General features: G+C 47.1%; 3 protein-coding genes, 2 long non-coding RNA genes and 3 pseudogenes across 10 annotated transcripts; 2 read left to right on the forward strand and 6 right to left on the reverse strand.

Moving 5' to 3' along the window:
* The first annotated feature begins 4,512 nt into the window (after positions 1-4,512).
* LOC125520329 lies at positions 4,513-7,001 on the forward strand. 5 transcript variants are annotated; one of them, XR_007288621.1, is made up of 6 exons: positions 4,513-4,669; positions 4,742-5,023; positions 5,497-5,892; positions 6,069-6,168; positions 6,236-6,342; positions 6,417-7,001. XR_007288621.1 is itself a non-coding variant. In XM_048685221.1 (4 exons), the coding sequence occupies exons 2-4, from the start codon at positions 4,765-4,767 to the stop codon at positions 5,757-5,759; spliced, it is 288 nt and encodes a 95-aa protein (XP_048541178.1). In that variant the 5' UTR covers positions 4,513-4,669; positions 4,742-4,764; the 3' UTR covers positions 5,760-5,892. The 5 variants fall into 5 exon arrangements, 2 of the variants coding, with proteins under 2 accessions (XP_048541178.1, XP_048541177.1); XR_007288623.1 differs by having other exon boundaries at positions 5,516-5,892; XR_007288622.1 differs by having other exon boundaries at positions 5,738-5,892.
* Positions 7,002-9,001: 2,000 nt separating this feature from the next.
* Positions 9,002-10,545, forward strand: LOC125521667. 2 transcript variants are annotated; one of them, XR_007289388.1, is made up of 2 exons: positions 9,002-9,137; positions 10,278-10,545. It is a non-coding gene; the product is annotated as an uncharacterized LOC125521667 (long non-coding RNA). The 2 variants fall into 2 exon arrangements; XR_007289389.1 differs by having other exon boundaries at positions 9,010-9,145.
* An 827-nt stretch (positions 10,546-11,372) lies between these two features.
* LOC125518065 lies at positions 11,373-13,457 on the reverse strand (annotated as a pseudogene).
* A 6,078-nt stretch (positions 13,458-19,535) lies between these two features.
* Positions 19,536-20,778, reverse strand: LOC125521754. The gene is made up of 2 exons (XR_007289406.1): positions 20,202-20,778; positions 19,536-19,946 (listed from the first exon to the last, which is right to left on the reverse strand). It is a non-coding gene; the product is annotated as an uncharacterized LOC125521754 (long non-coding RNA).
* A 12,598-nt stretch (positions 20,779-33,376) lies between these two features.
* On the reverse strand, positions 33,377-39,858 carry LOC125518066 (annotated as a pseudogene).
* A 10,891-nt stretch (positions 39,859-50,749) lies between these two features.
* LOC125518067 lies at positions 50,750-51,946 on the reverse strand (annotated as a pseudogene).
* Positions 51,947-52,935: 989 nt separating this feature from the next.
* Positions 52,936-55,545, reverse strand: LOC125518068 (F-box protein At1g52495-like). Its single transcript, XM_048683020.1, has 2 exons — positions 55,073-55,545; positions 52,936-53,677 (listed from the first exon to the last, which is right to left on the reverse strand). Exons 1-2 carry the CDS (start codon positions 55,543-55,545, stop codon positions 52,936-52,938), a joined length of 1,215 nt encoding a protein of 404 aa, XP_048538977.1.
* Positions 55,546-56,095: 550 nt separating this feature from the next.
* On the reverse strand, positions 56,096-57,319 carry LOC125518069 (putative F-box protein At3g17480). The gene has a single exon (XM_048683021.1). It carries the CDS (start codon positions 57,317-57,319, stop codon positions 56,096-56,098), a length of 1,224 nt encoding a protein of 407 aa, XP_048538978.1.
* Positions 57,320-71,458: the final 14,139 nt, after the last annotated feature.

Consider the following 71,458-nt stretch of genomic DNA (forward strand, 5'->3'; position numbering starts at 1 on the left):
CGCCAGCACAAGCTATTTAATCATCATCATAGTCATTACCACCAACAGTATTTATTTAATCACCACTAACACTAGCTAATAATAATCATCATAGTCATTACCACCAACACTAACTATTTTATGATCATAGTAATAGTGTAGCACATCATCATCCTCAAACTCATTTCTAGCTAGCTAATCACTCCTGCTGCGCTCTCTTAGGTAAAATAATATAAAACATGTGTAGCTCTCCTCCTTGATCAAGTTGGAGCATGCAGATGAACCTGTCTCCTAATTGTGGGTAGTGCATCTGTTTGCTGCCCCCTAGTACTTCTCCGCGCTCCCCCGTCACATATTTGGTCCAGTCTTGCACTATTAAGCATTCGTCGCTGATCTTGAATGCACTAAAGTAACATGTAGGATATCTTGGCCGTAAACTAATAATATTCATGGTACCTTTAGTCTCGATTCCATAAGGCACAACATTCATCGGGAGTCCCTGTTGAAGAACATCGTATGGTAACATACTTAGCAATGAAGTTTAGCTTCACAAATAATGTATGGAAAAGATGCACTGAGGACAAATAGTAAAAATCTTACCATCCTTCCTAAATAGATGTGACCATAGTTTATTACGAACATTATTGGTCGCACGTTTTCAGTAGTAACATTTCTAAGTGCAGGAAGAAAATTTGTCTTGACAGTATCAAGATTCTCAAGCCATGAAACATAATGACTTAGCTCCTCGCAGTTGAGTTCAGCCCCGGGACAGTAGTAGGTCCTGTCTACCAAGCGCTGGACATGTTTGCTTGCACCGAAATAAGCTGACAATACAAATTAGTTGTCAACTATTTTTGAATAAACAATATCAAAGACATAAATATGGTTGAGAAACTTACATACTGGTATAATTGGAGGCGTCTGCACATCGACCCAGATGTCGGTATTACCTTCAATATCATCTTCCGGACGAATATCAAAGGTGATAACCATATCAGGCTCAAATGCACAAGTCTTGCATAGTGGTCGCCATGTTTTGCATCCAAAATAGGTGTAGTCGTCTGAATTGTATAATTTTGCGTGGAAAATATAACCATGCTCGGTCTTCAAGTAAACTTTCTTTACCTCCATAGTATGACTGAAACCTATCTTATCCAATACAAAAACTCTTGCATGGCAGGGGATACGCTAGTAGAATAGTAAAAAAATATAAGTTGAAGCAAATGAAGTAGATGTCATGCTTAATTACGAAAAAAGACTTGTCGTTGTGACTTACTGTATCCACTTCGAAGTTCTCGTCCAGCTTGATGTTGAAGTGCCTATCATCATCTAGGAAGATTCCGTCGCACAGGCCGCGCTCGTCTTCACAGTATTTGCAAATACCGAAATCCTTTTCATCGTCAGACATTTCCTATGTTCATAGTTAAAACATTAATTGAAAATCGATCGAAGACAACTACCAGGATACTCAACACACAAATCCGGGGCACTCGATATTTCCTACATATTCTGGCACAAGTCATGCCAAAATTCACGGAAAAATCCGGCATGACCTTTGCTAAAATAGGACATATCGAGCGCCTGAAATTTGCCGGAACGGAAATGAATCAACACTCCGGAAAAACATAGGCCACTCGGAGGTGTAACCTGCAAACATGACCGGCCACTTGGATATTGAGCAACACAAGATATACATTTCAAAATATCTTATAGGACTCAAATTAGCATGCATTCAATAAGCAAAAGTAAATCATCTCATGCGTCCGTACATCATCGAATATTATCACTAATACATCCCGAATAGTGTCATACATATAACATCACTAATACAACTAAAACCCTAGCACACGACGGGTATCGGCGCGGGCGGTGGACACCCACAGAGAAGGAACCATCACGGGATCATAGCTCCAGTGAGAACCCTGGAGAACCTGCCGGGTATTGGAGAACCTATGCTCCAACGCAAACAAGTAGCGACGGACGTGCGGGTCCTCCTCACTGACACGGTGACGCACTACCTCCGCGGAGTCCTCGAGCCTCTGGACCGTCACTGGCCCACGCGACCGCCACCAAAGAAGGTTCTGGTCAACGACAGGCTGGCTCCTCACCAACCTGCGCCCCCCCGGTAGGTAGCGCCTCCCAATACCACCCCGGCGGAGCCCAGTCCCGGACATGGCCCATCTGGTCAAGCAGGTGTCGTCCTCCGCCGACTCGACGACGAGGATGCGGGATAGGCATCGTCCACGTCGATGCGAGAAAAATTTCTTTAACTAAAAAAATAGCAACAAGTTCTTACTAACTAGTTCTATAAATAAAAATTCAACTGGTTCTTACTAAAAATAAACTTACTATAAATAAAAATATTCTAGTACCTAATTAGTACCTAGTTCTTACTAACTAATTAGTACCTAGGAACTACTGCCCTAATTACCATCTAATTTGATGAACCTATAGGGGTGGAAAGTGGTAGCGGATATTCCAATTATCCAACTATAAAGTGAAATAAGTGGTCAAATTTTACTCGTTTTATGATTCATCTTAGAAATTTGATTCGTTTCCACCCTTACATGAACCCTAACTCATTTGAGGCTGCATTCGCATCTGATTCGTTTCCACCCTTACATGAACCCTAACTAATTTGATGCAACTAAAATATAAAGAAACCCCAGGCAGAGGTAGGGGAGAGGGAGGAGCAGGCGTGCTCACCTCGGGTGCCTGCGACGAGGGAAGGGCAGGCGGCGTCGAGGTCGGGGTCGGGGCTCGGGCACGCGGCGGATGGCGGCGTTGAGCTCGGGGTCGGGGGCGGCGTTGAGGTCGGGGGCGGGGGCGGCGTTGAATCTGGGGTCAGGGGGCGGCGTAGAGGGTGTGCGGAGAGCGCGCGGCGGCCGACGGGAGACGGCGGCGGCGAGAGTGGAGAGTTGGATTTGGGGGAAGTGGCCGTGGGGAAGGACGAACCCCGTGGTTAAGTCAGAAGTAGCAGTAGCGCGTTCCAGAAAGGGCGCTACTGCTACGTTAGCTACAACGCGTTCAGGGATACACGCTACTGCTACTCCTTTCTCTTTTTTCCTCTTTTTCATTTAGTTTTCTTCACATTTTATTTTTTCCTTTCACCTTATTCTATCTCTTTCATTTTCAATTACCTTTCTATTTGCTTTTCATTTAATTTTGTATCCTTTAGCAGTAGCGAGTTTAGACTAAAACGCGCTGCTACAAAGGAAGTAGCGGTAGCGCGGTTCGCTATAGGTCGCTACTACTATGTGTAGCCTTTCGGCTAAACCGTGGGAATTTTAGTAGTAGCGTGTGTATAACAAGACGCGCTACTGCTAGAACTTTATCTGCAGCGCGGTTTGCATAGGCGCGCTACTGCTACTTAGCACCAGCGTGCTTTTTTGACCCTCGCTACTGCTAAAGTTTTGTGTATAAGATTTTCCCTAGTAGTAGAACAGTTTTTGCGGTACGATGCAAAGATAACAGCCCCGAGAATCATACCAGAGCCCGCTGACCCGTCAGTAGGATCAAAAGAACAATCTACTGACAATGCCACCTCATGCACTTGTGGAGAAGGCCATGGCTTCCGAGGTGCATGTGTCATAGATGGGGGCTTTTGTATAAGCGCATCTGCTGTCATCGGGGCTTTCCCTTTCATAATCTCCTTGACACTCAACGAGATTTGTTGGAAGGTATTATAGTAGCTCGACAGAAATGAGCGAGAAACTTTCAAAGGAGGGATGGGTTTACCATGAGTGAGTTCATTCCGCAGGTACCAGATACGCCAAAGAACCATGATGATCCTGCTCCTGATATGCTCATTTGACTCAGCTAAAAGATGGAGCAACCATTCCGAGCCTGTGCATGTGATATCAGTCCTAGTAGGAAGTGGCCATATCAGCCGCATGGAATCCCGGCCCACAGAAGGTATCTCTACTCCTAATGGACGACTTAATTGAATAGTCCCCACCACTTTCAACCGGTTTATTTTCAACCGTTTTTTTTTCAACCGGTTTTTCTTCGTCCCACCTCCCATCAGTTTTTCTCTTTTTCGTCTGGCTGACAATACCCAACGTATTTATGGTAATCAATCACAATTAATCCACGTATGGTAAGGCTATGAACTTAGAAATCTCAAATATGATAATTATAGTAATAAATCAATCCATGTATGGTAAGGCTATAACTAAGGAAATTTCGAATATGGTAATTATCACCAGAATCAAAGCTTTCCAAAAAAGTTCTTCTTGCCATGCCCTAATCGTGACCTCCTCATCCTGAGGCATTATTTCCATCTATTTCTCAGCTGAATCAGAACTTTCCAAAACTTTGTCTGACTAAATCACAATTTTCCTTCCTTCCCTATCATCTCAATCGAATCATGAGCTATAGGTAAGTCATTTCGTTCTCCACCTCGCACGGGTTGTACTGATTTTTATCATGGTTTGGCCCCCTGCCGTACAAGCCGCTCGATTCCTCCTCCCTCGCTCAATTCCTCTACCCTATCTTCTTCTTCATGGTGAGCGACCCAGGCAGCCCCGAGAGGAGCCGCCGCCGCCGCCGAGAGGAGACGCCCCAGCCCCGATAGGATCCGCCGCCGCCGCCGAGGAACGAGGTCGCTGCCGCGTCCCTCGCCCGCGGCCACGATGACCGATCTGGCGTTGGCGCCGCAGATCACCCTCTGGTCCATGGCCTCGACTAGGTACGAATCCCTCCTCCACTTCTTCTGGTTTGGTTATTTCCGCATCTTGATTTGATTCGGGCGTGTGTGCAGTTTGCTATGATCTGGCGACGGGGATGCAAGGAGAAGCTGCTGCGGTTTCAAGGGGCCGTGAGGATGCCCACCATGAAGGCGTGTCTGGGATGATGGAGGTGATATCCGCCAGGTCCCCGTTGCCGTCGACTGGCGGCGGCCACCGTCTCCTCTTCCATGGCGTCGTCGGGGCCTTCCCCTGCCAAGCGCAGCGGCTCCTTGGCTGGATCACCATCGCACACCTCACCGGCATGGTCGGCAAGATCTGCATCTCGATCCTCGCCACTCTCCATCCTCTTGCAGGTAATAGGCTTTCCGCCCCCTCTTTTATCTCCGGCGTTCTCGTGTGCACGGATTGTGAGCGTGAAGGAATATTTATCTTCTATTTCATGGTGCTGCTGTGCTCCTTCTGCTTTCACACTGCACATATATAGATTCTTCAAAGGAATTGGATGCTGATAATATCAACTAAGTTCCCTGAATGTGATATATATTCTTCCCTCGCTTTGAATTGATTGCCCCAAACAATATATCTCTGGTTGACAGTCATGGCCTATTATTATTGTTGTTAATTTACAACACTCTGCGCTGTATTGTCCAATCATGGTCCAAACTTCAACTTGGTTGTGGATTCATTGTATGTACCATATGCTGTTCATAGCTACAAAATTGCAATCTCGCGAAAATGTTCTTGAATACAGTAATTTTTTTGTCACATAACCCATATGCTGATGATAAAGTTTGTTGTACGAGCTTGTGGCATACTGATCCGACAGGTGGCAGGTATGCATTCAGATGTTGCAGGTCTAAGGAAGGGTAGTATATGGCACATGGCTTCGTGGGTTGTTCGACAAGAAGTGTTTTGGGCATATTCGAAAGGCAATCTTGTGAAAATTATACATCGATTTTCTTATTCCGTCATCAGCTTCTATTGATATGAGCGATACAAAAAGTTCAGCACTGAATTTTAGTATGTTAACTTGCAAGATTTCTCACGACTATGTTTTTTTGTTATAGGTTTATAAATTTCGAAATATAGTTGCAGCTTCACGGAATGGACGGCCCAAATTATGTTAGTGTCTATATGTTTACTTGGTGGTGGTCTAGCGTGAGTGACACCTGCATCTGTAACTTACCCATTGGATGTTCTTTGAAATCACCTGACAACACAGGTGATGCTTTTCTTCCTTTCGTGATTTGTGAATAACACTAAGCCAACCAATCAATCAATATAACTTCCAGTTAGAACTTAGAGCATCTTTACCTAATGCTTTCATGCAATGCAGCTTTACAGACCAAAGGAACATGTTTTAGTAAGCTAAACTTTCATGTCTATAAAATTCTGCAGAAAACCACTAGGTATTACAAGGGCATCTTTCACACGTTGTCTACAATTTGTAGAGAAGAGAATGGTAGAGGATTGTAAAGGCCTTTGGTCCACCTTATTGGTAAGCCATATGTTTCTGCTGAGAATTGTTTTTTAGTTGACTTCCCAGTAACTTTTATGTGTTACAGGGAGTTGGACCTGATATATCAATCAACGTTTATGTATATGAATCCCTGAGGTCTCATTGGAAAATGGAAAGTTGAATGTCAAACTGTGTGACCAATGATTTGATATGGTACCTCCCTCTTCTCTCTTCTATGAACCCTATAACACACGTCTCAAATCTTAATTTCTTTTATCCTATTGCAGGTTAATTCCAGTTGGGTGTGTTAACCTACAGTAATCAATCAAGTCAACAAATATAACAATGATACTTTGTCTTCTGATTTTTGGTGATGATTTTTTTTGTGACTGAACTAACAGGAGTTGAAGCATGTGTTCTTATTTTTTTATATGACTAGGTGCATATGAACTGAAGCTCCATAATTTTCTTTTCAAGTCGACATTGGTGGCAACCAATACAATTAGCATTATTTACAACCAATGAAGTCTTATAATTTTCTTTCTTAGAAATATACAGTGACGCTGACTATCATTTAGTAGCTCTACAGGCACTAGCCAAAAACAATAATGTTTATTTATTTAACCACCAAATAGAACAATAGGTTATTCTGCATTATGGGTACACAAATCACAACACTATATTTCAGCTGTAGAAATCTGTGTGGATGCCTGCTGATATTTTAAGCCTACATATTGCCGATTTGGTTTGAGTAATGCTTGAAGCATAATTTACTCCCTAATGTGCAAATAGCAGTATCATTTTTTGTCAAGAAACTGAGAAGACGGAAGAGAGTTGGTGTTGTCACTGTGGTGAGCCTATGCGGCAACCACAAGGCTGAAGTCTGCTTTGATCGTTGTTAAGATTTGAGCCTTGGCTCCGGTTTTGATAGCTCTATATCAGTGAGTTTAGTCCAGTAACTATTTTAAGTATCTTTACTGTGCATAGTTGCATACATTTTATTCATGGATTAGTCTTGGTAATATTAACATTTGAAAATCAATTTTTGTGTGACCATTTTTTCATCTTAGTATCTCCATCTACCAGCAAAAGTCAACGTGCACAAACCTGTATTTAACATGCAACATGAGATAGTGTGCATCGAAACTATGCTTATGTTTGTGACATTCATGTGGCATCTCATGCAGATAGATTTTATTATCCATTTCTGTAGCATGCAATGTTTATTTTCTTCTTTTGGTCCATAATCCCTCCTCAAAGAAATATAAGAGTGTTTAGATTACTAAAGAAGTGATCTAAACGCTCTTATATTTCTTTACATATGGAGTACATGTCATGATTATTGGATACACATGCAGACTTTCAGCGAGTTTTTGTTCTCGGACTTGGGATCCACAGTCCAAAGTTGATTGGTGGATCAAATGAACTTGGTGCATCTCCATTCAAGCTGGAGTACAATTACCAGCCTGCTTGTTAAACTAGTAGAAAACGGACCATTAGTACCGGTTTGTAAGGGCCTTTAGTGCCGGTTATGGAACCGGCACTAAGGTTTCGGCACTAAAGCCCCCCCCTCCTTTAGTACCGGTTCGGCACGAACCGGCACTAAAGTGCCACCACGTGGCGTGAGCTCGCGCCCTGGTACGGGGGACCTTTAGTACCGGTTGGTGTTACCAAACGGTACTAAAGGTTTTTTTTTTGAATTTTTTTCTGAAAATTTTGGAATTTTTTTTTGTTTTTTTATTTTTATTTTTTCTGAATTATTTGATGATTTAGTCTCTAATCACCTCTCTTAACTGCTCAAGTGTGGATCACTCATTCCAAATCATCTAACTTCCCGACCGGTCACCCATCCCTCTCACTACTCCAGCCCATCCCTCTGCACTTGAGCATGAAGTGACACATTTCACTGTTTGAGTTTGAAACTATTGTTTTAAAAACAATAATTATTTAGTAACACTAATATTTCTTGAATAATTAGTTTGACCATTGTTTGACCATAGTTTGACCAGATTTGACCAGAATTGAAATAAATAAAATAATTATTTAGTAACACTAATATTCTAGAATAATTAGTTTGACCATTGTTTGACCACAGTTTGCCCACTGTTTGAATATTTTTCAATTTTTTCCACTCTAGATCTTAAAAGCCCCGTAACTTTTTTCTATTAGGTTTTTGAGGATTTTGCAAATGTTTAACGGGGTTCCCCCGTTAAATTCGGATGTAACTTTTCGAGTAGATGATTTTTCATATAAAAAACTTTTTCATCCGAGTTAGTATGCAAAAGTTATGCCCATTTTTACAAATTTCAGAGAGATTTTGCAAATAAAGTCAAAATTCACATTTGCAAATTTTCCCAACAACTAGACCACATATCACATGAGAAACTTATTTTCTTTTATTTTTTGACATTTCCATTATTTTCTTTTATTTTTTTTAAAACTGAAAAGGCGATCCATGGGGGGGGGGGTAGAGTTTGAAAATGGGACCTTTAGTACCGGTTCGTGGCACGAACCGGTACTATAGGTTAGACCCCTTTAGTACCGGTTCGTGGCACGAACCGGTACTAAAGGTTAGACCTTTAGTACCGGTTCGTGCCACGAACCGGTACTAAAGGTGATCGTGGGGCCCCGGCCTAACGCCAGCCTGCCACCACCCCTTTAGTGCCGGTTCGTGCCACGAACCGGTACTAAAGGTTCAACACGTTTGACCCTTTTTCTACTAGTTAGTGCAGTCTCCACAATCATACAAGCAAATGAGCAGCTGGCGACCCAACACACAAAGTTTCTATCTTCTTATTTTCTATACATGTAGCAGTTGGCGCAGCGGTGGTGTTGATGAACGACACCCAATGCAGAGGCGGCAGTTACCATAGGGAAGAGGTCAAGAACATCTAGCTCTTGTGGTGTTCCTCCTCATTATTGTCATCGCCATCAACAGCAACAATGACGACCGGCTCATGAGACAGCTACTAGAGAGGGAGCGAGGAAGGGGGAGACAGATCTTTCAGGTACAATGGTATGGCAACCATGTTCTGAACTATCAATTAGATTTGGTGCTAAGTCAGCATCATGTTTTATCCAATCTATCAAGCACCATAAGTTTCATGTCGAATGTGTTGTAGAAATGTTCTTCCATAAATATGGTTTTAGTCCTTCATATTTTAGTATCATTGTAAATTTATCCATTCACATATCACTCTGAGAAACATTTTTAATTGGGGGAAGGAAGAATGGGAGAAAAGAAGAGTGCTTTGACGTAAAAAAAGAAGTCGTCAATATAGCCCATTGCAACGCACGGGCGTTCTACTAGGAGATGCAAGTGGAGTGGAATAATGAAAATACATTGCATCAAATACATTTTTGATTGTTACTGTAATTTTTTTCTATACATGTGAAATTGGAAATGCATTATGCTTATGTTTGCAATCAGAAAAAAAAATTAAAAGGCCCGTGACAACGCACGGGCATTGTACTAGGGAAACAAGTATTGACATTGTACTATGGAAACAAAACGAATAGACATGCAGACTAAGCTCCATATCCAAGGGATTTTGGTAGTACATGCCATGTTTATGCTCACTGTTGAATAGTTTGTATATAACTATTTATGCAATACTTGGATCATAGGAGCAATTCATTCTGTATATTTTGCTGGGGATTGTGCCTTGCAGTCAATTTATAGAAGGGTAAGATGTATCGCAATATCTTTGACTTGCATTCTCTGTGATGTCAAGTAAGAAAATAGAATATATACTCTTTGAATTATATTTCTTTTTTTCGATGTCTCTGTCTTACTTATATAATCCAATTGGCATTCGCTAGAGTTTCTATTGATGAAACATTTGTTTTGTGATGTGAGGAGGTTCTGTTTGTGACTTTGCAATCAATATTCGTAGATACGGTTCGTAGATCATGATATCTGCACAATCTCAATCTACTTCCTGTGACCATATATTGTATTAATGGGTTGTGTCAGGGTTATTTTATCAACTACTGGGTTGTTGATCTACATTACGGTTTAATTCTTACACGAATTAATGTTGACTCGATTCCCTGTAGTAGGTTGAGAGGCTTCTCCCCTCATGATTTACTATGATTAGTTTGCTTGGCTCCATGCTCCTCATGATTTCTTTGAATTTTTTTTGTAGGAGCTCGGTCAAAAATCACCTAAGGAAAATATGTTGTTCTTCTCTACAAGGGTTGTATGTGGAATTTGAGGAGAATCTGTGCACCAGCATCCGACTCCTTGATGTTGCTCTGATCATATTGTGTAAATATATTTCTAATAAAGCAATCGCCTGATGGTGTACATGTTATAAATAACAAGAATCATCAAGTGTGAGAGATGGCAACATCATGATGGGATGGTATGTACTGTTGTGCTCATCAATAGAGTTAGATCACTTTTCTGTCTGAGAGTCGATTTTTTTGTGCGGTAGATGGATTGACAAGTACCAAAGATTGATGCCAAGCAGAACTAAAACCTATCCATGGATTACCTTCAGTCCCGCATTCCAATCAACAACATTGGGCTGAGTGAGCGCGCGGGTGGCGCAAGAGGCAATGGGCAGCCGGTGGAGACTGAGTGGAGAGCGGCGGTGGCGAGGTCGAGAGGTTGGCACCAGCGGCGAGTAGGCAATTACCGTGACGGGCGAGCGGACGGGGCTTGTAAGTGTCACGATTGCATCACAATTGGAATAAAGTAAACAATGCATACTCGTGTGGCCATTGACTGATTTTGTGTGTTGTGTGCTTGTGTTAACAGCCAGCCAAATCAATCAGCCAAGGGCCATTATGTACGTGAGTGTGTTAGCTGTGGGTATATCTGAAGATTATTTCTCAACTCGGCATGTGGGTAGAGACTAAAAAGACAATGCCATTGTAGCATGGCAGACCTGGCAAGTGCTACGAACATCATGATATTCTTCCTTTTCTTAATTCCTTGATTTGAAAAATAATTTGCTCTGCGTGTATAGGAACATAGCAGTCGGGCAAACGACACTTTGGCATCTTGATCTATCAAGGGAAATATTTTTTTTTTACTTTAGAAAATGTGGGTTCGGATTGGTCTATTGAGTTATGGCTGGCTGATCGGAATAATTTTTCTATTTAAAAAATGTAGCAAATAGCATTTCATTAAAGATTGGTCTATTGAGTTATGGCTGGCTCATCAGAATAATTTTCCTATTTAAAAATATAGCAAATAGCATTTCATTAGAGATGGCTTTGCAGCAAAACGCAAATCACGCAAACCAAGCTATCGCCGCCTCGTCGCTCTCGCCGGGAGCGACAACAACCGCGGGTCTCTTCTTCGCCTTCTTAGTCGGCATCTCCTCCATCCGGATGCCCTGCAGCACGAGCCACTCCGCCACCGCCTGGGACTCGACCTCCAGGAAGTTTAGGTCCGTCTTCGGCCATCCGGCACGCCACACCGCCACGTCGTAGGCACGAGAGGCCTCATCGGCGGTGGGATACGTGCCGAGCCACCAATGTTGCCCGGCATCGGAGAACTCCAGTCCAAAGTTCCCGGAGGGCTTCGCCCTCATGCCGAAGAAACCGGACTTTCCCTTCGGCATCTTCTTCGGCGCCATCGGGTAGCGGGCGACGGCCGAGCAGGGAGCGGGGCGGCAACGTGCGGCGCGGGGCGGAGGCGGACGGAGCGGGGCGGCAGCGTGCGGCGCGGGGCGGAAGCGGACGGAGCAGTGCGGCGGACGAACCGGAGAGGAGGCAGACGGAGCAGGGCCGGAGAGGAGGCGGACGGAGCAGGGCCGGAGGGGAGGCGGATGGAGCGGGCCCGGGCGAAGGATGGACCGGAGGCGGAGGCGGCCTGAGAGGAGGCGGGCGGGGTCGGGGCGGAGGTGAATGCGATGGGCAGCGCAGCGGCAGGCGGCGGCCTAAGCGGGGTGGAATCAGTGGTGGGGGTCTGGATCTATGGCGGGGCGAGACCTTAAAAAGTTAACATGTAACTCGGACAAACTATTTCAAGAGCCCGTGGCAACGCACAGGCATTCTACTAGTTATAGTAGGAAGTGACGGTCCTTACTGATTACATAGCTAGCAATAAGCTAGGTTAGAAGCTTTTTTTTTTTTGCGGGATAGCTAGAAGCTATTTAGATTCTAACTAGGGTTGGAACATAAGAGCTTACATCGAAGCTTTTGACATTTCTCCATGAATATTCAACAAGCGTGCCCATAACCGGGTTGTAATATCTCAAGACATTCATGCGAGCAATAGCCTTATCTCCTTTACGAGTTCGACGCCAGAGATAGTCCACCGTATCTTGATATATCTCGTCACCAAACGTGGCAATGAGACGCATAGAAAATGGGTAATCGAGCACATGCCGCCGATGCCACCGTGGCGGGTCGTTGCCTTCCACATCATCGCACATCCATATCTCGACCAATTCATTGTTGGGCCCTGGATGAGGCATGGCTAGCTTCCCGTTCACCTCGGCAAAGTTGGCGTCAAGATAGTCGGCCCCTTCGTACCATGGAGGACCCGTCATGACGCTGAATGACTCGTCTTCAAGGTTAAAACGGACATAGCTAGGCATTTGTGCAACATCATCCAGATGCGAGTAATCATACATAGGCGAGTAATGGTCGATCATCTAGATCAAGGAGCCCTTGAAGAAGGTCGCCATTAGCCCTGCTACGAAAGGGTATGGCGGTTGCACGGCTGTCTCACGCCAGCAATGGTTTCCGATAGTGAACACCTCCATCCCGAGACTGTCCATGCTACACGTTTCGTGGTGGAAGAAGCGAACGACCTTGTAAGCATTGGAGCGTTGGTCGTGCCTGAAGCCGAACGCCTGGTGGCCTTCACCTTCGGGGCACTGACACGGCGCAACACTGTTCGGGCTCCAAGGCAGCACACAGATTTGGCATGCGGCCGGGTTGAGCATGCGCACAGTATCTTCGGCCGGCAGCAACAGAAGCCCATCACAGTGCACGAGCCCGTGCCTTGTTGCCGCCCCCTCGGCGGGGAACAAGGAGATGTCGAATAAGAGGGTCGCGATGTCCTTCTGGCTCTCCCCCCACAGGTACAGCCCCGGGGAGGTAACCTTCATGTCGGTCCAGGGTCTTCTTGTGTTGCGGGGATCTTCCACGTTGCTTTCGCTTTTGATACGTGGCGCGATGAGCAGGCTGTAGGGCTTCTTGTCCTGCTGGTGAAGTTGTTGAAAGTGCACCTGAGAGAAGGAGGGGTCGGCGCCGGAGATGGTGTCGCGCCAGGCCTTGCAGACGCACAGTAGCCGCAGCAGCGACTTGGCGGGCAGCCGGACCAGGATCTTCCAGGCGATCAGCTCGTGAGGCAGGCACGGCATTGTTGCCGGTCGATGGACCAACTTGGAGCGTCCATCGTCAGCCATCTTATCTGCGAGCGTGTTTGGCTGCCGCTGGCACGATCTATGTGTGTCCACGTAGCTGCCTGCACATTGTTGGATTTTGAGCGTCCAACATCAGCCGTATATAAGCACGTACATACACGAGCAGAGAGAGAAACAAAAACGACTGGATGCTGTCTCGACCGTGTCGGACATTTTTTTTAAGAAATGGAGGAGGACCCCCGGCCTCTGCATCTGGAGAATGCATGCAGTCACTTTATTAATTGTGCACATAAGACATTACAAAGTAATACAACAGCAAGACTAAAGCCACCGTCTAGACAACATCTGTCGCTACTCCTGTCCAAATGATGAAGGGATGCTAATAGTCTGAGCCTAATACCAAACAGACATCGCAGACAAACCTAACATCTAAGACCAGAGGTTCCATCCAGGACGCCTGCCGGGTATGGGGTACCCACCGGATCGGCGCACTCCTCAACCAGGACACCTGCCGGATATGAGGCCGCTGCAGCCACCTGCCACCAATCCATTTTCAGAGCTGTACTGTTGCATCTACCTTGCACGGTCTAGCTACCGTCGATGCCACCACGATGCCGAGTCTCCACCGCGCCATGCCGCCGAGACCCACCGTCGATGATACTATTGATGCCACACCGCTCCACCTACATGCCATCTCGTGTCGACTCCGAACTACCAGCAACTCCACCACCCTGAGCAGTCCTCGACCGACGCCTTCAGGAAGGAACACGACACCAAAGTGCCATCGTCGCCCAAATAGAGGAACAGGGGCTTTCGCATGCGCTCATGGCAAAGGTGGGGGGCGTATGATCCACACCGAAGCCTCCAGAAAGGTAATCGGCGCCGGGGGCGTCGACTTTGGTGCGGCAGCCACGCCGGCCTGGAGTTTCCCCCGGATCCATGCCCACCCGCCAGATCCGTCCAGGCAGTATTGCCGTCGACCGTAGTCGCTGCCGTAGCCAGCACAAACCGGAGTAGATCGAGTCGGAGACGACGCCTCCCATGGAACTCCAGTCGGCCATCGAGGAGCCCCCATAGCGCCGCCGCCTCCACGCTGCCCACGCAGCCGTGGAAGCCCCCCCCATCTGCACCAGTGGGTGCCGCCCGCCAGGCATGCCGCACCGCGCGCCACCGATCTAGGTCGCCGCCCCGAGATCCCCGCGCCGCCCGAAGCACTGGCGGTCAGATTTGAAACAGATCGACCACGACCACCACAGGAGCGCCCCGAACGCCCCCCCCCCCCCCCATGACCACCAGGGGAAGCAGATCCTGCCGTCGCCCCCTGAGTCCTCGCCGGCGCGCCCCGTCGCCAACGCGCCGCCAACCGCCGCCGAACGCCACCCGCGCTAGGTCCTGCCGCTGTGGGGAGGAGAGATCTCGCCGCCGACGCCAACCGGGCTTTTCCCGGCGGCGGCAGGTAGGAGAAGTGGGAGACGGAGCCGAGGGCTTGGCGGCGCTAGGGTTCCCCCCTGGTCGCCGCGCGGGGGCGACCCAAGGGAGGGGAGGGGAGGAGAAAGAATGCGTTGAGGGGAGGGGAGGATTGCTCCAGTTAACCGTGTCGGACATGGAAACTGTAGCGAACTCGAACTTGGAACTTTGGAAAACACGGAAATTTCACCCGCAAAAAAAAACACGGAAATTGACTCGGACTTTGCCTCCTGAAATCTGATGTTTCGTTTGCCATGTGACTACGAACAGGAAGAAAATATGAAACGTTATTCTCCCGGAATTCTTTTTTTTCCTCTTGCAAATGCTGCCACGGCGTTGTCCTGGACCGGCCACAATCCAAATTCGGTTTCAAATCGGAAAATTATCTGGAGCTAAATCGTGGCTTGAGTTTTCTTTAACACAGTTATATGCAGACGCTCATACATGAGCAGCAGTATAAGTAATACGGATCATAGAGTGTACCAGACTTTAGAATATTTGCTGCTCATGTATCGTACAACATGCATTTCCTAGCAGCAGTGGTGCATGACGTAGTTTTGTTTGCTGCTCTCTTGGTTTCCAATTATTTAAAATTCTAGTTTTTTTCTAACGCAAACTTATCATATTCACCACCCTAAGTGAATCCTAGCCAGCCCACACGCCAAACCAACCATCCGAAATTACTGAATTTCACTAGATTAAATGATTTCGATTTTCATTTCTGTCAGAGGACCAAAATTTCCATTTGAATTCGATTGGACATAACCAAATATTTCAAAATTTTAAAAAAGTAATGTGTGTGTACTACCACAGTCGCTGAAATATTGTGGGTGAAAGATAATTATTTCAGTATGTACTGATTTTAATGGATTTTTTTTGAAATTAATATGAGATTTCGGTGGAAGAGAAAACCAAGGTTGGGATCCAATAAGCTGTTAGCCAACATAAGTTCCTGTTCCTAGCTTAAGATATACAAGGAAACATGCCCGTGCACTGCACCGGGAGAAAAAAAATATCATCCCTCGTAGACACATTGGACGACATCAGCAAATCCCGTGAAAAATTTCACCATGTCGTACGAGAGACAACATGATAAGTGGTCTTGCGCAAAGTCATAAAGTTGGGACAATTTTTTAAGTGTACCGAAGATGTATCCAATTTATTAGACAACAGAAATATCTACACATGCTCCAATATCAATTCATGCATTTGCCGGCGTTCGTCCTCAGTGATGCCCAACAAATAGTGCATTAGGCTAAAAGTAGCAAAGTACATTTTAGTACTCAATTATAGTATGGGTATAAGAGCACATATTAGACATCTCCATGAAAACAATTAATCCGTAAGGACATGCAAAATGAATCTCCTTGATGTGTGAGTGGGCAGTGGATGCCCATGTTTTCAGAAGTGTTTGGCATTGTGTGCCAGAGTCGGTAAGACTTTGTGTATGAAGGCTCGTATAAAATTGTGAACTGGTGGGATCGATTGAATCTTCCCCAAGGCCAACAAACTAAAATGTTGACAATTATCGCTCCTCTTTTCTAAAATATTTTACTGCATATCAAATAAACCCCTTGCATAAAAATTAGCTTTTCGCTAAACTAAGCCTTTATGGCCTTTACCTTGCCAGAGCCAGAATGCATTTTTTATCCCTTGGGTAGTGTTAGGGCTTACTGAGTACCTTAAGTATTCACCCTTACTTTGTGTCACTCAGAAGAGGATCAAGTCATAGAAGAGGGTGATGAAGACTAAGTTCTGTCCTTCGCTCAAGTCTACGTGTCGCCTGATGTGAGCCCGTTCCGCTGCATCTTTTGCTTTTAGGCCAGCCTACTGGCCATTTTGGTATTGTAACTAAGACATTATTTGTATTATAGTAAATATATCGTTGTATGGATCTCAATGCCATCTGTATGTGCGTTCCAATTACTAACCATTTTGGTATTGTAACTAAGACATTATTTGTATTATAATAAATATATCGTTGTATGGATCTCGATGCTATCTGTATGTGTGTTCCAACTACTGATCCAGGGATTGGTACGGTAAGCACATGGGATTCCCGAAATGGGGCCGACATATTCCCAAATCACCCATATTCTTTCTTCTGTGCAACCAGCCCCCATCTAACGAAATAGATACCCATATTTCTCGGCTGTTGACCCCAAAGAAGTGGGCCAGCTGGGAATTTATCATGTCTACTGCATATTTTGGACATTTAACGACAGACAACAACTAAGCGACAGCACATCGAAGCAAGTGGGCGAGGTGTGCTGATGGTTGTGGCCTGTGTCCAAGCAGAGATGCTTGACGCATGAAAAAAAAAATGCTGAGCGCGACAAGGGAGTAAAGGGATCGCGCCGGAAAAAAGAGTCATGCATGCAGATGCAGCTACGTGATGCTCTTGGACAGCTAGTGTGATGCTGACGCACAATAACGTGTTTTGGTGCAAATCCTTTTCATTAAAACTGTTTTGGTTCAAATCTTTGAACAACATAACACGGTGCATGACAAATATAAAATAAAATTAAATCAATGAGTTACCTAATGCGTGTAATCGATTTATTAAGATTAAAATAGGATGACACCAGGAAGGGCTGTATTCTTTTTTACATCTTTTTTTGAAAAAAAAAACGTTATCATAAAAATACTAGAGTGCATCTTATTTGCGCTGAGTAAGAAACAATCGATATTAAGTGTGGTTGGCTTAAGAATTGAAGGGTAATGGTAGTCATACTGATTGCAACCTTTGGCACACAAGAAAGAGAAAAAGGTATCATTCCGTATGTGTGATTTATCGGTAATTAAATTTTGTGCTGTGAGAGTTCCTTGGGGGTTTCACTTCTCGAAAATAAAGATTAGTACACACGAAATGGCATGGCGTCGACATGAGAGGAAATGATGCTATCAGAACTACTTTGCATACACATACATTATGTGTCCGATCACCATGCGAAGCCTAATCAAGTGATCGGCTGCAATTTTATTTTGTGCATGGATGGCTCAATTGCCTTGTCGTACAATAATCGTATGCATGATGACCTATGCGTGATGCCATGGCATCGAAAACTTAACGAGGATGCATTGTTCAATTTGTAAGGGAATTCTTTCTACTCGGTGATGGTCGTACTAGGGATGGTTGTTTTTAAATTAAATGGCTTATATAAAAGTCAAACAATTCGAATGCAATTTTTGTTAATGTGTGAAAAATTGATCGTAGACTGAATGAGTTAAGTGTACGTGTGAGTTTGGTCGGTGTCTACTCATTTGTGTATCACATGCGGGCTAGCCGCACCTATATCCTCTTGCATATCATGTTAACGACGTTAAAAAGGGACATGATTTTGTGAGGAAGTCAATACAAAAACAATTTTTCACCATGAGTTTGTGACAGAAAAATGCGATACAAAAATAATGTAGAAAGCATCTACACCATGCACGTGAAAATATGAGGACAAAGGTTATTCAAGTAGCGACGAGAACAATTCCAATTATCCATAATTTGGCTAGTTTTTTTTTTTGACATTCTGGAGTGGTTCGTGAATCCAATGCCTCTTGATCCTGAATATAAAAGTAGGACGAACGAATTGGCCTCCGCAGATATCTTTGCTTCGGGATAAAGCTTTGCGATGGTGCACCGGTGGCATCGAACGACGGTGTGCACAAAGACATTTCCATCAGTGTCACTGGTTTGTTTACTCGCTGGAGAGGGAGGGTAGTAATGACACCTAGCTGTGTGTGCGTGGAAAATTGTAGTGCTGTAAAAATGGTCCATGTTCGTGCGTCTCGTGCGGCACCTTTCAACATGATGGGTGAGAGACGATGGAACGTGTGCCTGGCCAGGCAGTGCAGCGCTGTTGAACGGGAAAATACTGTGTATAAATGGAGAATACAGTGGCATACAAAAGTGTGTCAGGTGAAATAAGTTGAGGGAATACTGGACTGCACCGGATCCCTATGAAGACTGACGTGCCAGATGACGGCCTGCATGGTGCTCGGCCTCCAAACGGCATTTTTGCATTCTAACCCCCTAGGACAGCAGCTTGCCTTTTCACCCTGCTACTATACCTTCATTATTTTCTCTATGACAGGCTGCAAATATTCATTTGTTAGTTTGTTACAGAGTAGTGGCACTCCTAAGTATTTCGTTGGGAAGTTGCTCTTCTTTAGCAGAATATATGACCAGAGCTATTGATTCCTTCATTCTCCATATTGGTAACTAACAGGTCACTCTTATGGAAGTCAATTTTGCTACCTAAAATTTGTTTAAAACAGCAAAAAAAAATCCATTTCAAACATTTAATACCCTCTATCTCATTTTCTAAGACAAAATTGCAGGTTTATTACATACCCAGGGGTAAAATCACTGTAGTAACCCTTTAATTAAGCCTTCTTGAGAAGCATTACGAAGCATTATTGGTGAACAGGCAACTAAATTAAACATCAAGGGAGACAAAGGGTCCCTTGCCATAACCACCTACCTTTATTGAAATAGCTATTGTTTTCATCGTTTACCCTCACACAAACTCTACTAATCCAACTAATTCATTTCTCAGCAAAACCTCTTAGCTGAAGTAGTCTATATAAAAAAATACCACACAATAACCAAAAGGGCAGTGCTAGGCGCCGGCGCACCGGCCTAAATTATGGGCCGGTCGACGCACAGCCACCCGATCAATTATGCGTAGCTGTTGGATTTGACCCATCTGTGTCGTCTTCTTCTTCGCACTGCTCGACAGAAAAACAAGACGATCCACACACTCTCCACGGGCACACCACCACCACCCATCCTCGTCGCCGTTGTGGCCGTTCCCGCGAGCTCCCACGAGGTCCCGCCCCTTGGCCGCCGGAATTGCATAACTGCCGCCATTGATTCCAGAGGCGATTCATTGAGGATGAAGCTCTAAAAACAACCAGATCCAGCTCGCGGGTGCCATGGTTGCAGCATCCCTAGCGTAGCCCCGCCTCCGGCTCGCCGCGGTCCACCTCCGGCTCGCCGCGGTAGTCGGTGTCCAGCAAAAACTAACAAAATCCTCAGTGGTCGGCTTGAAGCAAATTCATTATAAGGTTCCAGCAAAAAAAACACCGGTTCCAGCAAAATTAACCTCAACAGAGAAAACTTCGGTGGTTGATTGTAACAAAAAAAATTGCTAGTTCCAGCAAAAAAAAACGCTAGTTCCAGCAAAATAACTCTGAAGGGCGACTCGAATTGGTTCTATTGTAGCAAACAAAAAAAGATTGTAGCAAAAGAAAAAGCTAGTTTCAGCAAAAACATACACTGGTTCCAGCAATAATCGCACGTCGACGATCAGCACGCATCTGGTTCCAGCAAATCGCTGGCCGACGGCAGCAAAAACTGATACCGGTTCCAGCAAATAGATGGCCGGTTGTAGCATTTCTTGTCACCGATTGCAGCTGTCGACACCGCGGTTGTAGCAAATCGCCGGTAGTGGCCGTCGCCGCCGCGCTTTGATTGTAGCATGGCCGCATGCCGGTTGTAGCACCTCGGAACGCCGGTCCCAGCTTTGCGTGCATGCAGTTGGAGCACCCCCGCACCTCGTCGGTCACCGCTCGTAGCAGCAACACGTCGCCGGCTCGTGGCACAGGCGGTGACCGCTCCGCGCGTCCCTGCACACAAGAAAAGCAGTGAGAAATAGGAAACGGCACTCCCGCTGGCAAAAATTAGCTCGACGGCCTGCGCGAGGAGCAGACGGCACATGAGGCAGGATTAAAAGGAGATGGGAAGAGGTGTGGATCCATGGAGTTTTTGCCGTGGTGTGTGGAGAAGAGCACGGGAGCGATTTCTGTTTCGGTGGAGAAGAAAGGGGATAAGGTCCGTGTGGTGTACGGTAGGACACGTCCTTGTGCGGTCCGCTCCTGCATGTGGGCCACAAAGGCATGTGCGTTAGCGACAGAGGCGACCGGCGCGTCGCTTCAGCCGGCGGTCCGGAGGGAAACATTTCCCTAACCAAAATGCTTTCTAGACACAGTTTCATTGTTATGCTTTATAAGGGTTGATACATTAAGGCCTAAAGAAACTTTTTGACATGATCTAAAAAGTGTCAATATCGTGGGGATGAGAAGGCGTCATGCACCGTGCAAGAGAGATGCTGACTTGATAGTTACAAGCATAGAGAATCCAAGTTGGCATACACGAACCCAGGCATTCAAAGCAATACTCCTTCCGGTTCAATTAATATGATAAAGATGCCACCGAACAAAGAAGCACAAAGTTTATAGAGGGATAGTTGGCCTAGGATAACACATCAGTTCTGGGTATATTCCCAGACGAAACAAGGACATGTGGAACGCGAACTAATCAGGATCGTAACCCTCACATTGCTAGTGGTACCAATGGACTCATCCTTCAGTAAGACAATCCTCAACATGCAATGTTGACCCTCCCTGGATATCATAATCCTCAAGTGTCTGTCCACTTTCAAGCTCCTTGCCACCAAAGAGGAGAATCTGATTTCCATGAATCTTTTCCTTAACGCTGTCAACTGTGTCAGATGGATCCACGTTAAGAGTGATGGTCTTGCCCGTGGGTGTCTTCACAAATATCTCCATGCCAAAGTCAAGGTGCAAGGTGGACTCTTCCTGGATATCATAATCGGCGAGCGTAGACTGCCCATCATCTAGCTTCCTGCCCTCAAACATGATCCTTTGCTTCTCCTGAATCATTGCCTTCACATCACCAATAGTGTCAGAAAGTTTAAACATGAGCCTGATGCTTTCGCTAGTTCGTGTCTTCACAAGAATCTGCATGTCACCGCGCTTGCAGGGACGAAGGTATAGGGTGGAGCCTCTCTTAATGTTGTAATCAGTAAGAGTGCCCTGACCATCTAGCTGTTTCCCATCGAAGATGATCCCTTGCTTGCCCTGAATCTTCTCCTTAATGTTGTCGAACGTGTCAGACGGCTCCACCAGGAGAGTGGTGGTCTTACCAATGGCACTCTTCACGAAAATCTGCATTCCAAAGTCGAGGTGCAGAGTGATATTGTTCCCAAATTCGTAGTCTGCAATTGTCCGTCCATCCTCAAGCTGCTTGCCAGCAAAGAAGAGCCTCTGGGGAGCACAAATCTTTTCCCTGATAGTGTCGACCGTGTCCATTGGATCTACCTCGATGCTGACCGGTCTTGCCAGCTAGCATCTGCACATTAATATACCTATAACAACAAACGGTACAAGGACCACCAAGGCGCAGGACAAGGTGCAGGGTGGACTGCTCCTGAATATTGTAATCTGAAACTGTCCACTCAGCATCAAGGTTTCTTCCATTAAAGATAAGTCGTTGCTGGTCTGGGGGAATGCCCTCCCTCTCCTGAATTTTGTCCTTGATGTTGTCACTCGTGTCAGAGGACGCCACCTCGATGACAATTGTTTTTCCAGTGAGGGTCTTCACAGAGATCTTCATCTGAAGTATAAATATATATATATATTGAAATGTATATAAGTACAATGCTCAAAGCTTATAGTTATCATTGAAATTACAGATAATTTTAGGAACAGAGATTGACAGCGTGAATCATGCGAATCTTCTACTAACTATAAAGGAGCGAGTTTTGTAATGTCTTTCTTCACCCAACAAAATCATAATTACTTTAAACCTGCTACCCTCTCACCACCCATAGATGTTTAGCAATCTCACCTAATAGTAACACTCCCTACGAGTGACAAGTGCACCACGGATTTTACCCAACCCTCTTTTAATCATGCCATTAATTGCCTGCAAATATTATTTCCAAATATTTGAAACAAGTCGCATGCCACATTTTTCTTAATCACCGCACTATAGACTGCCTGCAAATTTTATTTCCAAAATGCAAACTGATCGTAGCTCGGTTAGGTTCTTTGTGGTGGAACAAACTCACCCGGGTTGAAATCCCAGATTTGACACGGGTGTTAGATTTACAGCTAGTTATTATTATTACTATAAGCTAATTATTCTTTCAGTGGGAGGCGACCTCCCCGTCAACAGCGAGGGGCCTCTAGGGTGTGCGTGCATCTATACCGTGTTCTATTCACAATTTTTTTAACAAAATTTTGAAACATGCTGCATATCACGTTTTCCCTAATCGTTACACAATCATTTGACAAAAAATTACTTCCGAATTATAAAAAAGGAACTTGCTGCATGTCATACTTTTCCTAACCGCACGATGCCAATTAATTTGTTCCTGTGATATCATTAATTATTGCGTGCCATATCTGTTTGCAAAATGTGGAAAGGCATGCATCATGCGTGTTGCCTCATCACTATGAATTACATGCTTGATCTATTGCATTCCAAAACACAATGATCTTTTTTCTTTTACTTTTTGAATTCCAAATCATATACGTAACTGTTGGGAGGGTCCCTTTACCGCTTATCTAATCATGCAAGATAACCATCCCAAAATACAACAGCTGGACTATATGCACAATATAAATCATAACAAGTGTCTCAATAATGAGGTAAAGAATCAACATGAGCGTCTAATAATAGCTCTGCAATTGCAACAAAGAAGTTCAGATCTTGATGCATCGTGCAATTACTGATATGTGAAAAGAACATCCATCTAATATTACATTCACATGGGGTTAGATTGAAGCACGAAGTTGTGACAACAGTAAAATTGAGTTTTTATTTTATTTATACAATTTTGTACCTTAAAATATATTATTGCTAATGATATCAGAAAGTGCTTAATCAGAAATATAAGTGCTATGTTTGAACTTTCTGAATTGAAATTGATTCCAAAAGTAATAAAATCCTAACATTTTTTTATTCACAAGAAATTGAATAAAATCAGGATTCCTTCTGTATATGAGAGATTTATTTCTAGAAAACTTATCATCTTTGAAAATAAAATATATCATCTATTAGTGTCGCTGCCAAACAAATTTTCTCTGAATTGAAGAATACAAAATAATGACAGAACACATGAAAACCAGGTATGGAATATGCCGGTTCTGTCAAAACATTAGCTCCACACAAAAACAGATCAGGTTTTTTTTCGAAACGGAGGCAAAAGATTTGCCTCATCTATTAAATGAGAGGAGAATAGATTTTAAGTCGGTTACAGTAACCCACCCCACACGGCATGGCAATTACTCGCTTAATACAATTTCCCCGAGTTTCTTAGCACCGGCAGTAACCCAGAGGCTAGCCTCATCGGTATCTATTTTGAGTTGGATCGGGGGTGGTGCGCTCTTGTGCCTGAAGATCCTAGCATTCCGCTCGTTCCATATAGTCGACGACACTAGCATGGTGAGGGACCATAGCTCTCCTGTTAGGATTTGTCATGTCGGTTCTCCTATCCCACCAATCGAAGAGCGGCTCATGAAGATGCCAAACGGTGGTGTCCATGTGCACAAGCCCATATCTTGCAATGACCATGTTCCAAAGCCTGATGGTGAAATGACATTTGACAAAGAGGTGGATGCTTGTTTCTTGTTCTCTTTTGCAAAGAGGACATAGGCCACAATTTGTTCAATCATTAAAATACATCTAAAATGTCTCATTTTTCTTAGAGTATATGCACGTAGCTGGAAATAATCGTTATGATACAACTTGGCGATCACCAATAGAATGCTTTCACCAAAACAAAAATAAAAATCGTTATGATACGCAGGTAGGAGTATGGAACCCACAAGGGAACGATCATCAGTTTTCCTATCTACTAGTACACTTTAATTATCTGTTCCGTGAGTATTAACTGGTTCAATTAAATCCAGGGTCATTGACATGTACATGTTTTCCTCAAATTTTCATTCCCATATAAATACTTGATTTCCGCCAAAAGAAATGTATGAACACTTGACAGTATTCGTGATGTGTTACATGTATCACACTTGCAGGAAACAATAGAAAACAACCAGTTGAGAGATGTAGGCCACCGATCGAGCACAAATCGCTGAAAGAAGAAATCGCGCAAAAAGTACTAATCAACCACACGGTTATAATCGCCGGCCAATATCAAGTCGAAATCATCCATATGGAGCACAAAATCACGGAAGGGGATTGGAGCTATACCTTTTGCCGGCGACGACGGGGATGTACCACGGCCTGACGAAGATCCATTGGATGGTGATTGGGGAGAGGCAACGGCGAGGTTTGCTGGCGCAACAATGGCAATGGCCGCCAATAAGTAGCTGCCGCCAGCTGTGTGCTTGTGAGCTAGGTCGTCGGCGTGTCCCTGTCTGGCCGTCGCCTAAATTTCGCCGGACGCTGAGACTGACGGCCGAATGCCTGGTGTCCCTTTGTACGCCAAAAAGCTCACTTTCTGTTCTTTGCGCACCTACCAAGGAAGGAATGTTCCTCGTAAGTTTATGGTGCTCTGATGGAGACCCATATCCTCGGTTTTATCTATGCCTTGCTCACCTATGCTGAATCGGCCTTTTCCAACATACTAGCAAAGTGGCGTGGCACGGCTAGATGAAATATTTAATATTCTTTTTTTTGCGGGGGAAAATATTTAATATTCGAACTTGATGTGAGCCGTTCTTATCCTCCAACCATCTTCGACATATATACGACACTGCCACAATTCTCGACATGGTGGCAGCAGCAAGCCTCACCACGTGCCTTTGTGCCACAGCCTATAGGATACGGGACACCTCATCTCTATAGAAGTGCATGCTCTAACCAATGCAATCAAAAGACCGATCTGATGAAAGAGGCTAGGCGTCTTGAACTCAAGACCTCTTAGCTTCGATACTGAGAACTTTCATGGTACCCTGGTACTCAATAGAAAACAACCAGTTGAGAGATGTAGGCCACCGATCGAGCACAAATCGCTGAAAGAACAAATCGCGCAAAAAGTACTAATCAACCACACGGTTATAATCACCGGCCAGTATCAAATCGAAATCATCCATATGGAGCACAAAATCACGGAAGAAGATTGGAGCTATATACCTTTTGCCGGCGGCGACGGGGATGTGCCACGGCCTGACGAAGATCCAAAAGAACTCAATTCCCTGTTTCGTACATTTGCCCCTAGGTACACCATAGGGAGTACACCTTGCTCAAGGGGTGGCATGCATGGCGGATACTCTAGTCACCATCCTTAATTCCCGACTTCCTCTGATGGTGTAATGTCGGCTCTTGCTGGCAAAAGCAACTGGTTGGTTGAAGGCCACCACCTTTTGGCTCACAATGATTCCATACTGCAACTTCCCTTGCCTACATCCAAGACATTTTCTTTCGGCTCCCCATGGCTCCTCGCGATGCCCTGCCGCATCTATCCCAGGAAGTCTTGCTGGAACTTCTCTTCCTGAATTATAGCCAACTGATCCAACAGCAGATGAACCTGAAAATGATGATATTGATCTGTTAATACTGCAGTGGGTTGTAGTCTTGTCTCTAACAACATGCAGCAATCATGCATGCTATATGACGACTATGATACAGGAGTAGGATTGGTGGTTGCCACGTGGGATCTCGTGATGCTATTTTCTTATTCTATATCTATATCTATATCTATATCTATATCTATACCTAATATTAAAGAACAGAAACTTTCATAGTTCTCTATACGTCATCCCGTTTATATCCGTTAATTTTATGTTAACTATAAAGATTGATGGCTGAGATCTCTTCTATTTTTTCTTATCAAAAAGTTAAGATTTCTGTTCCATCTCTTTCAATTGATCACATCAGACCTAGCGATCAATTTCTTTTTTGAAATCCTAGCGATCGATCTCTTCCTGGCCTAGCGATCTATTTTCTCTCCTATCTAAAAAAGGTAGCATCCCTGATTGAAACCTGACTGGATCGATCTCTTTCTTTCGTTTTTTGCCTAAAAAGAAAAGAACAACGATCTCTACATCTATCTCGTCAATCTGTCCTTTGCTAATTGGTAGCGATGCTGTCCAGGTAAACTCATTAGGGCCAAGGCCAGCCATCCAGTCCACACGTTTGGTTTTGACATATTGGGCAACCAATCCAATCCTCAGGGACACTAAAAAATACAAAAATCCAATCTATACTTCTATATGTCAAGACGTGCATAGATGGCTATGAAATCAATCTTTTCTTCAGAAAAAAGGAGTAGAGCGTTCACGCACGTACAGTTTTTGTGGGCTTTTATTGGGCTAGCTTTGCATGTAACATGTGTCAATCGTGAGGCTAGCAGGGCTATCTCTTTCTCTCGTCGGCTCCAGCGGCTCTCTGTATGTTCGAGCCTGTGTGGATTATTTATAGCTGCAAGGGCACATCAACGACATGACGGACGACGACAATTTGCAAGGTAAACGAAGGCTCTCGATTTGTTTATTACTTTTTATTTATGAAGTGTGATTGCCCTTCGTACAATACATCTTCATATAACACAGTGTCAATTGATTACATGTCTCATTATCTAAGTAATGCAAGGTAAGCAGCGGCGTGCCATTTGTTTTGTCGTTTTTTATGAAATGTGATTCCCCTTCGTACAATACATCTTCACATGACACAATGTCCATTGAGTACATGCCTCATTACCTTAAGTTAATCTTGTATATGCGCCTGACTCTCTCCTTAACTCTAACCCTAAAGAACAAGGCTGGCCTCGCACACTTCCTCTGCCTCCAGGCTATCTACCGTTACTCTCGGCGGCAAATGAAAGGACATCGCCACGGCCACCTCTTCACTGCCTCGGATTCGATGACAACAACGAGCAACATGAGGATGACATGTACGAGGGCAACTAAGATGAGAGAGTGAAAGAGATAGATGGCGGGAAGGGGTAGACCAGCCGTCAAATGCCGGGTCGCCATCCTTTACCGCATCCCCATCCTCGTAGCCATCACCGAGTCTGGTGCTAGAGGAGGTCGTGCGGGTTGAGATAAGAAAGAATTGGGTCGTCATCCTGTTGAGCCCATCTACAACATATATATGGTTGATCGTGTAGCCTCATGTCAACACTGGTAGCCGTGTCAACAAATTAGTGCCCTTAATGACGCAAAACTCTCATGGGCAGCGCCGGGCAGAAGCACGCTTTGCTCGACCAGCTAGCGCTTGTCATCAACGCATAAGCTGTTGGACCCGGGGTCTCTGGTGTCACATGATGGATGGTGTGTTATGTTTTTACTCCCGTTGCAACGCACGGGCATGTTTCCTAGTCATAAAATATATATGGATATTGACGAACTATATATGGAAATTCCTAAAAAAAACTTTTTCTACACTTTTGTGGTGGGAATGAGTATATTGGCTAGAGAGCAAAGATATTGTAAGAAAAACTATTAGCTAAAACGGTAGACTGAGATATATAAGAATATAAAGAATGATTAAACAAAAGATTGTTTCTTTTGGTTATGTATAGGTTTTCGTCCGTATTTCATGAAGGTTGGTAGTGATTTCTTTCTTTAGGCATTTGAACAAACCTTGAAAGAAAATTAAGTTATGGAATGGGGAGGGTAAAATTTATATATGTTTACAAAGTGGTTATGGCACCAGCCCGAGCAATTGCGTCGGGCTAACATACAAGTTTTATATAAATTGTGTGGCCGACGTACTCACTTGTCTAGCATCAGCAGCTGCGGGCTGCCCATGGTGCCCGGCGATAGGATGATCTCGTCGTTCCCGTAGCGCGCGTTGTTAAGGTAGCGCTGTGTGTCTACCCTTCGGAGTCATGGAACACGACGCCGTGCTGGCTCCAAATAATCGAAAGTCCGGGGAATAAATTCGGTGTTTTGGTATCGTCATGCCAAGTAAGTATGTCACCAGACCGTACAATAAAAATAACAATCACAGAAACAGCAAGTCTGTTGTCGGCTCTGACCTCCGATGATATTGATGAACAGGATCTTGGCCACTCTGGCATGGAGTAAGACATCGATCCCATCCGCTCGTGCATACCACAGCTGGTCCGCAGCGGTCAGCCTTGAAAATGAACCCACCAACCTTGGTCCCCTGAACGTGCTCGAAGGTGAACCCGTTATCTGGCCCAACCTGGAACTCGAGCAGCCCCCTCCTTAGAGCGACAGTCAACGACGTGCCGAGCCACCGAGCACCGAGCACAGCAGTTGTGGTAATAGCCTTGGAGATACCATTTTGTTGTGATTAATTTCTCTATATGATTCTACAGAACATACATAGGGCTTGTCCTAGCAGATAGCTAGCGATCCATGTACGTAGAAGCTCTACCCATGGCATTCGCAATATTTTCGCTGTCCTTTTGTTTTTCGTAAGTTCAATTTATTTGCAATGTTTGTGGTCATGAAGGCAAAGATTAATTTTTCTGTGATTAACTTCTCCATGTGATTTTACAGAGCTCAATCCTAGAAGCTAGTGATCCATGTACCGAGAAGCTCTACGTACTGTATTTCCAATATTTTGTTGATTTCTTGTGGTTGAAAGTTCAATTAATTTGCATTATTTTTTGTAAGAAGGTGAGAATGTCTCATGTCCTGCGGTTTGCACTCAGGATTTGCCCAGTGAGGACTTTGTCGATTCAGGCCCGTGTTGGTGTCGGGGCAAGTTGGCACCAACATTCGACGTAAGTTATTGTTTCTCACCTCAGAAATGATTTGACTTCTTTGTGAAGGAAATCTGCTATTTGGCAGTTGATCATTTTCTACAAAATAAGTGTTTCTTCTTTTCTTGGACTTAAATGTGGAAACATGGTAATGGTAAGTCTGGTTTTAGGGCTACTTTATTGAAAAACAATATGTTAGTAATACTTTTCTTGGAGTACGAAAGTTGAAATTCGGAATGATGGCAACAGTAAGTGCCGGTTATCTGTGCAGCCGGAGGTGTTTCTAATGACGAGTCTTTTGGCTCTGGTAGCCCCTTTAGGCCTCATTTGTTTGGGCTACAGTTTCCTAAGAATCAGCTGTGGCTACAGATTTTGAGAATCATAAGTTTACTATTGTTTACCTTGCTTTTAGAATATCAGAAGAGTGTGGTTTTGTGTAGCTCAGGCTACATGGTACCCCTTATCTTTGCCATCCATTTCTGCATCGAGATCCGTGCAGACGCATTTGTCTTTTTTGTTTCTCTCAAACGACACAATATATAAACTTCAAATTTTGCAGAACAACAATACATTCTAACTACAATCTGGGGAAAAACTTTCAGATTTTTTCATGCATTTTAAATACTTAAAATAATATTTTTAGTCAAATAAAATCTCATTTTGTATATTTATATCAGACCAAAAAATCTGAAAGCTTTTTCACACATTGATATTCAGATGTTTGTTCGATCTGCAAAGTTTGAAGTTCATATGTAGTTTCATTTCAGAGAAACAAAAAGGAGAAATCTGCTTGTTGTAAGTTAGTTGGAGAGTACGGATCTCAAAGCAAGGCTGAAGGGTTGGGGATAAGAGGTTCCATGTAGGCTGAGCTACAAAGGAACTTTGTGATATCAGAAGTATTGTGAAATATCTGCAACGCCCTAAATTCGCTGGTCAACCATGAAACGTGCAGAACTAATCACACTCATTGAGCAGTTTACAAATCTTCCAATTCATATATACGTACATACATACACATTCTCACCGAGAGAAAACACACATAATATGAACAAATGTCCATCAGAGAAGAGAAAAAACGACAAATAACATGTCAACTTCTCAACGATGATAGTAGAGCAGCGGTGTTATGGCGCTGCTAGAAGGAGCGCGAGAGGGCCGGCCGGGGGCCTTTTGCCCACGGGCGGGCCAAGATGGAACGGATTCCTTCTTAAATTCTTGCTTCATTAGATTCATACATCTTCCTCTCTTTATATAGAAGAGGTTTACTTGACTCCCAAAAGCAAGACTTACTTGACCCCTAAGAAAGGCGACCCTTATCTCTAATAACCCTAAGGACTAACGGGCTATACTGCCAGCCCTAGCCATTAGGCCCATTACGTACTCTAACACTACACCCCACCTGGACAATGCAGCTTGTCCTCAAACTGCAGCCTAACCAACTTATAACCTTGACTTGACGCAACACAAACCTAACACCTAAAAACAAGCCTTACATCTCGGCTTGTTATTACTCAAACCTGAAATGGACTGGGATGCTTATTTTGGACCTCTTAACAAAAAAAGTGACACCATCTGCACGTCGAACGTGCACGTGTACAGCCACCTGGATCCCATGGACACCATCTGACAAAAAGAAGTGCATGTGTATGGCCCACCTGGAAGTGGTTGCAGAGCGACCAGCGGGGCGCCCTCGCGGCGGCCGGCGCGAATGCAGTGGTGCTACGCGGTGCGCTCCTTGTCGTGACACCATGCTTCTCCCCGCCGGACGGCTGTTGGTCGACACCGCGCACATAGAGGAGTGGAGGCTGTCGATGGAGAATGGCGAGGAGGTGCGCCTCCCAACCGCCGATGTCGCAGACTTTGAGGGCGCTGTCCGTGGGGAAAACAACATGCCCAAGATCCCCGACGCAGTGGACGAGATCGAGGTCCTTTGCGCAGCGAAGCGCAACTGGGAGGAGCGGCAGCTGCAGACCACGCAACTCCCACACACGCCGACGCGCTAGGAGGCCGCGCGCAGCAGCCTGCAGCCTCACCGTCGCCGACACGTGGCGGGTAGTGATCCAAGCTGGAAGCGGTGACGGCGACGGCGGAAGCTTGATCTGCTGGATGGGGACGCCCTGGGGAAGCGGTGATGGCAACGGCGGGAACTTGATCTGGTGGATCGGGACTCCCGTCGGCGCGGTCGATGCGGGGCCGGAGCTGACCGGTGATGGCTGCTGCAGTTGCAGTGGCAGCTGCGGCGGAGCGCCGGGCGCGGCGGAGGTCACCAGGAGCGGTGGCTGCCACTGCAGCCAGGGCGGGGCGGTGGATGGCAGCTGCTGCAGCGGCCTGATGAGCGCGGCGGAGGCCACCTGGTGCGGCGGCTGCCACGACAGCCAGGACGGGGTGGATGGCAGCTGCAGCGGCTGCTGCAGCAGCCCGGCGAGCGCGGCGGGCCGCCTGGTGCAGCGGCAGCCACGGCGGCAGGCGGTGATGGGCGGCGCAGCCGGGTGCGGTCGTAGGACCCGGCCAAGAACAGGTGGATCTCCTGGACCGCCTGTGTTAGGTCCCGCAGCACCCCGGACACCTCCTCCGGGGTGAGGACGACGGGGGGCGCGGGCGACGGTCGTGGGTGTCGCCGGAGGCGACGAGGTGACCGGCAGCGGAAGAGACGGGTTGGGCGGCGGTGAAGACATGATCGAATCGAAGCTAGCTGATACCAAATTATTATGGCGCTGCTAGAAGGAGGGCGCGAGAGGGCCGGCCGGGGGCCTTTTGCCCACGGCCGGGCAAGATGGAAGGGATTTCCTTCTTAATTCTTGCTTCATTAGATTGATACATCTCCTCTCTTTGTATAGAGAGGTTTACTTGACTCCCAAGCAAGACTTACTTGACCCCTAAGAAAACGACCCTTATCTCTAATTAACCCTAAGACTAACGGGCTATACTGCCAGCCCAGGCCATTAGGCCCATTACATACTCTAACAAGCGGTGTCAAGACCCTCTACTCGATGAACCAACATGGAAATGAGAGAGGCGGTGGAGCGCAGTAGACTGAGCATGTTGAGGACATGGCTGGAGCAGGGAGTGGTGAGCTTGGAGCGTCGCTGGTCGACCTCGGGACGGTAGGGGACGCTTGAGGTTGGGTCAGGGAGGATGCTGCACAAAGGTCGGAGAGGTGGAGGAATTCAGATCCGGCTGGCATGGGTGCCGGCACGGGTAGGGCATGTGTGCCTCGCCACAACCAGATGAGAGAAACAAGGGATGGGACGAGGGTAGGAGAGGGATGAACGGTTTGAGAGGTGGTAAAAATCTGTAAAAATGTCAACTGAGTACAGTAAGCAACAAAGAAGCTCGGGAATCAGCGATTTCAGTGATTCTGACTTTGTCTGGACCATAGTTCATTTAATTGAATCAATTCCGCTAGTCCATTTAATATAATCAATTCTGGAAGAATCAGGTTGGGAAGCCGTTTGTTTGTTAGGGCTACGGGCCTTGGTAAATTTAAGAAAGAGGCATTTGGGGTTATGCAACACCTTCAAAGATAGCAAATCTTATGTGGCAACTTCCAAAGGGTTTTAGAGGTTTTGGAGTGTACTACTATGTCTGATTCCTTAAAACTTGTTACCGTATATTAATTATCTTTTATATTTCTCTTATGTTTGTACATATGAGCTCCTTTTCAATTTGACCGTCGTATGGATATAATTGAAATTTTCATGTTCAAACTCAAACAATTCAATAACATTTAAAATCCATGGATTGTAGAAAAGAAGAAGCAAAACACCCGATCTTCCATTAAGTGTATGTGTGCCTCTTCTTTTCGAACAGAACCGTGTTTCTGACAAATAACATAATATTTCTGCAAAAACCATTAGAGTGACATAGTTAACTAAAGCTTCTCATCATGCAAGCCATAAAAACCAAGTCAAAGTTCAGAAAATCCACCATGTGCAAACAATTATATTTGGTTAAAATACCAGTGATTGTCCTTGCTGATTACATAGCTAACAATAAGCCAGCTAACTAGATTTGAACTAGGATAGGAATGAAAAAGATTACATCAAAGTCCTGAAGGGTCCCCCATGAGTATTCAACAAGTGTGTCCATGTTGGGGTTACGATACTTCAAGTCAGTCATGCAAACCATAAAATAATTTCCTTGATGAGTTTGACGCCGGAGATACGATGATCCATCTTGGTACACTATCTCATCGTCGACTGTAGCTATCAGACGAACAGACGAACAGAAGCGGGGAAGTTGAAAACATGGCGCTGCTCATTGCGCATCATTGCACATCCATATCTCAATAGATTCATAGTTGGGCCCTAGACGAAGGACGGCTAGCTCACCGTTCAACTCAGCTAATCTGGATTCTAAATAGTTGGCCCCTTGGTACTATGGAGGACCCGTCATGATGCTGAATGACTCGTCTTGAAGGCTAAACCAGACAAAGCCCAAGATACCTGCAAGATCATCATATTCATACATAAGCGAGTACTGGTCAACTGTCCAAATCAAGGAACCCTTGAAGAAGGTAGCAATCCTCCCTACTACAAACGGGTACGGCGGTTGTGCGGCGGTCTCACTCCAGTATTGGTCCTTAGATTAGGGGGTGATTTGTTAGATAATCAGCTGCACTCTTGCTATCTTCAGTTAGTTCAGAAACTTCAGTTAGTTCAGTTTCGTTTTCTCTGAATAACACTGACCGTCAGCGTGTGCCTGTACACGTACGAGTTCAGTTAGCATTCTGTTAGGTAGTTAGCTAGTCTTCAGCTCGCCGTAGGGATCGCCATGGGATGGCATGGATCACGCATTCCTCTGCGCGAGCAAGTAGGGCTCATGCACGACCGAGCGTCGTGGGATGGCACGACCTGTAAGCTCGGCGAGCACGACCAGTTCTTAGCTGTTTTTCAGGAACTCCAACAAGGTTCAGATAGATAAGAACGGAAACAGAAAAGCTGCAAGGTTGTTACGCGGCGCAAACCACTGTCTTCCACCTCGTGTTCTCCCTCTCTCATCCGCGTTTGCTGGTCATCTGCAACTACAAGTGGTATCAGAGCCTCGGTGGTGTTCGATCCATCCTGGGCGCCGACGGTGTTTGATCTGTCGGAGAGATGGCCGGAAGCGACGAGGAGAAGGCGCAGAAGAAGCTAGAGGAAGAAAAGGCCAAGGCGGAGGCCTCGGAGCTCGGCAAGTCCCTGGCCCGTCTCTCCACCGAGGAGGGGTCGGGGGTGCGCGTCGTTGAGCGCGTCGTGCACAGCGGCGGTGGCGGCGGGCCCCCGATGATGCTCACGCGTACAAACTACTCCGACTGGGCTATGATCACTAAACTGCAGCTGCAGGCGGACGAGCTCTGGCGCGTGGTGGAGACGGGGCAAGGCTCGGATCGCGACGATCGGCGTGCCATGATCGCTCTCCTCAAGGGGGTGCCGCCGGAGCTCATGCGGATCTTGGGCGCCAAGGCCACGGCCAAGGAGGCGTGGGATACCCTGAAGACGATGCGCGTCGGCGTCGAGCGTGTGCGCGAGGCCAAGGCGCAGACTCGCCGCTCGGAGTACGAGGCGCTCCGGTACAAGGACGGCGAAGGGATCGAGTCGTACGTCATGCGGCTCAGGACGATCATCGACGAGCTGCAGGCGCTCGGTGATCCAGTGGACGAGCACAAGGCCGTCCTCAAGGTGCTCCGCACTGTGCCGCGTCCGTACCGCGAGATGGCCGTGGCAATCGAGTCGCTCGTCGACACGAGGGCGCTCTCCCTCGAGGAACTTTGCGGCCGGCTCCTTGTCGTCGAGGAGCGTGAGCGCGAGGAGACCCCGGCGCCCGGAGCGCAGCTACTGTACACCATCGACCAGTGGCGGGCGCACGAGAAGTCGCTGGAACAAGGCGGCGCGTCCTCAGGAGCTGGGCGCAGGCGCGGAAACGGCAAGACGAAGAACCTCCCTGGCGGGGGCGGCCGTGGCCAGGGCACTGGCCGCGGCAACGGCGGTCCACCGGCGCCCAAACGAAAGGGAAACTGCCGCTACTGTGGCATCCCCGGCCACTGGGCAAAGGAGTGCCGCAAGAAGGAGCGAGACCAGCGCGAGCAACAGGATCAGCAGGCGAATGTCGCCCAGGTCAAGGTTGAGCAGCCTGGCTTACTCCTAGCCACCTGCGAGGCGGTGAGCGTGGCGAGCGCGGTGGGCGGCGTTCATGAGCACCCCACGGACATCTTCCTCAATGAAGCTCGCGTGGTGCCCGTCACTACCAACGACGACCGCTGGTATTTGGATACTGGTGCCAGCAATCACATGACAGGGAGGCGTGACATGTTGTCACAGGTGGACGAGTCCGTTCGCGGCTCGGTGCGTTTCGGCGATGGCTCCGTCGTGCAGATCTGCGGACGCGGCGTGGTGACGTTCTCCTGCAAGAATGGTGAGCACCGCGCGCTCTCAGATGTCTACTACATCCCCCAACTGCGAACGAGCATCGTGAGCCTCGGCCAGCTCGACGAGCACGGGTGCAAGTCCGTGATCGAGGACGGCGTGCTCTGCCTCTACGACAGGCAGCGCATGCTCTTGGCACGGGTGCAGCGCACTAGCAACCGGCTCTACGCCGTGGCTCTGAACTTGGCTGCGCCCGTGTGCCTCCTGGCGCATGGCGGCGACGAAGCGTGGCGTTGGCATGGACGTTTCGGCCACCTCCACTTCCGGGCGCTGCACGATCTTGGCGCGAAGGGGATGGTGCGTGGCATGCCAGCGATTCAGCATGTCGAACAGTTCTGCGAGGGCTGCACACTCGGGAAGATGCATCGTACGCCGTTCCCGCGCACGTCAGTGTACCGTGCGGAGCAGGGGCTCGAGCTCGTCCACGGCGACCTCTGCGGACCCATCATGCCGGCGACCACGTCTGGTAACAAGTATTTTCTGCTCATCGTTGACGATCACAGTAGATATATGTGGTTGGAAGTGCTCAGGAGCAAGGACGAGGCGTTCAAATTCTTCAGAAAGATCAAAGCAGCTGCGGAGACACAGTGCGGCGCGAAGCTCAGAGCGTTCCGGACCGACCGCAGCGGGGAGTTCAACTCGAACGAGTTCACCACGTACTGCGATGAGCTTGGCATCCTAAGGAACACGACGACTCCGTATTCTCCCCAACAGAATGGAGTCGTCGAGCGCCGCAACCAGTCCGTGGTCGAGATGGCTCGCAGCCTGATGAAAAGCATGGGCGTGCCGAGCACGTTCTGGGGCGAGGCGGTGCGCACGGCGGTGCACATCCTCAACCGCTCGCCGACGAGGAGTCTGCAGGGCATGACACCCTATGAGGCGTGGCGCAAGAAGAAGCCCACGGTTGACTACTTCCGCACGTTCGGCTGCGTCGCGCACGTCAAGCTCGTCGGCCCCGGCGTGACCAAGCTCGCGGACAGGTCACGGCCGGGAATATTTCTGGGCTATGAGGCGGGCACCAAGGGCTATCGGGTGTACGACCCGATCGGCAAGCGCTTGTACATCACGCGAGATGTGCGTTTCGAAGAGGACCGGCGCTGGGACTAGAGCAAGGATGGTGGCGACTCGGAGCGCGCGCACCAGTTCACGGTCGTGTACTCCGACGCAGGCGTGCCCACAACCACGACCTACTCCCTGTCACTGGACCCGGCGACGTCGCCTGGCGCACCAACGACGCCAACTGCGCCAGGCTCACCGGTTGGTCCAAGCACGCCACGGAAACCCTCGTCGAGCGGATCTGTCGTGGACACGCCGAGCGCGTCGAGTACGCCGGCCTCGGCGGACTCAAGCCCGTCTACACCAGCTACCTCCTACAACTCAGAAGACGGGTGGGTGACGCCGCCCACCGGCGAAGATTTCGACGCCGAGGGGGTGCCAGTCCGCTGGAAATCCATGGAGTACGTCATCGACCACGCACCGGCGTGCACTCTGGAGTACAGTGGGCTCTGCCTCTCTGCAGCAGAGGAACCCGCATCTGTTCAGGATGCCCTGGACGAACCTGCTTGGCGCAGTGCAATGGAGGCGGAAATGGAGTCGATTCGTTCCAACGACACTTGGGTCCCGGCCACGCTGCCCGCCGGCCACCGCGCCATTGGACTGAAGTGGGTTTTCAAGGTCAAGCGCGATCCGCACAGCAAGATCATAAAGCACAAGGCTCGTTTGGTTGCGAAGGGATATGCACAGCGGCAGGGAGTGGATTTTGATGAGGTCTTCGCACCTGTCGCTCGTCTGGAGACAGTGCGGCTTCTGCTGGCCGTGGCGGCTCACCGGAGCTGGGGTGTGCATCACATGGATGTGCGCTCCGCGTTCCTCAATGGAGATCTCCAGGAAGAAGTGTATGTTCAGCAGCCCGCAGGATTTGTCGACAGCAACAACACTCACTGCGTGCTCAGGTTGCAGAAAGCTCTGTATGGTCTTCGTCAGGCTCCCCGCGCATGGAACGCAAAGCTGGACGCCACACTTCATGTACTTGGTTTCAAGCGTTGCCAGCTCGATCATGCGCTGTATAGGCGGGAGGACAAAGATGGGTTTCTGCTGGTTGGAGTGTATGTGGATGATCTGATAATCACGGGCACAGAAGCAGAAGCCATTGAACACTTCAAGAAACAGATGCAAGAGCTCTTTCAGATGACTGATCTGGGTCTCCTCAGCTATTACCTCGGAATTGAGGTGAAACAAGAGGATGATGGGATCATGGTGTGTCAGTCAAGCTATGCAGCAAAGATCTTGGAGGATGCAGGCATGAGTGATTGCAACACCTGCAGCACGCCGATGGAGAATCGTCTGAAACTGAAGAAAAACACTGGTCAGTCAGTGGACTCGACAGAGTATCGCAGTTTGATCGGCAGCCTGAGATACCTGGTAAACACCAGGCCTGACATCTCTTACGCAGTAGGGATTCTCAGCAGGTTCATGGAATCACCTGGGAAGGAACACTGGATGGCCGTGAAGCAGCTTCTGCGTTACATCAAAGGCACTCTTGGTCTTGGTTGTTTCTTCAGAAAAGGAGAGAAGGATGTGCTGACAGGATACAGTGACAGTGACCATGCTGGTGATCTCAATGATCGCAAGAGCACCACTGGAGTTGTTTTCTTTCTTGGATCGGGGGCGATCACTTGGTCGTCTCAGAAACAGAAGATTGTGGCGCTGTCATCTTGTGAGGCAGAATACATAGCAGGAGCAACAGCAGCTACACAGGCTGTGTGGCTGAGCAGATTACTTGCGGAGATGCTTGGCGAGGGAGTTCAGAAAGTTAAGCTGAAGATCGACAACAAGTCAGCTATTGAGCTCAGCAAAAACCCAGTCCATCATGAGCGAAGCAAACATATTGATCTCAGGTATCACTATATTCGAGAGTGTGTTGAACTGGGCAGAGTGGATGTTGAGCATGTAAGGACAGGTGATCAAGTCGCGGATATCCTCACCAAGTCGCTGGGCAGAACACAGTTCAGTGAGCTGCGACACAGGCTCGGGATCATACAGGTGCAGCAGATTAGGGGGTGTTTGTTAGATAATCAGCTGCACTCTTGCTATCTTCAGTTAGTTCAGAAACTTCAGTTAGTTCAGTTTCGTTTTCTCTGAATAACACTGACCGTCAGCGTGTGCCTGTACACGTACGAGTTCAGTTAGCATTCTGTTAGGTAGTTAGCTAGTCTTCAGCTCGCCGTAGGGATCGCCATGGGATGGCATGGATCACGCATTCCTCTGCGCGAGCAAGTAGGGCTCATGCACGTCCGAGCGTCGTGGGATGGCACGACCTGTAAGCTCGGCGAGCACGACCAGTTCTTAGCTGTTTTTCAGGAACTCCAACGAGGTTCAGATAGATAAGAACGGAAACAGAAAAGCTGCAAGGTTGTTACGCGGCGCAAATCACTGTCTTCCACCTCGTGTTCTCCCTCTCTCATCCGCGTTTGCTGGTCATCTGCAACTACACCTTTCCCATAGTGAAAGGCTCCATCCGAATACCACCCATGGCACGTGTTTCACGATAGAAGAAGCGAGCGACCTTGTAGGTGTTGGAGTGATGGTCGCACCCGGAGCCGAACGCTTGGTGTCCTGGTGCTACCAAGTGCCGCCGCGGCGCAATGCTGTTGGGGCTCCAAGGCAGCTCGAGGACTCGGCCTGTGCCTGGGTTGAGCACGCGCACGGTATCCTCGGCGGGCAGGAGCACGAGCACGTTGCAGTGGGCAAACCCATGTCTTGTCTTGGCATCCTCTACGGGGAACGAGGAGGTGTCGTGCAAGAGGGTCGCGACGCCCTGCCGGCTCTCCTCCCATAGGTTCTGTGTTGCAGTGAACTTTGGTGTTGGTTTCGCTTTTGATACGAGGTGCGATGAGCAGACTGCAGAGCTTATTATCTTTGCTGGTGAAGCCGGTGAAGGTGCGCTTGAGAGAAGGAGGGGTCGCCGTCGGAGATGGCGTCGTGCCAGGCCTTGCAGACGCACTTTAGCCGCAGCAGCGACCTAGCAGGCCGCCTGATCTGGATCTCCCACACGATCAGCTCGTGAGGCAGCTCGCACGCCATCTTCGCCGATTGATCGATCGTGTTGCTGCCGCTGGTACGATTTGTGGCTGCGTAACTATACACCATATAGACGCATGTACACGAGCAGAGAGACAGACCAAAACGACTCGATGGTGTCTCAACCAAGTTGGATGTTAGCGTAAGCTCCATCACACGTGAGTGTGTGCTAATTCTAGTTTGTTTTGCTTAGAATAAGCAATGCATGGCTGTTGATGTGATGTACACATGCAGCATGCACGTAGAAGTAGAGAGGGGCCCGAGTCTACACACGATCGCCCCCCGTCTTGTTCTTTCTGTTTGGCTCCTCCCAGTCAGCGTGGCACGCGTGCGAGCTGGAAGTCGTGGGATAGCGCGGCATCTCCGGATTGCAGCGGGCTGGCCGGGTTAGTTAGCTAGGTTAATCTTGTAACAGAATAATCAAGAGGAATAGAACACACGGAAAAGCTGGGGAGTCCGCCCGGCGAAAAACTCACTGTCTTCTTTCTCTCTTCGATCTCCCTCTCGTCCTACTCGATCGCCTCAACAACGACATTAGACACGTAGATCAAATCCCAATTTGCTTGGAAACTATAGCTAACTTGAAGGTACGTGGAAAGCTAGAAAACATGCCAGGGTGTGGCTAGGTCTTAGTCTCTTCTTTTTGCGACTAAGACTTAACCAAGTCTCTCAAGAGGCATAGCATATACAGAAGAAAGAAAAAAAAGTTAAAAAGAAAATTTTCAAGGATTTTCACGTATGATCTTATGAATATAGCATCTACTGATAAGTCTTAGCCGACTAAGATTTTGTAATCCCGAACATGCAAATGAACTCAAACTCGCCTCTTGAGATTTCATGTTTCGTTTGCTGTGCTTCCTGCTTGTAAGCATCAAGCAGCCACTTTTTTCTTTTCTTTTTTGCAGTCAGCCACTTTCAAGACCGCCACTGATGACGTAGTTACCAAGAACTACAATCTGTATCAATTCGTTTTTTTTGTTGAACTGTCAGCAAAATTTTAGGATGCTGATAACGCCCACACGTATGGTGGGAGCAACACCGGCCCATACGCCCTATAACACATATACTACGGCACGTCACCGCATGCATGCATGTGGGAATCATTTTGGATTTCCAGTTTTTAAACTGTTATATCTCTTTAGTGAAAAATCCGATCGAAGCTCTGTTTTCACCATTAAATCCATACGACGAGATCTTCGAAACTAGATCTCATAAAATTATGTTTCGACCACTTTTAAAAGTTGCCATGTCTATTGCACATGAATTGCGGTGGTGTTTACACTGAAGTTGCCGTGATATGTTTCAGATATTTTCTTCTACATTTAAAAGTAAATTTTGACATATTATAAAATGGAGAATTAAGAAACTAGACTTGCCATAAATCATAAACTAAAATATCTATGATACATGCACTTAAAATTGCCATGGTTCATACCAAAAAAAAATCATGGTCAAAGTACTGGAATTGCCGTGGTCAAAATACTAAAATTGCCATGCTCTATAAACTAAAATTGCCACATGGCAACTTTAGTGTACCACTATGGCAACTACAGTGTAAATATCATGGCAACTTTTGGCCAAAAAAAATTCGTCGAAACATATCAACATGGGATCTAGTTTTGAAGATCTCGTCGAGATGGATTTAATGGTGAATACGGATTTAGTTACATTTTTAATTAGGAGATAAAACATTTTAAGCCGAAAACCAAAAAGATTCCCGCTGATGTCATTTGTTTTGATGTGGCAAAATGAATGGTACTAAAGGCGTTTGGGCCATGTAGCTTCGTGCCACACGTGTGGGCGTTAACATTTGTGAATTTTTTTTGAGCTAGCGTTGGGGAGGTTACTTCTCGAAACAGGCTTTCACCCCGCTTTAAAAATAAAGAACACCGAAAACAGTACACGACCGAACGATACATGATGGTGAGGTAGCCCTCAAACAATGCCGATCCTATGATAACCGGATCACGCAGACACTACGCTACCAGACAAAAGCATTGGGAGCACCGAATACAACGTCACGCACATCCTAAACACCAAACACCTAATCTCCACGACAACGCCCCCAGGAGGGAAAACGGCGCAGAGCTTCGCCGCTGCCGAGTCCAGAAATTACTAGGGTCTTCACCCGGAACCCTGGCACGAAGAGGAGCACCACGACGACGTCTTCAGAAAGATAGCGGCGCCCGCAAGTGTCGCTGTCGTAGGCAACAGAGCGCAGAGCTTTCGCTCGGCAGCTCCCTCGTACCACACGAGGTCTTCAGGACAGGCGCAACGAGTTCAACGTCCCAGGTCAGGATCGGGACGGCACCACTGCCAAAGACAGGGAGAACGCCCGAGCCACCCATCGCTACTCTCCTGCCGCCCACACGACCAAGAGAGAAAGCCACCACCACCGACTTGGTGCCTGTCGGAAAGCCAACCATGCAGACCGCCATCCGAAGCCGCTGCTCCGGTATCCATGTCCAAGCCACCACCATCCGTCCACATCACGGAGCACCAATCTTGGAAGGAGGAAAGAAAGGTATCTCCTTTCATTCCTAGTCCGGCATCAGTCACGAGATCTAGGTCGATGCCCCCACAGTAGGGGGCATCCACGCCTGCGTCCCCAGCCAATCCCGGTGGACCTGGAGGGGGGACACAACCCTGTGACTACCGACGGCTGCCGCCGAGCCCGCTCGTGGGACGCCTCAACCATGGTCATCGACACCGATCTGCCCGACAACATAGCGGAGACCCGACCACCACCACCGTCCACCATGCCCGCGAGGAGAGCACGAGCACCACCTGCAGGCACACCCCGGGCCAAGCCCGACCTCTCCTACCCGAAACACAAGTTTTGATCTGCCCCGGGCCCAGATCTAGCCCACCCGAGCACGAACCCTAGATCTGTACCAACCAACGATACACATCCAAGAGAAGGAGGGCGCCACCCCCACCCCGCACCACCTGGAACCACACAGCCGCTGCATCGTGCCCTCCGAAGCATGCACCTCCGCCCTACCTACTTGCAGCCACACCTAGAGCAAGCAGAGCCCACCACCGCCACCAGCAGGAGCCCCCTCGGCCCGCGCCGCCTGCCAGCCCGCCGGCCGTCGCGACCATGCGCGCACCACCGCCACCGCCGCACACGGCCCGCGCCACGAGCAACAGCCGCCGGGCGGACCTAGCCAGACCATCCCCGCCACCACAGCTGCCCCCACGTACCCCACCACCATCCATGCGTCCCGAATCGCAGCAGCCGCGCCGTCGCCCCGAGGCGCCCCACGCACCACCACGCCGCGCCGTCGCCCCGAGGCGCCCCACGCACCACCACGCCGCGCCGTCGCCCCGAGGCGCCCCGCGCCCCGTGCACCACCACGCCGCGATGCCCGGCGTCCGCGCCGCGCCCAGACCGGAGGAGCTGCACCGCGCCAGCCCCTGAGGCGAGGGAACGAAGAGGCCCCGCCGCCGCCAGCTCTGGTCGGGCTTTGTCCGGCCGAACCCTTGGGCAGCGGCGGAGGAGGCGGGGGAGGGAGGGGGAGGCACTGGCGGCGGCGGATCTGGAGTCCCCCCCGGTCGCCGCGCGGGGGGCGACCGGGAGGGGGAGTGGGTCGGGGGAGCTCAAGTGAATTTTTTTGTGTGGTTAATTTGATCGCACTACGAGAGCCAGGATTGGAGCTCGTACATACTGTATATAGCAGTTAGAGTCCGAGACCAATGCGGATACGCACGGAAAGAATCCACACGTACGTAACCGCCAGCCGCCATGCTCCCCGGGCACGCCGGCGCCGGCTGCAACCCCTAGAGAACCTGCCCCCAGGACGAACTCTCCGAGAGCATATCAGGTCAACCTATCTGAAACTGTCCCATGAAAAGTTCGCCAACTACTCCTCCACGACAGGCCCAGGCCATGCCGCCTGGTCGTCGTGTCTAGGTCTAGGGCCGCCTCTCCTATACCGGCAGCTGGACTACTGGGGCATAACGTTCTACATCAAGATCGACCACGGGGGGCGCTTCTGCCCGGCGCGCCGTTCGGGAGCCTGCCGGAGGCCGACGCTGCCATCGAGGATTACCTCCGCGCCTGCCTAGACGACAAAATGTATGTAACAATAAGGCTCCTCAGCTTCCTTTCTTCTATAGTACTCCCTCTGTAAATAAATATAAGATTGTGTAGATAATAACTGTACATGGAGTACTACTTATTTCAATTTCAATATACATCCCTCATTTGTACACTAAGCTTCTCTCCTCTAAGCTAGGCTGAAGGGGTTATCTTCGGTGAAGATGGCCGTGCAGCAGAGCCTCTACTGGCCCGATGGCAGAAGGATGAAGCGTCTGTCACTAGTAGAAAAGGGGGCTTTGGTTCAGGCCGGGTAAGCCCATTAGTCCCGGTTCAGTCTAGAACCGGGACCAATGGGTGCATTGGACCCGGTTCGTGAGCCCAGGAGGCCACCCGGGCCACGTGGGCCATTGGTCCCGGTTCGTCTAGACCATTGGTCCCGGTTGGTGGCATGAAACGGGACTAAATGGTTGGTCCTCGTTGCGATTCACAGTTTAGTCCCACCTCGCCAACCGAAGGGCGCCCACACTGGTTTATAAGCCCGTCCCTCTCTGCCTTGTTGAGCTCCTCTCAAAATGAAAATAGATGCCCCTATACAGGAAATTTGACCTAAATTCATAATGAATTTCTCTGAAATTCATAGAAATTGATTATGAATTTAGGTTGAATTTTCTCTATAGGCGCATCTATATTCATTTTTTTAATAAAGTTAATCACAAACTTGAGATTCACACAAATTTCAAAGAATTCAAATTTGAACTATTCTAATTTGAAAACTAATGGCACTAACAGAAAGTTTTTAATTTTTGGTATCTCTGTGGAGAAAGATTGTAGATAGTAAATATAATACACAAAGTGTTTTCAAATTTGAAAACTAATGGCATTAACAAAAAGTTTTTATTTTTCTAAAACTAAAAACATAAAGAATTAAAAAATAAAGCAAAAAACAAAAGAAAATAAATAATGCAGAAAACAAAACAAAAAATCTGAAAAAATACTTATATAAGTATTTTGTTATAAGTAGAAACAAAATAAAATAAATAAAGCAACAAAGATAACAAAAAAAGCAAAAAAAAGTGTTTTCAAATTTGAAACGAATGGCATTAACAAAAAGTTTATAATTTTTCTAAAACTAAAAGCATAAAGAATTAAAAAATAAAGCAAAAAACAAGAGAAAATAAATAATACAGAAAACAAAACAAAAAATCTGGAAAAAAATACTTATATAAGTATTTTGTTATAAGTAGAAACAAAATAAAATAAATAAAGCAACAAAAAAACAAAAAAAGTGTTTACAAATTTGAAAACTAATGGCATTAACAAAAAGTTTATAATTTTTCTAAAACTAAAAGCATAAAGAATTAAAAAATAAAGCAAAAAACAGAAAATAAATAATGCAGAAAACAAAAAAAAATCTGGAAAACATATACATATATAAGTATTTTGTTATAAGTAGAAACAAAATAAAATAAATAAAGCAACAAATAAAACAAAAAAGTGTTTTCAAATTTGAAATCTAATGGCATTAACAAAAAGTTTATATTTTTTCTAAAACTAAAAGCATAAAGAATTAAAAAATAAAGCAAAAAACAAAAGAAAATAAATAACGCAAAAAACAAAACAAAAAATCTGGAAAAAAATACTTATAATAAGTATTTTGTTATAAGTAGAAACAAAATAAAATAAATAAAGGAACAAAGAAAACAAAAAACAGAAAAAGTGTTTTCAAATTTGAAAACTTATGGCATTAACAAAAGGTTTATAATTTTTCTAAAACTAAAAGTATAATGAATTAAAAAATAAATCAAAAAACAAAAGAAAATAAATAATGCAGAAAACAAAACAAAAAATCTGGAAAAAAATACTTATATGAGTATTTTTTTATAAGTAGAAACAAAATAAAATAAATAAAGCAACAAAGAAAAAAACAAAAGAAGTGTTTCCAAATTTGTAAACTAATGGCATTAACAAAAAGTTTATAATTTTTCTAAAACTAAAAGCATAATGAATTAAAAAATAAAGAAAAAAAGAAAAGAAAATAAATAATGCAGAAAACAAAACAAAAAAACTGGAAAAAAATAGCAACAATAAGTTTTTTGTTGTAAGTAGAAACAAAATAAAATAAATAAAATAACAAAGAAAAAAAAAGGTGCCACCTACTTGGCTCCCACGACCAGAACACGACTAGAAACCCTACCATGGGTCAGGATTCAGGCCCGCAGGAGGCCCAGTAGGCCCACAGGCACACCGCACAGGGTTAGGCCCGAAAGCCTACATTTGAGAGGAGCTCGAGAGGGAAGGCGTAGCAGCGCTTATAAACCACTCTCGAGCTCCCTCAGCTAGCGAGGTGGGACTAAAGTTTTGGCGCGGGGCAGCACAAGGCCTTTGGTCCCGGTTGGTACCACCAACCGGGACTAAAGGGTGCTTTGGTCCCGATTGTTGGCACCAACCGGGACCAATGCCCCCCTTTAGTCCCGGCTGGTGGCACCAACCGGGACCAAAGGCCGCCGCTTCCCGCCCTTTGGGCTGCCGAAAAGTGGCCTTTGGTCCCGGTTGGTGGCGCCAACCGGGACTAAAGGTGGCATTGGTCCTGGTTGTTGCCACGAACCGGAATCAATGCCTCGTCTATATAACCAAGACTTGTGAATTTTTCGTTCTGTTCCTCATTCTCCCGCCGCGACGCCGCCAGGCTGCCCGTCTGCCTCGCTGTCGCCGTCGTTGCCCTGCCTCCGACGCGCCGCCCCGCCCCGACGCCGTCCCGCGCCGCCCCGCCCCGACGCCGTCGCTGCCCTGCGCCGCCCCTGCCCCGACGTCGCCGGCCCTTCCTCCTCGTCGCCGTCGCCGCGCACCCTGCAGCGAGCGTCGCCCCGATCCCCTCCTCCTCCGTGTAATGGCCGCCGCCGCTGCCGCCGTGCCGCCGCACCCAGGGCCGCCGCACTAGTTGTATTAATTTGGATGTGTAGTTAATTAATTTAGTTGTTGTAATTTAGTTGTATTAATTTAGGTGTGTACTTTAGATTTTTTTGGTAATATTATTGTTGAATATGCAACTGTTTGTATGTTCATATGCAAAGAATATGCAATTTTTCTGTTGTAATTTTGTTCATAGATTTTTTATGATTTTTTACTGTTGTAATTTTGTTCATAGATTTTTTATGATTTTTTTCTGTTGTAATTTTGTTCATAGATTTTTTATGATTTTTTTCTGTTGTAATTTTGTTCATAGAATTTTTATGATTTTTTTGTTCATAGAATTTTCTTTGTCAATTTATGTATATGTTCATATTGTGTAGGAATCTGAAAATTATGTATGATCAAAGTCATTTATGTATATGTTCATATCTAGAAGAAAAAGGAGAGAAAAAAGGAAAATAAGAAGAGGAAGAAGGAGAATAAGAAGAAGAGGAGAGGAAGAAGAGGAGAAATAAATAAGAAGATGAAAAAGAAAAAAAAAGAGGAGAAGAAGAAGGAATAGAGGAGAAGAAGAAGAATATGTCAATTCTTCTTCTTCTCATATTCTTCTTCTTCTCCTCTATTCCTTCTTCTTTTCCTCTTTTTTTCTTTTTTTCTTCGATCTCCTCCTCTATTCCTTTCTTCTTCTCCTCTTTTTTTTCTTCTTCTTCCTCTTCTTATTTTTGTTATCGGGTATGTCGTTGTCGATATACCCCCCTCCCCGATAATTTTTAGGAAGTACTACTTAGAAAGTGTTTAATGAAATTAGTTAAAATAATAATAGAACTAGGTAAACTTGTTTATTTTTAGTAAGTACTACTTTATTCTATTTATAGTAAGTGCTTAGTAGTTGAACTAGTTGATTTGATAAAACTGGTTTATTTTACTATAGAAGTAGTTTATTTTTAGCAAGAAAATCAATAGAACTAGTTTATTTTTTTAGTTAAAGCAATTATTCCCGCATCGACGTGGACGATGCCTATCCCGCATCCTCGTCGTCGAGTCGGCGGAGGACGACACCTGCTTGACCAGATGGGCCATGTCCGGGACTGGGCTCCGCCGGGGTGGTAGTGGGAGGCGCTACCTTCCGGGGGCGTAGCTTGGTGAGGAGCCAGCCCGTCGTTGACCCGATCCTTGTTTGGTGGCGGTCGCGTGGGCCAGTGACGGTGCCGAGGCTTCCGGACACCGCGTACTGGCGATATGTATGATAGTATTCGACGTGTATTAGTGATAATATTCGACGATGTACGGACACATGGAGATGATGTAGTTTTTCTTGTAATTGAATGCATCCTAATTTGAATACTACTTTATTTTGCGATTTGATTTTTCTTATTGAATGATCAAATTGGAGAGCATTATGCAAGGCATATGCATATGATTAGTTGAATAATAATGATCTAATTTAGTTTTTGTAGTACATATATATATATATATATTTAATTGTACATGTTTAATCTTTGAATTATGAACATAGGAAATGTCATCATCGGACGACGGAAGTCTCCCGGGGGAGTGCGACTGGTGCCACGACGATCGAGGTCTGTGCGACAGGCCTCACCTGGACGATGATCGGCGCTTCAGCATTAAGCTCGAGGAGACCTTCGAAGTTGAAACGGTACGCAACGACGACAAGTGTTTTTTTCATAATTAAGCATGACTTCAACTATTTCAACGTGTAATTTTCATCTTTTACAATTCGAGCATAGTTTATCCCATGCCATGCAAGACGCTATGTCTTGGAGAGGATGGATTTTGAAGACCATGAAAATTTTGAAACGAAGAAAATTCACCTAAGGACCCATCATGATGTGAATTTTGAAGTAAAGCTGTATAATGCTGAGAGCGTAACCCATTTTGGTTGCAAAAATTGGGAAGCATTTTGCAAATTGTATGGTTTTGATGAGGGTATGCTTGTCAGCATGGATCTTGGTGATCCTGAAATCGAGCAAGATAATATGGACATTTGGGTCCTTGTTGATACGCCTCCAGTTCTACCGCTATGTGAGTTTCTCAAACATAGTTAATTATTAACTAATTTATATTGTTCATTTCAAAATAGTTGACAACTTATTTCCATTGACAGCTTATTTTGAAGTATCAAAGAATGTGCAGAAGATGGTAGATAGAACTTACTACACCGATGGCTCTGAGTTAACTTACAAGGAGAAAAATCATCTGATTGGATTTTGTAATGATCTTGAGAATTACAATATCTACAATCGAACTCCTCAACATTATGGTCAATACGTGCCACTAGTGGACGTGTTGAACTACGGTAACTACTATGGAGATACCCTGGTAAGATTTTTTACTATTACGACATACGTGCATCTTTTGCATACTTCTATATAAAACTAGTACTTCATTGCTAACTATGAAGTTATTACTATGTTCTTCAACAGATAATCCCAGAGGATTGTGTGCCTCATCTGATGTATGAGCATGGTCGCCTTGATGTTTTGAACATATATCCAGGTCATCCTACGAATCTCAACTGTCCATACCGGATTTCTAAAAGAAGTGGAGACATGCAAATCAGAGAATGGAAAAAATGTATGGACACTCGTAAAGAGGTTCTTGGACGCAAAAGGAAGCATGGCGCAAGAATTGGAGACAGGATGATCTCCATTCTCCATAATGGAGAGTCAGGGTCTATACTGTTTTATGCTATTTTACCTTAAAGAGGGTATTTAGGTCTTACCTAATACTGATGATCATGTGCTAAGAACAATTAAGTAGGGTTGGTTCGATGACTATGAGGATGATGATCGTATAACTTGTTATTAATAACGAGTAGAAGTTCTATCATGATGATTAGTAGGACTTATTATTATGATGATGCATGATGTGAGCATGAAGAGTTATTATATATCAGTGGGTGAAATGAACATATGGATTGGATTGAAGTGAAGGCAACATGCATGTGGTGCATGTCGAAAGTAGTACTAATCCAAACTTGATCAAGTTAGGATTAATTAGTATTACTTTCGACATGCACCACATATGTTGCCTTCACTTCAATCTAAGCCATGTTTAGGCATGCATAGCATAGCGTATAAACCAAGCACGGAGATATAAGAGAGGACACTTCTCTCTATTAGCTAGCTAATAACAAACTAAATTAACCCCCCAAACCACTAAACAAGCCCCTTTCAAAAAAAAAACCCCAGCCACAGAAATGCTGACGCGTGGATGCCTATTGGTCCCGGTTGGTGCCACCAACCGGGACCAAAGACCCTCCTACCTGGGCTCAGCGCGCAGGCCACGTGGAGGCCCATCTGTCCCGGTTCTGGTTTGAACCGGGACTAAATGGTCAGGGCATTAGTAACCACACTTTAGTTCCGGTTCAGGAACCGGGACAAAAAGCCCTTATGAACCGGGACAATAGGCCCGTTTTCTACTAGTATGTGGTCGCAGCCCGGCGATGAAACCCGTGATTTGGGGCACCGGTTGGTCACGGCCTTGGTGGACAAGTATAACGAGGATCACAATCTTTCCGAGGTTTGTTTGTCCTATGGCGTTCCTCCCTTGCTCTACGCTACCAAGAGTTGCATTATCACTGTATCTCTTATTTTTTATCATAATAATTAATTGCCGATAGGTATGGTATTCCTGTTATTTTAGGATCTTGCATATGAATTCAAGGATACTGTGTGCTGCCAGTCGATTTGTGAGGGAGATAGTACGGCCATATCAATTTCACCGCGGACACTATAGGAGATAATGATATCGACAAGCTATGCTTTGCGGAAGTCATGTATAGGCAACAATTAGGCGAGTTGTCTGTCAATGTCTATGCATGGTTCAGCCCACTGATAGTGGTATGCCATACGATTACATTAACTATCCAGAGCCTAGCCCATAGGCACTGCCACACCACGCACACACATAAGATAGCTAGATTTGAACCAGGGTGGGAATGTAAAACATTACATCAAACCACACGACGTCCTTCCCCAAGTATCCAACAAGCATGCCCATGTTGGGGTCATAATACTCCAAGAGATTCATGTGAAACATAACTTTATCTCCTTGATAACTATGACGCCGGAGATAGTCTGCTCCATCTTGATACACTATTTCATCATCACACATGGCAATCAGACGAATAGAGAACCGGTAGTCGAGGACATGCCGTGGTTCCCACCGTGGCGCCTTGTTGCCTTGACCATCATCGCACATCCATATCTTGACTAATTCGTTGAACCCTTGACGAGGCACAGCTAGCACCCCATTCAACTCGGCTAAGCTGGTGTCAAAACAGTCATCGCCTTCGTACCATGGAGGACCTTTCATGACTTTAAAAGACTCATCTTCAAGGCTGAAGAGTACAAAGCACGGCTTGTTTGCAACACCATCCAGAGACGATTCATCATTCATAAGCAAGTCAGGGTTGACTGTCCAGATCAAGGAACCCTTGAAGAAGGTCGCCGTCCGTCCTACTATGAAAGGGTACGGCGGTTGTGCGGACGTCTCATGCCAGTATTGGTCCTTTCCGACCGTGAACACCTCCATCCCAATCTTGCCCATGGTTTGCGTTTCACGGTGGAAGAAACGAGCGACCTTGTAGGCGTTGGAGCGAGGGTCGCGCCCGAAGCCGAACGCCTGGTGGCCTTCTACTTCCAGGCACCGACGCGGGGCGACGCTGTTGGGGCTCCAAGGTAGTGTGAGGACTCAGTGTGTGACTGGGTTGAGCACACACATGCTAGCCTCGGTGGGCAACAACACAAGTCCGTCGCAGTGCACGAACGCATGCCTCCTCCACGTCACCTCGGCAGGGAGCGAGGAGGTGTCATGTAAGAGGGCTGCGGCATGCGGCCGACTCTCCTCCCACCGGTACAATCTCGGGGTGGTGACCGCATCTTTGATTATCCTAGGTTCGACCACGTGGCTGTAGGCACGTGGTGCGATGAGCAGGCGATGGTATTTTTCCTTTTGCAGGGGAAGTCGGCGGAGGTGCGACTGAGCGAAGGAGGGATCTCCGGAGATGGTGTCACGCCAGTCCTTGGAGACGTATCGTAGCCGCAGGAGAGATTTGAGGGGCAGCCGAACTTGGATTTCCCACACGATCAGCTCGTTTGGCAGGCACACCATCTTGGCCGATGGTGTTCGCTGCCGCAGCCGTCGGAGGCGAGGACCAAGTTGTGGCTGCGTACGTATCCTAATTATTAAGCCTTTGGTTAATCTTGTGCTTATATACGCACGATAGAGTCCAAACCCAGTCGGACACGTAGATCAACTTCTGGAAACTAACTCGAACTTTTGGTAACAACACTTGGAATTTGACTCCTCAAATCTGACGTTTCGTTTGCCGTGTGACCGTGCCGGGAATTCAATTTTCTCTTGCATGGCGTGCTCCTCGGCTGCAAACCAAATAAGGAATATTTTGCAGGAACTGTTAAGAGTGACCTAGTTATATGAAGCTCATCATCATGCAAGCCCATATGAAATCATATAAAAGTCCATAAAATTTACGTCGTGCAAAGAACTCTATTAGAAATACCAGCGACGGTCCATGCTGATTACATAGCCAGCAATAAGCCAGCTAGAAGCTCCCCGCAAAAAAAAAAGCTATCGAGATTTTTATAAATTTACCATTTAATTCTTCTAATTTCTAAGGCTTGTTATTTTAGCCATAAGCATGATTAAATCCAACTATGATTAGATTGTATTTTGGAATATTTGTTTCACTAATTAAATCAAATGGAAACTCAAAATAAAGGAGTCATGATTTAATTATTGATGCCTAAACCTCGCAAAGGAGAAATTTGGTAAAACACAAGGAAAGAAGGACGCTAAAATTTTAGTCGGTGGAACTTATCAGACAGCATTGAACCGATTGTTAGCTTTGTATTGTCAAAATTGCTCAGGAGAATTGTGAACATTAAATTCCTCCCAATAAAAGCACAAATCAACCACAAAAAATAAAGATACATGTGCCAGAAATAAGCTAGGTATATGCTAGATAATAATCCATAAAAAGCAAAACACTTGTTCTTCCATTAAGTGTATGTCTGCGTCTTCTCATAAAACAGAAGTGTGTTTCTGACAAATAACTGAATACTTATGCAAAAACAAGCTAACTAGATTTGGACTAGAGAAGGAATAAAAAAGATTACATCAAAGTCCTCCGTGTCCCACCATGGGTATTCAACAAGTGTTCCCATGTCGGGGTTATAATACGCCAAGTTATTCATGTCAACCATAATATTATCTCCTTGACTAGTTTGATGCCGAAGATCTGATAATCCGCCTTGGTACACTATATCATCATCAAATGTGGCTAGCAGACGAACAGAAGATGAAAAGCCAAAAGCATAGTGTTGCTCCCACCGTTGCGGTTTGTTGCCTTCCGCATCAGCGCACATCCATATCTCAACTGATTCATAGGTGGGCGCTAGACGAAGGACGGCTAGCTCACCGTTCAACTCAGCTACGCTGTATTCTAAATAGTCGGGTCCTTCAAGCCGTGGAGGACCCGTCATGATGTTAAATGACTCGTCCTCGAGGCTAAAGCAGACAAAACACGACATACGTGCACGATCATGTAAAACCAAGTGATCATATTCATACATAAGTGAGTGTTGGTCAACTATCCAGATCAAGGAACCCTTGAAGAAGGTGGCAATTCGCCCTACTAGAAATGGGTACGGTGGCTGTGCGGCCGTCTCATGCCAGTAGTGGTCCTGTCCGATAGTGAACACCTCCATCACAATACCACCCATGGCATGCTTTTCACGATAGAAGAAGCGAGCGGCCTTGTAGGCGTTGGAGCGATGGCTGCGACCAAAGCCAAACGCCTGGTGGCCTTTGTGTATACAACCACTAGTAGAAAAGGGGGCTTTGGTCCAGGCCGGGTAACCCCATTAGTCCCGGGTTCAGTCCAGAACCGGGACCAATGGGGGCATTGGTCCCGGTTCGTGAGCCCAGGGGGCCGGCCGGGCCACGTGGGCCATTGGTCCTGGTTCATCTAGACCTTTTGATCCCGGTTGATGGGATGAACCGGGACCAATGGGCCTCGCTCCTGGCCCACAACCATTGGTCTCGGTTCGTGCCTCAAACCGGGACTAAAGATTAGACCTTCAGTCCCGGTTTGAGGCACGAACCGGGACTAATGGGGATGAGACCTTTAGTCCCGGTTCGTGCCACGAACCGGTACTAAAGGTCCCATTTTCAAACTATACCTCCCCCCCTGGATCGCCTTTTCAGTTTTAAAAAAATAAAAGAAAATAATAGAAATGTCAAAAAAATAAAAAAAATAAGTTTCCCATGTGATATGTGGTCTAGTTGTTGGGAAAATTTGCAAATGTGAATTTTGACTTTATTTGCAAAATCTCTCTGAAATTTGTAAAAATGGGCATAACTTTTGCATACTAACTCGGATGAAAAAGTTTTTTATATGAAAAATCATCTACTCGAGGCTTTTAAGATCCTCGTTAAACTTTAGAAAAATCATCTCTAAAGTTTTTTATATGTAAAAATGGGAACCCCGTTAAACATTTTCAAAATCCTCAAAAACCTAATAGAAAAAAAGTTACGGGGCTTTTAAGATCTAGATTGAAAAAAATCGAAAAAAATTCAAACAGTGGGCAAATTGTGGTCAAACTAATTATTCTAGAATATTAGTGTTACTAAATAATTATTTCTGTTATTTCAATTCTGGTCAAATCTGGTCAAACTGTGGTCAAACAATGGTCAAACTAATTATTCAAGAAATATTAGTGTTACTAAATAATTATTGTTTTTTAAAACAATAGTTTCAAAATAAAACTATGAAATGTGTCACTTCATGCTCAAGCAAAATTCCTGAAGGTTAATAGGATTGACATCTTAGTATTGTCAGGAAAACAACAAGTGCAGACTTGGAACGAGGGAGAATAGAACCCGGAAGTTAAGCGTGCTCAGGCTGGGGGAGATGATTTGGAATGATGAGGGGTGATTAGAGGATAAATTGAGAAGTGATGAGGGATGGTGATTACAGACTAGAGGTTAAAATAATTCAGAAATTTGAAAATAAAAAAAATTCAAATTTTTTTTAAAAAAAAATCATAAAATTTCCTTTAGTTCCGGTTGGTGTTACCAACCGGGACTAAAGGTGGAGCTCCACGTGGCCGCGCCCTTTAGTCCCGGTTCTGGATTGAACCGGGACTAAAGGGAGAGGCATTAGTACTGACATTTTAGTCCCGGTTTCAGAACCGGAACTAAAGGCTCTTTTTCTACTATGAACACCGGCGCGGTCCGATGCTGTTGGGGCTCCAAGGCAGCTCGAGGACTTGGTGTGTGGTTGGATTGAGCACACGCACGATATCCTCGGTCGGCAACAACACAAGTCCATCGCAGTGTGCAAACCCGTGCCTGATCCGCGTCTCCTCCACAGGGAACGAGGAGGTGTCATGTAAGAGGGTCGCGTCATGCTGCCGGCTCTCCTCCCATAGGTACAATCCCGGGTTGGTGACCTCATATCGGTCTATCTTAGATTCGACCACCTTGTGATAGACACGTGGTGCGATGAGGAGGCTATGGTATTTTCCATTTTGCTTGCGAAGTCGGTGGAGGTGCGACTGAGCGAAGGAAGGATCGCCGGAAATGGTGTCGCGCCAGTCCTTGCAGACGCACCTTATCCGCCACAGTGATTTGATGGGCAGACGAACTAGGATTTCCCACACGATCAGCTCGTTTGGCAGACACGCCATCTTCGCCGATTGTGTTGGCTGCCGAAGCCGTCAGGACGCGAGGACCAAAATTTGTGGCTTCGTTCGTATCCTTCTATTAAGCCTTTGATTTGATTATTAATCTTGTGCTTATATATACACACGATAGATTCCAAACCGAGTCAGGCACTAACTCAAACTTCACCATCTATGGAAACTAACTCGAACTTTTGGTAACAACACCTGGAATTTGACTCGGAACTTGTTGCCTCCTGAAATCCGACGTTTCGGTTGATGTGTGACTATGAACGGTGAGAGAAATGCAAAATATTCTTCACCTGGAATTCAATTTTCTCTTGCGATGCAGCCATGCATGCCGTACTCCTCGGCTGCAAACCAAATAAGGATTTTTTTTCCGCAGAAACCGTTAGTGACCCAGTTATCTGAAGCTCGTCATCATGCAATCCCCGGCCTTATGAAATCATATCAAAGTCCATAATATTTACGTCGTTTAAACAAACTTTATTAAAAATAGCAGTGACGGTCCTTGCTGATTACATAGCTAGCAATAAGTAAGCCAGCTAGAAGCTATCTAGATTCTTACTAGGGTCGGAACATAAAATATTACATCGAAGCTTTTGACGGTCCTCCATGAGTACTCAGCAAGCGTGCCTATATCGGGGTTGTAATATCTCAAGACATTCATGCGAGCAATAGCCTTCTCTCCTTTACGAGTTCGACGCCAGAGATAGTCTACTGTATCTTGATACACTATCTCGTCACCAAACGTGGCAATGAGACGCATAGAAAATGGGTAGTCGAGCACATGCCGCTGATGCCACCGTGGCGGATTGTCGCCTTCCACATCATCGCACATCCATATCTCGACCAATTCACTGTTGGGCCCTGGATGAGGCATGGCTAGCTTCCCGTTCACCTCGGCAAAGTTGGTGTCAAGATAGTCGGCCCCTTCGTACCATGGAGGACCGGTCATGACGCTGAATGACTCGTCTTCAAGGTTAAAACGGACAAAGCACGGCATGTTTGCAGCATCATCCAGATGCGAGTAATCATACATAGGCGAGTAATGGTCGATCGTCCAGATCAAGGAGCCCTTGAAGAATGTCGCCGTTAGTCCGGCTACGAAAGGGTATGGCGGTTGCACAGCTGTCTCACGCCAGCACTGGTCCTTTCCGAAAGTGAACACCTCCATCCCGAGACCATGCATGCCGCGCGTTTCACGGTGGAAGAAGCGGGCGACCTTGTAGGCGTTGGAGCGATGGTCGCGTCCGAAGCCGAATGCCTGGTGGCCTTCACCTTGGGGGCACCGACGCGGCGCAACACTGTTCGGGCTCCATGGCAGCACGCGGATTTGGCGTGTGGCAGGGTTGAGCACACGCACTGTATCCTCGGCGGGCAGAAACACGAGCCCGTCGCAGTGCGCGAGCCCATGCCTTGTCGCCGCCCCCTCGGCGGGGAATGAGGAGATGTCGAATAAGAGGGTCGCGATGTCGTTCTGGCTCTCCTCCCACAGGTACAGCCCCGGGGAGGTAACCTTCATGTCGGCCCAGGGTCTTCTTGTGTCGCGGGGATCTTCCATGTCACTTTGGCTTTTGATACGTGGCGCGATGAGCAGGCTGTAGGGCTTCTTGACTTGCTGATGAAGGTGGTAGAGGTGCGCCTGAGAGAAGGAGGGGTCGGCGCCGGAGATGATGTCGCGCCAGGCCTTGCAGACGCACCGTAGCCGCAGCAGCGACTTGGTGGGTAGCCGGACCAGGATCTTCCACGCGATCAGCTCGTGAGGCATGCACGGCATCGTCTCCGGTCGATGGAGCAACTTGGAGCGTCCATCGTCAGCCATCTTCGAGCGTTTTGGCTGCCGCTGGTATGATTTGTGGCAGCGTGCATACACATTGTGGGATTTCGAGCGTCTAGTATCAGCCGTATATAAGCACGTACATACTCGACCGAGTCGGACATGGAAACTGTAGCTAACTCGAACTTGGAAATTTGGATAACATGGAAATTGACTCGGACTTGCCTCCTGAAATCTGATGTTTCGTTTGCCGTGTGAGGTCCGACTACGAACGGAAAGAAAAAAAAAATCTAAAACGTTATTCTCTGGGAATTGTTCACGGCATCGTCCTGGACCACAATCCAAATTCGGTTTCAAATCGAAAATTATCTCGAACTAGATCGTGGCTTGATTTTTTTTAACACAGACTCTCATACGTACGCACGTACAGTCACCCATATGAACGTATGCACATACACCTAACCCTATGAGCATCTTCGAGAGACTAAACCGTCATCGTCTTGAGATAGACAAAATCAACTCAGACGTCTCTGTAGTCGACAGTCACTGTGGCAACCGCCCATCTCCTCCGTGCAGGCGTCCGGGCAGGAGGGCAGTCGTTGTCAACGGTGGTGGTGTCAATGTCCGACACTGAGGAGATGTAGCCGGAGAGGTGGCGGTGGGCGCGCGCCTACTACTTCGCGTGGCGTGCCGCCTTGGCCTTGGCAGACTCCTCCCTCGTGAGGCGCTCCGAAGCTTCGATCCCGAGCCAGAGCGCCTTCACATTATGCGCCGGAGGCGCCTGACATCCGTCTCCGTCGAGGTCAGCGAACGGCGCATGACCTTGCGGAGGAGCTGTTGCCCTGGGTCGAAGGGGACGGAGCAGGAGGAGCCGACCTCCGCTGGCTTTGGCCTCTGACTCCGGCATGTGCATCCGCAGGGGAGCCACTAGCACGAGGACCTAGCGCTTGAGGGGGAGGAGAGAGGACCACCCTGCTCCAGATTTGCAGCGGCGCAGAGCGGGGCGGATGAGCTTGCTGGAGTGCACTAGTGCTGCTTGACAGGGATGAGCTGGCGGAGGACGTCGTGGAGCTCAAGCTCTCGCCTGTGTCCAGCCGCAACCACTAGATGGTGATGCGGACCGCGAGCTCCTCCTTTTTCGGCGCATCGCTACTGAAGCTAGAGTCCTCCTTCACATGGTCATCCCAGTTCATGGGTCGGGCTCGTTGCCGGAGACGTGGCCGGACTTGGCCATGGCGGAGGGGGCGGAAGAGATTGAAAAAGGTAGGGGAGGAGACGGAGGGAACAGAGAGGGCGACAAGGCTGAGAGAGGAGTGCGATTTAACTAGGGCTTATCGGCCAGATAGGGTTTTTATGGTGATGGTGGTGGGGTGGGGGTGGCCCATAGCGGGCCGGTCTGACATGGCGGCGGTATCCGGGCCTCCCATATCCGTCCCACATATGGGCTGGATATGGGCTTGCCGGATAGCCCGGAGGTTTGGGCTAGTTGTGTGTGCCCCGGCTGGGTGCGGTTTTTGCGTTTGGGTAGTTATCGGGCAACCCGCCCAGATGTTTGGGGCGGATGTGGAGGGTGGATGTGGAAGGTCCTGTTGTAGATGCTCTAAGAGAGCTTAGCTTTAGAAAACTAAGTCCACGTAGTACAATGCAATGTATCACATGTTAGATCCTAAATTGTTGTACCCAGATAGCCAATTCCTAATTTGGAACTAATTTATGAAACCCTGATTCCTAAATTGAGGTACAAACAGAGAAAGTCTAATAGCTAAGACATTTTCTAAGGTACAATTGCTACACTTGCACAATCACACGAACAAAAATTAAAAATTAGATGAGATCAAGGAAAGAAGACTCACTCGACACTGCTGAGGCCGTAAGTGAAGCGTTGGCTCTCCCTACGATTTGGCTTCGAGACCTAGGCCAAACTTGATGCCGCCCGTGAATCGATGTCGTACGAAATGGCCTTGAACTGGCCGCCTTGCTTATCGCGCTCCTCGCCGCAGGATCTCCAACTGTACCAGCAAGGATAGTGGGAGAGCGCCGCCGGTGGCCATGGAGGGGGAGGACGGAGGGGAAGCGATTTGGGGGAAGTGGGTGGTCGGGTTTGGGCTTTTTAGGTTTTTCCCGAAGGTGTCTAACGGCGCGCCACGGGGTTCATCTTGCCTGCACATGTGACGCCTAATAGCAGGCCCCATCCATTAGGTTTGCACTCAGACACCGCAAATCGTCCAATCAGCGTTATTTGAAAACTGTCAGCACAGTGATGGCAGTTTTAGAAGAAAAAAAATGAATGGTGATGGTTAAAAATGAATGGTGACGGCTTTCTGAATTAGGGTCAATGGATGGGGCTAAAAGTTATACAACCGCACAAACCGAACAAATTGTACACAGGTACTCTCCCATCCTATCAGCCTCGACCTCCTTTGATCGATCCTCCTACTCTCCCATCTTCCCTCCACAACGAGGAGTTCGAGTAATGATGGATCGGAGAATAGTGTGTGCGTCCTGCTGCTCCTCAGATGATGGAGCAGCGACCTCCTTTGATCCATCATCACTCGAACTCCTTGTTGCGATCAGTCCAGCCACGCGAGCACCCAACGGCCACATGTTCCCTCCACAACGCCATGGTCCTTCTCAAGATCACAAGATCGCCATGCCGCTGTCCTCCTCTAGATGTTCAAATCGAGTTTCCTATTCACCCCTATCAAGTTGTATGGATGGATGAGTGTTGCCGATACATATATCGAACCAAACATATTTCTGTTTTGATCGATGCTGTCAACAGTACCTGCATAATCTGATTACGATTTACGTGTGTGTTACCTTTTTCCGACCAAACACCTCCGGAGTGTCACTTGCATCAGCTTTTCATTACGCTTTTGGTCTCCCGCTTGGAAGTGTGGCTCGTCATCACGGTGGCATTAGGTGGACGAATGATGGTTAAGTGCGTTTCTAGGCTCTCCGGTCTGGCTGATAGGTGCCTTAGTTACAAGAAACAGAAAAAATCAACTCACTGGTTAACAGAGACTATCGATTAATGAAAACAAAATGAACTAAAAGCTACAATGCACTTAAACCTCGAAGAACAAATGATTGCGACCTTAACATCATCCTAAATCGATAAAAGCAGCAATGAAGAAAAAAACAACGTTCAAAGTGACAAAACTACTCTATTTGTTCCTTTAATTCAGCTGGTTGTATGTACGCTCATATAATTAAGATTTTGGATTGTTTGATTGTATCACGGGAAAAATCAAGAGGTTTGAAAAGATGCTAAAATCCTTTGGAATGTAGTATAGATGAGTCATTAGGAAAATCTGATAGATCTAATTCTATGATCGAATCAATGACGACATAGGATTTTTTTTTCATCTAAAGACCCCACTCTCTTCAAATTCCTATGAAAACCCATTGTATCAAATAGTCCCTAAACACTTGGTTGAATTTTGGATATGAGTGATCAGCCAAATTCAGGCCAAGTAGCAGTGTACCAGAGGCTAACGCTCACTTCGCCATGCCGTTCTTTACTTGTGAGATTAACTTTTTTATTTCTCAAGCAGGTTATTGCCGTCAAATATTTTTTTTTGGTTTATCTATGTTGACTTGGGTTATAATCATTTTCCGGCCGTGTTTTTTCGTTCGTATAACGTGTTGAGCTGTTGTTTAAGATGGTACTTATTCTGAGTGAAGAGTTGAGTTGTCCGTTGCGTGGTTGTGGTGTTTGATGAATAGTAAAATCTCAAAATAAGAAAAATATGAACAAAAATAATTTATGGCTTTGGGAACATTATAATGTTTTAGATGCTTGTGAAATATCATGAGGACAAACTGAGCCTAGCACACATAGTTAGGCTCTTTGTGGTGGAACCAATCCACCAGGGTTCAACTCTGAAACTTGACACTAGTGCTTGTATTTTTTTGAAACTTTTTGATGATGTTTGTTTAGTAAGAGGAGATGTTCCTGTCGATTACACAGGCTACTGTGGTGACTTGATCAATTTTAAGATGATATGCATGCTCAGTCTCTCGAGGGTATGGTGGGTGTATGCGTTCATAGTGATGAGTGTATGTCCATATGTATAAGCGTCTACGTTTGAACTATGTTAAAAAATATTAGTGATATAATCTTGCAAAATATCATGATGAAATAATATCAGACAAAAAAAGGAAAATTAGTGCTCATATTTTTGAGCACTTTTGAGTTTTGAGTACTGATTTTGTTAGCATTGACTCGTTGACCTGAGTGTTGCGAGGCGGCTTCCCCTCCCCATTCTCATCCCCTTCCCTTCCGGCCACACCCACACTCCCCCGCTAGCTAGCCACCCATTGACCGTGCCGGTGAGCACCCCACGAGCGAGCAGCGCCGAGGTGATCCCGGCGAAGGGAAGGGAGAGCGATGGAGGCGGCGATAATCGGCGCGCTGCTGAAGACCACGCTGCCGAAGGCCCTGTCGGCGCTGGGCGGGAGCAGGGACGTGCGGTCCATCCAGTCGGAGCTCAGGTACATCGAGGCCGCCATCCAGGACCACCGCAGGAAGACCGGCGGCAGGGACACGAGCCACCTCCGGGCGGCGTGGATCCAGGACCTCACGCTCTTCGCCTTCGACATCGAGGACTGCGTCGACCGCTTCCTGCGGCAGGAGATGCCGCCGGAGGACGGCGACGCCGGCTTCCTCCGCCGCTCCGCCCGCGCCGCCAGGAGCATGGTGTTCACGCGCACGTTGTTCTCCCTCAGGATCCGCAAGCTCAAGGCCAGATCCGAGGAGATTCACCGCCGCCTCAAGCGCTACATCGAGGAGGAGACGACGACCCCAGACGGCGGCGCGGCGTCGGTCCCTGCCGCTCGATGCGGTGCTCCTTCGGCGGCGGCGGCCGTGGGGATGGACGAGCCCCTCGGGGAGCTTCTTGAGCTCCGGCACACATGGTGCGACAGCTACCTCCAGCGCCAATGGCGTCGCCTCACAGGTTGAGGAGAGTACCCTCCACCCGCAAAAAGAAGAGGAGAGTACCCTCAGCCGGTGTCGCCAACGGCGTCAGTACAGGGATGATCACCAAGGGGTTGGTTTAATTAGGACCGAACGCATCTTGAATCCTAGCAGTACTGAACCCCCAATCACAAGATAACCATAGCAGCTGCAGCGTTAACTTCTACTATCTTTTTTGCGGGGAGATCAGGAGGAGCATTCGTTCATTGGTTACCAGGATTGCAGCCACTCTAGTCTGTTTCCCAGCATCAGTATTCTCTTGGTGTTGGAGCATCCGTAACCAGCCCCATGGATTGTGCACGCTTCACTTTGTTCAGCAGCTTATCATAATTTATAAAGGGGTATCGCAAATGATGCCAATAAGAGGTTTCAACATGTTCAAGTCAGAACAAGCTGCCCCGCTCCAGTTTTGTGCTAAATGCACATTTATAGGCACGAAAGTAAGACTTTTTCTTTTTCTTTTGCGCACCCATTTTCAAATTCCCCACCATGCAGTAAGACCGAACCGACCAATGCTTCGCTGCTGACCGAAGCACGTTTGAAATGTTAAAACCACATGGAAAGAAACAAGGTAGAGGTTCGAAATGTTAAAACGACATGGAAATAAACAAGGTTACTCACAGTCACAAGTCACGTATACTTCACCCAGTGCTTGCCTTTTTCGAAAAAGACCCAGTGCTTACCTGAAGGAGGACCATACCTCTCAACAATCAAACAAACAAACTAGGTGATCCAGCTTAATAAATTTCCCAGACCAAGATTGAGCTCAACTCGACGATATCATCGTTGGCTCAATCAGCATTTTTATCAAAGCTTGACAATATCAGCAAGAAGATATTACCGTACTGAGACAAACAACAACCAGTCCATCAGTTTCAGCCTAAATTAACATGCGCTTACAACGCAAACAAAGTACTCCAATAAGTAAGACCAAAGTGTTAGAAATACATACGTGTAGTTAGAGATAAGGCGAAATAAAATAAAGTTAGTTTAAACATATTATGTCTTGTCTTGTACTCCAAGTCTATTTCCTCACGATGTACTCTATATATACCCCTACAAGGGTCAGATCAATACAACAACAATATTCAGCCATCCTATAATTTTCTACACAAAGCTCCACCCCAAGAGGTGAGCTTGATTCTTAATATGTGTAACCAGTGAAAATAGTCAGATATGGAGTTCCAGAAATAAACTTGAATATTAAGTAGTAGCAAATAACAATTATGACCGCTCCATCCACGGCCGGCCCCTTCGTTCAAGCTTCCATGACAGTACCACGGCATTCCAGCCACACGAGCAGCAGCACGCCATCTCTCTCTTGTTACCAGTCCATAAATTTAAGTTTCCTAGAAAGGATAAACATGTGACTGAGCAATAGGTTTCTCATGGATATGGGAAAAATATACAATAGAGAAAGCAATACAGTGGTTGTGGGAAACATGTGCGATTAAAAACTTGGTAAAAATGATTGATACCTTTTGCTTAGTTGTATTGGCAACTAGTTCTGGTCCTTCAGAGTAACTCTGTCACGGTTCTGTTAGGACATTCCTCGGAGCAATAACCCACTCTCTTGCCATGTTCTATCAGAGTTACTGTGGGATGGTTGGGATGGGCATCTGCTTCATTCTTTATAGCAACTTCTGCAGAAGTGATATCAGAAGATATTGCGCCCTCTTTGTGGAGACGAACTTGTGCATTTTTCAGTCTTGGGAGGTGCTGAATACCCAAGCAGAATCCATAGGCATTCACCATTGACACACAGTAGACTAGGTCAAGATCCTCGAGCATTGGCAGTGCCCCTTCCTCAAACAGAAGGTTTTCCGATGGTAATACAACAGCATCATAAACAAACTTCTTCAAACATGGGAATCGTCTGCCGTGAAAAGCTAGCCTTTCTTTTCTGAATGACTGGCATGTTAGCCCCAGATAAAGCAAGGAAGGCATCTCTCCAAGTATGTGCAGATCCTTCTCCGTTACTTCCAGTACATTAATTTCTAGGTATGCAAGATTGGTGAGTGCTGGTGAAATCCACTTTGGAATACACCTGAAACTGCAGCAACCACTCATCTCAAATCTTTGGAGAGAACATGGCGAAGGAGACCATGATTCTAAGAACTCGATCAGACCAGGGCACCTCCTCCATATCCTGACGATTCTTACAGGTACCAAGCTTGCACAACGAGGATAGGAACATCTCTTCATGCCTCTTGTACTCAGATCCTATTTCCCGATACTCTACATCGAGCTCATTCAAATTGGTCAAGTTACTTAGTTCCCCTAGTGCACCAGCCGAACCCGAGCTAATACCACAGCCTAACAATATTTGTAAGTTCTTCATATTCCCAATTCCATCTTGCATCTTTTTTTTTTTAGAAAAGGAGGATGACCCCCGGCCTCTGCATCTGGAAGATGCATACGGCCATTTAATTGATTATTCTTGAGGACCTTACAAAGTAGTACAACAAAATGCCTGAATCCGTCATCTTGGCAACATTTGCCGCTACTCCTATCCAAATGATGAAGGGGTGCAAGCTGGGCCAAATACCCAGACCTCTCACCTAAGCCTAACATCTAAAGCCGGAGGCCCCGACCGAGCCACATACCGGGTCCGGGGCACAATCCGGTCTGACGCACTCACATGTGTCGTCGCCGCCATTTTCCACTGGTCCATCTTCAGAGCAGATTGAGGTGCCAACCTTGACAGGTACCTCCGCCATCGACGCCACCATGACTCCAAACGACAACCACCATATACGCTAGTCCATCTCCAAGCAAAAGGAGCGCTACCACAGGACGAAGATCGGCGGAGAATAGATGAAACACCGCACATATTGCCGCCGCCAAACACCTCACATGCACCGCAAAGCGCTCACCATGCTTCCGGGAACCCCGGGCGATGCCTTCAAGAAGGAGCGCGACGAGGGTACGACGCCGTCGCCTGTTAGGGGAACTAGAGCTTTCGCCCAACGGAAGAGCATAGTGAAAGACGAGAGAGGACCTCGACAAGGCCTCCAAGAAGGGGACCGACGCCCGGCAAAGGCGCCGCCATTGTCCTGGCCTCTGCCGACGGCCAAGGGTTTCCCCCGGTCCCGCCCCCATCCCATCCACCCCGCCAAAGGCTGGCCAGGGGAGCGCATGCAGCCGCAGAAGGCGTTGGACTTCATCGAAGCAGGCACGCAGGGTGACGGGGCGCCCCGACCCACTGTAGTAGACGTCCACCGAGACCTCGCCGCCCGCACGGCCGACGTCGCGGACCACCAGCACCCACGGCCGTCACCCGCCGAAGAGGCAACGCCGTCCATACCGCCCGAGGCCGCCGCCCCGGCATCCACCCACCGCGCACATCCCGTCGAAACATGGAGAAAGACCCACACCGCCGCCACCAGGGAGCACCACACCGCGGAACCCCAAGCCGAGCAGGACGAGGCAAGGCCACGCCGGCCAAATCCGGGCGGATCCGGCGAACCCCGGCCACCAGCCGCCAGATCGGAGTAGCAGGCCCCGATCCCAGGACCGAGACGGCTGGATCTGACGGGCGGAACCGTCCCAGGCGGCCAGGCGCGGGTCGACTGTGCCGGCGGCTAGAGCCGCCGCAGAGAGCCGAGCCGGCGGTCACCACGAGAGTAGGGGAAGCGGGTGGCGGCACCCGATGCGTGGTGGGTATACCTCCAGAGGTCGAGGCGGGTGCACGGGGAAGGCCCCGCCGCCGCCTACCACCGTGCGGGCAAGCCCAACGACGGCTGCCGGCGGCGGCGGGGGAGGAGGAGAAGGGAAGGTGGGAACCGGCGGCGCGTAGGGTTTCACCCCCGAGTCGCCCAAGAGCGGACGACGCGGTCCAGCCCTTCCATAATCTGTTGAGGCAAGAAGATGCTGTAGCTTAGTGACGTGGGTAATTCCAGCAGGCAACTCTTCTACATGTGTCTCCCTAATATCTAGGGGTCTCTAGATTATGTAACATCACAACTTCTGATGGTAGATGTGATATCCAAGTGCCCCTAAGGCTGAGGTACTTTAGTTGGAAAAACTTGGCAAGACTCTTCATGTGATATTTTTCCAATCCATCACACCCTTCAAAATCTAGTAGACGCAAATTTTCAAAGCAAGCAAGACTAGGCAAGTGTTCAATGCAACTTGATGACGTTACTGTTAGAGAGGGAACAATGGCTTAGATCTTCATTTGCCAATACAGATGCAAGATTCTGGTCAATGTGCTGGACTGATAGTTGCCGAATACAACCATGGCCATTTACGAACCAGTCTGCCCGCTACCAATCACCATGACAAAATTATCTTCAACTGACTTTAAAATAATGAGGTCAAGCATTATGTCATGGACTCGACATGCACGAGCCTTGCCATCATGAGAGATGTCCACTGTCTGATTATGTTCCATGCCCATATGGACCAGATATCATCAATGACGACGAGGTACCTAGTATTAGAGCAGTCAATTATTATGATAAGTAATCTATCTATCTATTATATAATTAAAACAAGAGTCAAACAAGCCATCGCGTTATTCCACATATATTAGATTATATCGATCGTCAATTTTATAGATTAACGGCTAAGATTTAAAAGATGTAGCGTTACATACAAATATAGTTATGTACAGAGAATTTGACATGGCACGTAAAAGTAGTCTGACACGTCTTGCATCCAAGTCACGTATTTGCATCCAAGTCACGTATGTTTCTATCAAGAAAACTCTGTCCAACATAATCGGACCTGAACCAAAAAGTACAGATGCCATATAAAGTACGGCGGTTAGCTCCCATAAAAAAACACTGCTGTCAAGCAGATATAGAAATCACGGCTGCCATATAAAGTAGTCTGAGCGCCCCCTAAAAAAAGAGTAGTCTGAGCGCCCCACCAAAAATAGAGGAGTCCGATCACAATACTACTGAGATGTCATATTGACTACTACATTAGGAGTTCACGTTTAGATAACAAAGTTTTTCTACCAATGGAAAAAAAAAGCTTTCTCTACCGGGATAGAAAAGGTACTTGTGTGCATACCTAGCATAATGTTTGGGACAAACAAACTAGCTATATAATTTGGTTTAATATATAAAAAGCATGCCTTTTTGCAAATAATAATAATAATAATAATAATAATAATAATAATAATAATGTACGCCTATAATAGGAAGTTAGCAGTAATCATGAATGGACCGCTGACACTCAATATCAGGAACATCTAAGTATCAAAAAGAATTTATTCTCGTAAGTTTTTTCAAATGAATCATCACGTGTGTTCTAAGTACAATAATTGATAGTATAAATTAAGCATTTTTCAATTAAAAATAGTCCGATAAGGTCCACGTGAAGGCACATACAGTATACATGCAAAAGAAAAATAAATCATCCTTCTCAAAATATAAGTGGCGTAACTAAAGATACCGTTAATGTATGAAATTGTTTACACTCATAAAGTCAAAAGTGTTTGGATTGGACATACTAGAATAACATCACATTGATTGAAAAAAATACATTTATGCCATATGTCATTTAGATTTTGATGTATTAAAAATGGAAAATGTAAGATAAATTTGTGGATTGGAAACTACAAAATGAGTGTAGTAAAATAGAGTCATAATGACACAGTACAAGCAAGATTCAAATTAAGGGGCGACGCCGCTCTGGCGATAGGCAGGGCGACGCCGCTGCGGGACGCCATGCCGGCGGCGCTGGCTCCGGCGGCCCCTAGGGCGGCTAGGGAAGAGGGGATTCTGGCTGGTGGCCACGCCGATATGGAGTGGAGCACCATTAAGAGGCGAGGAAGGGAGCTTCTCCGCCGGTCACGGGATCCTCGAGGATGCATCAAGAGGATGCGGGAAAGGATGTCCGATCTGTTCAAATCTCAGGTAAAGGCTGCAGATTTGGAGGAAAAGAATCAAGATTGGGTTGGTGCTGAAGGAGGGGAGAGATCTCAGGCGATGTTGGCGCTGGAATCCATGAATTTGGTGAGTAAAGTAGTAGTTACGGAGGCAGTTTCGGGTGAGCTATACGTGATTTCTAATTCGGAATTGGGTCAAGCACATGCTATTAAACTGCCTCCAGAGAGTAAGTCGATTCATAATTCGGTTGAATTAGGGGCGGAATTTGAGGGAGAGGAGGAGTATATCTTGGGGGGATTAGGAGGCGTTCTTTGTTAGTGTTCTTTGCCTGCTCCCCTGTTTTCCTCTCTTCAGGTGTTCTTCGTCAGCGTTCGCCCGATGGAGCAGGGGGATGTGGAGAACCAAGCCAACCCTGTTCGACCTGGGGAGGGCTCTGCTATGGTGGTCTCTGGCGGCCCCTCTGCTCGGGAAGAGGCTGGTCGCGGCCTGGCAGGGGGCCGCGCTGCGACGGAGTCGCTCGTGTCCTCCCCCTTGGCTCACGGAGGGGGCGCTGCGGTTGGGGGACCATCTGGACTGGCGTTGTCCATTACCCCCAGCGCCACCATCGGTTTCTCGGTGATTCCAGCATCTCCTCCATCCCTGCGCCGGCATGACAAGAAGGTGGCCATGCTGGCGGACGAGGAGGACGTGCCTATCGTCATCGACATGGAGGCAGCCACTCAAGCAGCGAAAGGGAAGCTCATTGTGGCACGGGTGCTGTCGGCGTACCCGGTGGACCACAACGCCGTCGTCAACAGCTTGCGTGGTGCGTGGCGGCTCCGCGGCAATGCCGTGCCGCAGCGTGTCACGAGCAACGACGGGCGGTTCATCATCACGTTCTCCGAGGAGGGGGACCGGCAGCGGGTTCTCCATGCTGGGCCATGGCATTACCGGAATGACGTGGTGCTCACCAAGGACTTCGACGGCGTGGGTAATCCTGTGGATGTGCGCCTAGACTCCTTCAGTATCTGGGTGCAAATTCACAGGTTGCCCGTCATCCTCAAATCTGAAGACATGGGATGGAACCTTGGGAAGAAGCTCGGCACCGTCCTCGCCGTGTCGCACCGCAACCACCAGATCATGGACGAGCATCTTAGGGTCCGGGTTGAGCATCATGTGCAGAAGCCTTTGAGGAAGAACGTCGACATAACCATAAAAGGTAGCAACAAAGAGATTTTTTTTGATGTCAAGTATGAAAAGCTGCCAAACTTTTGTTTTTGCTGCGGCTTGGTGGGGCACACGACGGAGAAACTCTGTAGCTTACCCAAGGAGCAGCGGAAGGCGTCTTACACCACCGACATCAGGGCGCCACCGTACTGGTCATCTCTCCGGAGACATATCAATTTCGGAGAGATGCCGGTGTCGGACGGTGTCATCACGGAGGTGGCTTCGGCGGTCAAGAAACTCTCCGTTTCGGAGGCTGCGACTACAACGGCCTCGGGCGCCGGTGGGCGGGTTTGCACCGGATGCTGCCGGTGCGCAGCGCCTTCTGCCGGATGGGGGTACCAACAACACCAACAATGGTGCCCCTGCTCTGCTTGCTGTGGAAGGCCTTGGGACCCCTAGTGTCAAGACTGGGGCTTCCCTCATGGACGTCCATGTGCATGAGATGAGGAACATGGGACATGGGATGCACCTCAACGTCAACCTGGGTGCTCCTGAGTCCTCACAAGCTGCTGCTGAGGGGTACATGATGGCCATGGGTGCTGCTACCTCCCTCCAGCAGGCGCTGAGCTTGGGGGGCCAGGAGCGAGCTGATGCGTCTTCGCCCTTGCAGCAGCAAAGCCAGGGGCCGGAGGATGCTGCGCTGCCTTTCCAGCCACAACCCCAGCCTGCCGGGGTGTGCGATGGGGTTACAGGAGACCAGGCGCAGCCGCTGGAGGATGGACCTACGGCTCCTGCGGCTACGACTCAAGGTGCTCGCGTGGATGTTGCTGCTGTTGTTGGTGTTCAGCGGCATGCTCACGGCATTGCGGGAGTCCAGCGTTGGAGGAGGCTTTACCGTCAAGAGCAGGACGAGAAAGACATGGTGAAATCTGCATGTGTCAAACATGCGATTTTTGGTGTTCCCACTCCACCAAACAGTGGCAGCGAGCTCTCCAGCCGCAAGGCGGCTTTTGCTGCCATGCTTGAAAGCACAGCGGGAAGCAAGAGGCGCGCTGCTGATGACCAAGATCTGAATCTCAACATGAACAGCACGAGTACGGAAAGTCTAGAGGTTAGGGATGATATGGATATGAGTGTGTCATGTAAAAGAGTGTGTGTTGAGAGAGTTGAAACTGTAGTAGGCATAGATGGGTCTACTGTTCATGTTATTGAGGAAGTTGATGGTGGTGAGGAAGAGGTCCAGGATAGGAGGAGAGAATCTGTAGGGGATGGGAAAGATGTAGGAGATAATACCAAGGAAGCTACCGGCCCTGGGGCTGCCGGTCAACTGACGGGCGCGATGAATGTCGCCCGTCAGGAGCCATGAAAATGATTTGCTGGAACTGTCGAGGTTTGGGTCAACCTCGGACAGTCCAAGAGCTTGTGTGCCTCACAAAGACACATCGACCCAATGTTATCTTCCTTTCTGAAACAAGGCAAAATAAAGAGTATGTTGAGAGTTTGCGTTATCGCCTTGGTATGAAAAATGTATTTACTGTTTCTGTTCCAGGAAAAGGAGGGGGCTTAGCGGTTTATTGGGACGACCTTTATACTCTAGAGTTGAACAAATATGGAGATCATTTTATTGACATGTACATCAGCAATGGTGCTGGAACTAAATGGAGAAGCACTTTTGTGTATGGGGAACCAAAGGCGAACCAAAGGTATGTTATGTGGGAGCTACTAAGGCGAATTAAACCGCTTGGGGCTGGACCATGGTTTACGGCTGGAGATTTTAATGAGGCTATGTGGCAGAATGAGCATTTTTCTCGGGTAAAGCGGTCTCCCAAACTGTTGGCTAATTTTCGTGAAATTCTGTCTGAGTGCAATTTATTTGATTTGGGCTTTCATGGAGTTCCTTGGACTTATAATAATAAGCAGCATGGCAATAAAAATGTGAAGGTGCGGCTTGATCGAGCGGTGGCGTGCCCACAATGGTCGTCTATGTTTCCGGACTGCAAGGTCTCACATATTCTTAGCTCCAGGTCAGATCATTGTCCCATTCTTATTGAAATGTTGGGGGCTCCTCGCTCTGGAAAATTTGTTAAGCAGTTGAAATACGAAGCATATTGGGAAAGAGAAGAGGCGGCATTGAAAGATCAGATTGAATCATGTTGGAATAATAGTTCG

The sequence above is a fragment of the Triticum urartu genome, chromosome 7 (genome assembly GCF_003073215.2).
Source record: "Triticum urartu cultivar G1812 chromosome 7, Tu2.1, whole genome shotgun sequence".
Lineage (NCBI taxonomy): Eukaryota > Viridiplantae > Streptophyta > Magnoliopsida > Poales > Poaceae > Triticum > Triticum urartu.

Excerpts from the sequence above, each read along its gene's own strand:
- LOC125518068 (XM_048683020.1), bottom strand. The coding sequence starts at position 55,545 with ATGGCGTGTCTGCCAAACGAGCTGATCGTGTGGGAAATCCTAGTTCGT. Across the intron at positions 53,678-55,072 it reads GGACCGCGCCGGTGTTCATA|TGGTTGTATACACAAAGGCC; the intron begins GTAGAAAAAGAG and ends CTTTTCTACTAG.
- LOC125518069 (XM_048683021.1), bottom strand. The coding sequence starts at position 57,319 with ATGCCGTGCATGCCTCACGAGCTGATCGCGTGGAAGATCCTGGTCCGG.
- LOC125520329 (XM_048685220.1), top strand. The coding sequence starts at position 4,765 with ATGCAAGGAGAAGCTGCTGCGGTTTCAAGGGGCCGTGAGGATGCCCAC. Across the intron at positions 5,024-5,515 it reads CACTCTCCATCCTCTTGCAG|ATGTTGCAGGTCTAAGGAAG; the intron begins GTAATAGGCTTT and ends GTATGCATTCAG. Across the intron at positions 5,617-5,737 it reads AAGGCAATCTTGTGAAAATT|GTTTATAAATTTCGAAATAT; the intron begins ATACATCGATTT and ends TTTTTGTTATAG.